Genomic DNA, 72,089 nt, shown 5'->3' with positions numbered 1-72,089 from the left:
TTTCTGGTGCATAGGAAGTCCAAGATCAATGTGCTTGCCCTTTTAGCTACTGGAGAGAGCACTCTTCCTGGATTGCAGATGGCTGACTTTCTGCTTTGTCTTCACATGGCAGAGCATAAACTTCCTAGTGTCTTTTTATAAGGACTTAATGCAATCATTAAGGATGACATACATTCATGACCTCACCTAAATCTAATTATCCCCCTCAAGGACCCTACCTCTAAACCTTATCCCCTAGGAGGTTAGTACCTCAAATAATAATTTTGGGGGCACATATTCAGTCCTGAACAGTAGAAAATATATAAAATCTTGCTTAGTTCACTGTTATTTTTTGGACTTTTAAATTCATATTATTAAGGTGATGTGCTTGCATATATTCAATATAAAATGCATTATTGGCTTATTTTTGCAATTCTTTTTCAGGAATGCATATTTTTATTTAATTTCATTGATTTTTCATTGTAAATACTTTCACTGAGCCACAAACCCAGTACTTAAAAAAAAACCACATTTACCTAATTGCTTTATCCTCAAACCCATATAAAATTCTCATTTTACCAGTACTAACATCATTAGAAATAGTATGCTTAATGTAATCCTTTTCTGGGTTTTTGATCATTATTCCTCATTTTCTCTTAAGAGACAGAATCTTTAAGCATGTGTAGCTAAATTTGTGACTTTTAAAATCACTGAAACAATTTCTTTTTGAAAGATATTTCAAAGAAGCTGCAAATCTAGTGTAAAGCTGCTTGTATGAGCGGTTCTTTAGCTTGAAAAAATTGAAATAACACACATACACATGCTATAATAAATCCAAATCCTCTCAAAAATTTGATATATGTATGCTGGTATATATATAATATATATATTATGTATATAGTTGCTATATGCATATGTATAAACATAAATGATCTCAAATGAATATGGGTTCAATCTCCAGCTACAAATTAAATAAATAATTGAATGAATGAATAAATAAAGATCATTTTATAACATATGCCTTACAAATCCTTTATTCATACTGAGGATTTAGTGTCTATTTTGGGATTCCCAGATATGTAACCAGTTGCTGCTGATTATATATATGAAGTGCCTTTTTTTTTTTTGAGATAGGTTCTCATCTAGTCAGGCTGGTCTTGAACTAGAGATTCCCTTTCCTCACTCAGCAGGCTTAGTGTCTTCAGATTATAGTCATGCCCCCGCATTCAGTTTTAATAATAAGAAATTCATATAGCTCTAATTTCTTTTGTTTAATTGCAATAGCTACTTCCTATAGCACAATATTAAATACCATATAAGGATAATAATTTCCTGGTATCTTCCTGATTCTAGTCAGAAAATAAACCTTTGTGATTTCCCTATTCAGATTAATACTGATTTGAGGACTTGAAAATGACAATATTTTTAATTATATGACAGGCTAATCTCCAATCTGCATTTTGTTGTGTTATTAGCATAATTGGCCTCTATTTGTGTGGCATTCTTTTCCTTCAGCTTCATAGATACTCAATTGACTCTTTAGTGATGAAGTATAAGAATATACTCAATTGACTCTTTAGTGATGAAGTATAAGAATATTCTTAATATACAGTAGAAGTAAATCTTTTCTGTTCCTTAACCAGCCGATTTGAATAAAGTCTCTTGGATTTTCTATATGTTTTCTAAGATTTTTCATAGAACAAATACTCACTGTTACTTGCTTATCTATTAAAGTAGCAGTGAGATCTCAGATCATGAGTAGTATTCCATGAGTAATATCCATGAGCTATGTGATCTTTAAACATTTAGTAAAAATCCCTCAAAGTATTAGCTAGGACTGGAACTTTTCTGTGAAGGGGCTCTGTCTACATTCTCCATGTCTTGCAATATATCTGCACAGATTTTCTGCCTTACATGGAATCAGATTAAATAATTATATTTTCCTGAAAAATTATCACTTTCATCTATTTATTTTTACTCAGTTATCTCTGAACTGTGAAAAATAGTCTCAGGTGTATTTTTTTCTGTCCCTATGTTCAAAATTATTATCCTGTGATTTAAAAATGGTAAGTTTGTGGCTTTCTCCTTCACATCTTTATTTTAGCATTTAGTAGTTTAACTGCTGTCTGATTACTTTTGATTTAACTGTTCTCACATTTATTACGTTTTTCTGATCTTTCATGTTTCCTTACTCATGAATTTCTTTCTTCCTCTAATTCCTTCCACATCATTCAGTCAGTTTTATGTTTTTAGTTGTGACTATTTAATTCACTGTTTTGATGTTTTTTCTTGTTTTGTGATATAAGTACATAAAGGAACATAGTTTCCTCTGATAATTATCGGTGGTTTTTGTAGGTTATGAAATGTTATACTTTACCTACCATTCTTTTAATAAAATATTGCTGCTGCATTTTTTATTTCTCCTTTTACCTAAGTGTTTGAGGGATAATACTGGTTTTGACACTTTAGGTTATAGAACCTTTTCAATCTTATTACTTCTTTGCTGCTGCTTCTCACTCTATTCTTTGGAATAAATTGAAATATCTTTGAGACCTTATGTATCAATTTTCATGTGCCTTTGAAAATAAATTTCATTTTTATCTCAGTTCAGAGTTCTTTTCCAAATTTCTCCAATTTACCTCCCTGATTATGTCTATGTCTGTTTCCTATCATCCCTAACTTTGTACAATAGATTTGTTTCAAATTGAGGCATGCTTCATATTTCATTGTTGATATGTTTCTGTTTCTCATCATAATTATTTTAGTTCCTTTTTTTTGTTTTTAAACAGTTGATTCTGGCTGTGCGCCAGCCCAGAGATCATGAGGATCATGGTTCCAAGACAGCCCAGGAAAATAATTCACGAGACCCTATCTAGAAAAACCCTTCACAAAAATAAAGTTGGTGGAGTGACTCAAGGTGAAGGTCCTGAGTTCAAATCCCAGCACCGAAAAAAAATGTTCATTCTGATCTGACTTGTTTTAAATGATAGCACTATTAAGTTATAGCCTTCTGAGTCTTTACCATTATGAAATGCTTTTTGATATCTTCTAAGTGTTTTTATATGTCTCAAGCATTTCTTATTTAACATCACAATTGAAAACTACACTGTGGTTTTAATTGATTGCAACTGATCTATCAAATCTTTTTAAAATTTAAACCTTTAAATTGGTTTTACTGATTCTACAGAATTTGGAATTTTGCCTTGTTGGAACATCTGTATTCGTCAATATTGTTACTCGCTAGGATGATCCTTGTTTATGATTTTTGTTTATCTTAATATGCTTTTTGATTTGTGGTAGGCTAAATTTGACCTTGTTTTCAAGGTATCTTATTCATCTATGCTAACAGAGCTGAATGTCTCAGTATGCCTTCCTGGCATAACTGACAACAAAATCAAAAGTTTATTTCAACTTCTTTCAGAATAACTTTGCTCAACCTCTATGAATTGCTTTAAAACAGTGACTCATAGTTTCAGAATATTTATTGTTTGTGTCTTCAAATTATTTCCAAGATACATTATTTGAATTATGTTTTTGTTTATGCAGGATGAATGTGATGCTTTCTTAATTCCTAATTAGAGAAAGTCTTGCAATTTTGAAGAAATAAGAAGCATATTCTATAGGATATGATTGTTAGTTTAAATTGAAGCTGAGACTGAAGTGAAGTTGTTTAGAATATAGTCAGTTGGTGAATGAGTCATCATAATACTGAGGAATATACACCTGTCAGGAAAAGATGAGGAACTAGCTTACACAGTTAACTGGTGGTATGTTGTTCAGTTTGAATTAACTGATAGTATTTTCTAATAAAACACAATTTGTTTTATTTTATGAATTGAACAGTGACCAGTTTGTATTTATAGTGGTATGAAATCAATGACCCTTTGATGTAACTTTCAAGGACATTGTTTTCAGATGTAAACATCTTTGAGTAGATAGATTTGAATTTCCACTGTCAAATTTGTGTAGTGGAAAAAGGCCTAAAATTCTGTTTCTACAATACTCTGTTTTAATTAAGTTTACTTTCACTTCTTTTTTCTCCTTTTGTTCAATATACCTGATCCCAATATATAAGAATTGACATCAAAATGGTATGAGAGCAAAGAAAAGAAGCAGGAAGATCCAGGATTGCAGATTGCAGTTTATTGAGAGACTAACGTACAGAAGCTCTGTCCTAGGTGGCAGCAGCACTTCCTCACAATTTGGGATAGGAGGAAGGTGTATATGTTGGTTAGGACCAACTACTTCACCAAGGTGGAATGTAACTGGTTTAATTTAAGCTCACAAGCCAGGCACATGCCTTCCACCAGCTTTTATTTGAAAACCCTACATAGCATTTTAAAAGTTTTGGTTATTTATACTGTGCTGGGAAGCTGTGCAGAAAAAGTGACTAGTGTTACTCTCTGGCAATCATGGCAGTCAGAACTCAGGATGACTACTGGCATGTCAAGTTGAACCCACACACCTTTTAGGGGAAATAAGACTAATTTTTAAGTTGATTGGAACATTTAATATTTTTCCACAGTTTTTGACTAAGCACTATTGCTCAAGCTTGTAATCCTAGCTACTTGGGAAGTAGAGATGTAGAAAACCACAGTTTGAGACCTTTCCGGGCACAAAGTTCACAATCTTATCTTGATCAATGGAAGAGTGTGCCAGCACTTGTGCCTGTCATCTAAGCTACTCAGGGAAGCATAAATAGGAGGATTGTGGTCCAGGCATAGAGTGAGACCCTCTCTTAAAAATAACCAACACAAAAAGACTGTCTTTGTGTCTGAAGTGACAGAGCTTGTACCTAGCATGGGAGATACCAACCCCCATTACTGCCAAAAAATGAAAAACAAAGTTTCCACATTTTTTATATATTCCATGAAAAGCAACAAATAACACATATGTGTTGCATAGTACTTAGTTGGCCTGACAGCTTCATTTATCAATAACAGTGTCAGTTATAGTCATGACAAGTTCTATAAATGTAATTTTATTATCCTTGGCTAGTGTAACAAATTCAAGAAAAAATATGGAAAATTGTTTCTAGTTTCATTTTTTAAAAATTCTACTATATATTAATATGATTAAGATTAAATGTACAAATAATTTCATCTAATGAAACATCTGAAATTCAGTAAACTAAATGCAATTAGTTTTATCAAATTTCTCTGTTTTTTAATATAATTATATAATTATAATGGTAATTTCTCTTTCTGTACTCCTATATAAACTATACAGAAGAAAATCCTTATTCATTTGTGGAATTCTAAAATATTTCAAAATATTCTAAAATATTTCAAAAAATATTTTAACTTTATGAAAGTGTAATTAGCATAAAATTGTGTATATTCAAAGTGTGAAGCATAATTATTTATCTATGAATTATTAATGAATACCACAGTAAATTTAATTAATTCATCAATTACCTCAGATAAGTACGTTTTTATTTCTTGATGAAAATTCTTAGAATCTATTGTGTTATCAAATTTCAAGTAAGCAACATACTATTATTAACTATAATTATAGTGTTTAGCTCCTCAGTGCATTTTTGTATTCTATTACCAACATCTCCCAAAGTTCCATACTCCTCAGCTCTTAGCAACCACCATTCAACAATGTGTTTCTATGGGCTTGGCTGTTTCTTTGTTCGTAGTTTCACATTTGGTCACTCTCTTATTCTATTTAAGACAGTGCTTTCTAAATTATCATTGACAGGCTTTTCTTCTTTTATATGGCAGAAAAATATTGAACCATGTGCATTTACATATATATATAATTTTACACAAATACAACTTTTTTATTGATTTGTCAGTGGACACTTAGTTGTTTTCATAGCTTCATTAAAGTAAATAAACCAATAGGTAACATAGGAGTGCAGAAATCTCTTTAAGTTACTGATTTTTGTTTTCCTTAGATATATTCCAAAGTGAAGTAGGGTTACTGGGTCATACCCTAAGTGCAATTTTAGTTTTTTGAGGCCTTCCATATTTTTTCCATAATGGTATCCCAATTTATGTTCTCACCAACAAATGTTCATTTTTGTTTACCTGCTCTTCAAAGTGTGTTGTCTCTTGTTCTTTTTATCTATCCAAACAGGGAGAAGAGATTTTTTTGCATGTCTTATTTTCATTTCCCTGATGAGTAGAGCATATTTTTCTAGTACTTGTTGGTCATTTGTGTCTTTTCATTTGAACAGTTTTGATTACAGATAATTTTTATTCTTGATGTTTTATTTCATCTTTCTTTACTTTGTCTCAAATTTTTCTAGTATTGATGTGAAATAATTTTAAAGTCTTAACTATTTAATAAAATTACCTGACTAAAATGATATAATTATTGACTGAAAATAATTTTGTAAACAAAAAACCATGCAAACATGCAAATAATGTCCTCTTGTAAAATTTCTTTATCAGCCAAATATATCTACATGATTTTTTTTTTCTGAGATAGGTTTTCACTGCATAGTACTGGCTTGCCTGGAATTCAGGATCCTCCTGGCTCTGCTTCCCAAGTTTTGGGATTGTAGTCATGGGCCACCCCAACCATTTAAGTTATTCATTTCACAGAATTTATTTTTACATAGAAGTTGAAGTACTCTTTACTTCTGTGAAGAAAATACATAAAATCTAGAACTAGAATTAAATATTCTTAATATGGATGCAATTGCAACTGCAGAAAGAATAAGGTATGTTTCTCTAGAGTAAGGTTTACAGACAAGGTAGAAAGAAGGTCATTGTTAAGCATAATTTTGTATGAAAAATACTTAAACAATATTTCACTTATAACATAACAATTTTTCTTTCATGAGAAAATTTACACAATTATTTCTCATTTGATCTTTTCTTTAGCAACATATTGCACAATATTCTATTATTTCTTACTCATCATTCAGTTTTCTTCTCAGCCTGCTAGTCACTTTCCATGGTCTGTCCCACTCTCTCTTTTTATTTCTATTTAGAATTGTCATACTTTCTCTTGCCTTAGAATATTGGAAAGTTCTGTTAATTTCAGCTAAGAAATGTTAACCTCAGATAATTTTTCCATGACCAGTCACTCTCTGTTTAGGGAAATAACCCACCCATTTTTTGGTTAAAGTTTTGACTGTGTTCTGGACAGTACTGGAGTTTGAACTAAGCACTTATGCATGTTAGGCAATCATTCTACTGCTTGACCAAGCCTGTAGCCCATTTTCCTCAGGTCATTTTGGAGATAGGGTTTCATTTTTTGCCTAGGTGAGATTTTCTTACCTTAGGCTTCTTTCTTTGTCTGGCATGGCAGACAGCACCCTCATTCCTGCTTCTTTTCTGTGAGATGAGTTATCTCAAATTTTTTCACAAAGCTGACCTGGAACCAAGATCCTCCAGATCTCGAGCTTCCAAGTAGGATGGGATGACAGGCATACACCACCCTACCCAGCTATTGGTTGAGATGGAATCTTGCAAAATTTTTGCTCTCTCTGGCTTGGGAACAGCATCTTCCTTATCTCAACTTCCCAAACAGATAGGATTGCAGACAGAGTCACAGGCCTCTGATATGAATGTTTACTTTATGCAGCATAAAAAATCTGATGCTAGAACACTATGGAATATCATTTTGATTTTCATTTGTCAGGGAATTCCAGTACTATAATTAAAAGAGTAAAATACATGCCAACATCATGTTCAAATTTTCAGGTTTATATTAATACAAGTAACACTTTAATTCACTAAGAATCATATCTGAAATGGATTATATTTGCTCCATTCTTGTATTCTCAGTTAAAGTTTATTAACATTATTACATCTTTTTAAATTAGTCTGGAGAAATAATTAAGATACGTAATAAAATAAACAATTTTAATGCAATTTTACTTCAAGGTTTGCTTCACCTGAATTTCTTGTGAGAAAAGTAGATGGAAAAAAGACATAAGAAATGGGTTAGGGAGATTCCAAGATGGTAGTCACCATCTGCTTGGAGGAAGCAGAAAGTGTGCTTCCTAAAGTAAAATCTTGGAGGGATGCTAGAGATACACCTTGCAGGAAAAAACACCAAGAAGAGGCAAAACTCTGACACCTCCACACCCCCAGCCTGTGCATAGCATCCCAACTCTACATTAAATGGAGAAACCAGGAGGGCTTCCACACTGCCAGATGCCAGTTCCTAACCTGCTTGGGAGAAGCAGACTACCAGGTGAGCTAAGTGGCATGTGGTACTACCACAGACAACCCTGAGACAAATCAGCATAGCCCCCTAGAAAGACTAACCCTCACCCAGGGAAAAAAGAGAAAAAAAACAAAATTGAATAATAAATGAGCAGAGGAAAAAAAAATCATGTAGGGAAGAGGGCGGGGCCCCCTGAGCTTCAGAGAGTGGGGGAAGGGCACTCCCCATGTGAACTGTAAATAAAAAAAGACTCCAATTACAACAGGTGTGTAGGGCTGTATACTAGAAAAAACAAAAGGAGCATTTGTCCAGGAGAACTCTAAATAAACAAAGTCTGTGGGGCTAGGTGAGTGTAAAAATCATTCATGATACCTTCAATAAATCAAACCTGTAGCAACAGATTGCTGACAGTAGGTGGCAGGTGAGCTGTAGCTTCAGATAGACATTCACAAAGCTGTCTCCAGACTTTGCTGAGACAATGACAGAACTAGAACTGCATGCTGAAAGACTAACTAAAACTGTATTGAATCTGAACTTGGGATTTTTTTTGTTGTTGTTTTTAGTTTTTTTGTTTTATTTTTTTCCCCTTTGATGAGACAATGACAGAACTACTTCTCAGACACCAATATCAGGACTGGAAACTGAAGGACTAACACCAAAATGATTAAGACTGAAACTTTACTTCACTTGAACTTGGGGATTTGTTTTTTTATCCTCTCTCTGTCTCTCTAATGCCTGTTTAGCTTACTGTTGATTAGTACACTATCTTTCCCTGTTTATTTCTTTGGCTCTGTTTTTGTTTGTTTGTTTGTTTATTTGTTTGGTTGTTTTTTTCCCCTTTTCTTTACCTGCTTTGCTTTTGCTCTCCTCTCACCCTTCCATTCTAGATATCACCATTGTTATTATTAAAAGCTAAACAATACTGAATTACACACAGTACAGGGACAGTAACAATAGCAAGGGCAATATGAGAAGACAGAAAAAAGAGGGAAACCATTTTCCCCACAATGATAAATTAGTACAAGAACCAGAGGGAAATGAAGAAAATAGAAAACCCCTGAAAGAAGAAATCCTGCAAGTGATCAATGAACATTTCATAAAGATGTTAATGGATATGGTCAAGTAAAATGTATAGGAGATACTCAAGAAATTCCAGACAACAAAAATAGAGAATTTGAGAAAGCTCAGGAAAAAATAAAAGAAACTATAGAAGCACTGTATAAACACCAAAGTGTAACAAAGAACATGATAAAAAAGAAGATAAATGAACACAGGATGAAAATAGATAATATTAAAGAGGAAGAAACTCAGTATAAGGAAATCCTCAGAAAAAAGAACCAAACAGAAATGCAAAAAAAAAAAGGAAGCCAACCCAGCAGAATAGAACAAGCAGAACACAGAATCTTAGAACTCAAAGATGAAATGGTAATTAAAGGAAAAACTGAAGAACTGTTAGTTAAACAACTCCAGACCTGTGAAAAGAAAATGCAAGCACCCTCTGACTCCATCAAAAGACCAAACCTGAGAATCATGGGCATTGAAGGAGAAGAGGTGCAAGCAAAGGGAATGTGTAATATATTCAACAAAATACTAACAGAAAATTTCCCAGATCTACAGAAAACTATGCCTATTCAGGAACAGGAAAACTCTAGAACACCAAACAGACCTGACCAAAATAGAACTACCCCATTACATATTATCATTAAAACAACAAGTACAGAGACTAGAGAAAGAAAATTGAAGGCAGTAAAAGAGAAAAAACAAATAACATACAAAGGTAAAACCATCAAAATCAAAGCAGATTTCTCAACAGAAACATTAAAAGCAAGAAGAGCATGGAATGAAGTCTTCCAAGCACTGAGTGAAAATAACTTCAGCACTAGAATACTTTACCCAGCAAAACTATCATTCAAAATAGAAGGAACAATAAAAGTCTTCCATGATAAGCAGAAACTAAAACAATATATGACCACCAAGTCACCACTACAAAAGATTCTCCAAGAAATTCTTCACAAAGAAAGTGAAAGCAAACAAAACCATTAAAGGGCAGGCAATACCAAACCACAGAAGAATGAAAGGCAAGAAAGAAAAGAGTAACACTGATTCAGCTACACACAGTCAAACCTCTAATCATCAAAGACAACAACATAACAGGGATCACCACATACTTATCAACACTAATGCTGAATGTTAATGGACTAAATTCTCCCATCAAATGACAACGATTGACAAACTGGATTAAAAAGGAAGATCCAATAATCTGCTGCCTACAGGAAACCCACCTAACTGACAGAAATAAGCACTGGCTGAGAGTGAAAGGCTGGAAGAAGATTTACCAAGCCAATGGTCCCAGAAAACAGGCATGGGTAGCAATACTTGTCTTAGAAAAAGTAGATTTCAAATCTACATTGTTCAAATGAGATAAAGAAGGACATTCCATGGTAATAAAAGGGGAAATACACCAAAAGAAAATAACAATTATCAACCTATGTGCATCCAACATCAATGCACCAAATTTCATCAAACATAATCTGAAGAACCTAAAAACACATATAAACTCCAACACAGTGATACTGGGAGACCTTAATACTCCCTGATCATCAATAGATAAGTCATCCAAGCAAAAAATCAACAAAGAAATCCTAGAACTAAATCACACCATAGATTAAATGGACTAAACTGTCTACAAAATATTTCATCCATCTTCTACATAATGTATATTCTTCTCAGCAGCCCAAGGAACCTTCTCCAAAATTGATCATGTCTTAGGACACAAAGCAAGCCTCAGCAAATGTAAGAAAATAGAAATAATCCCATGCATTCTATTGGATCACAATGCATTAAAACTAGAAGTCAAGAACAGAAACAACAGTAAAAAGCAAGCAAACAATTGGAAGCTGAACAACACATTGCTTAATGATGAATGGGTCATTGATGAAATAAAAGGAAATTAAAAGTTTCCTGGAAGTTAAAGTAAATGAAAACACAAAATACCAGAACCTATGGGACACAGCAAAGGCAGTCCTAAGAGGAAAGTTTATAGCCATGACTGCATATATTAAAAGGACAAAAAGATGTCAAATCAATGACTCAATACTACAGCTCAAACTCCTAGAAAAATGTGAACAAGCAAATCCTAAAACAAGCAGAAGGAAAGAAATAATTAAATAAAGGACTGAAATCAATGAAACAAACAAAAAAAGAAAAAAACATACAAAGAATCAATGAAACAAAAAACTGGTTCTTTGAAAAAATAAAGAAGATTGACAGACCCCTGGCAAACCTCACTAAAATGAGGAGAGAAAAAATGCAAATCAATAAAATCAGAAACGTAAAAGGGGAGATAACAACAAACACCACAGAAATCGAGGAAATCATCAGAGACTACATTGAAAGCCTATACTCTAATAAATTTGAAAATTTTGAAGAAATGGACAGATTTCTAGAAACTTACAACCACCCAAAACTGAACCAAGAAGATATTAATCACCTGAATAGATCTATACACACACTCAAAAAAATTGAAGCAGCAGTCAAGAGCCTCCCAAAAAAGAAAAGTCCAGGACTTGATGGATTCTCTGTTGAATTCCATCAGACCTTTAAAGAAGAACTAATACCAAACCTCCTTAGACTGTTCCATGAAACAGAAAGGGAAGGAAAACTGCCTAACACATTTTATGAAGCCAGTATTACACTAATCCCAAAACCACACAAAGACACCTTCAAAAAAGGAGAACTATAGGCCGATCTCCTCAATGAACATTGATGCAAAAATCCTCAGTAAAATAATGACAAACCAAATTCACCAACACATCAAAAAGATCATTCACCATGACCAAGTAGGCTTCATCCCAGGAATGCAGGGGTGGTTCAACATATAAAAATCAATAAATGTAATACACCACATTAACAGAAGCAAAGACAAAAACCACTTGATCAGCTCAACAGATGCAGAAAAAGCCTTTGATAAAATCCAACACCATTTCATGATAAATGCTCTAAGAAAATTCGGAATAGAAGGAAAGCACCTCAACATTATAAAAGCTATATATGACAAACCTACAGCCAGCATTATACTTAATGGTGAAAAACTGAAACCATTCCCTCTAAAATCAGGAACCAGACAAGGATGCCCACTATCTCCACTCTTATTCAACCTAGTATAGGAATTCCTAGTCAGAGCAATTAGGCAAGAAGAAGGAATAAAAGGAATACAAATAGGTAAAGAAACTGTCAAAATATCTCTATTTGCAGATGATATGATCCTATACCTTAAAAATCCAAAAAACTCTACTCAAAAGCTCCTAAACACCATCAACAGCTATAGTAAGATAGCAGGATATACAATCAACATAGAAAAACCATTATCATTTCTATACACTAATAATGAACAAACTTGAGAAAGAATGTATGAAAACATTCCATTTACAATATCCTCAAAAAAAACCAAATTCCTAGGTGTAAATTTAACAAAGGATGTGAATGACCTCTACAGGGAAAAGTATTGAGGAAGACTATAGAAGGTGGAGAGATCTCCCATGCTCACAGATTGGTATGCAATCCCCATCAAAATCCCAATGACATTCATCAAAGAGATTGAAAAATCTACCATTAAATTTATTTGGAAACACAAGAGGCCATGAATAGGCAAGGCAATATTCAGAAAGAACAACACTGGAGGTATCACAATACCCGACTTCAAACTATATTGAAAAGCAGTAACAATTAAAGCAGCATGGTACTGGCACAAAAACAGACATGAAGACCAGTGGAACATAATAGAGGACCCAGATATGAAGCCACACAACTATAACCAACTTGTCTTTGACAAAGGAGCTAAAAATATACAATGGAGAAATAGCAGACTCTTCAACAAAAACTGCTGGGAAAACTGGTTATCAGTCTGCAAAAAACTGAAACTAGATACATGTTTATCACCCTATACCAATATTAACTCAAAATGGATCAAAGACCTTAATATCAGACCCTAAACTGTAAAGTTGGTACAGGAAAGAGTAGGAAATACTTTGGAACTAATAAGTATAGGCAAGGACTTTCTCAATGGAACCTCAGCAGCTCAGAAACTTAAAGACAGCATAGATAAATGAAGCTTCATAAAACTAAAAATGTTCTGCTCAACAAAAGAAATGGTCCCTCAACTGAAGAGACCACTCACCGAGTAGGAGAAAATATTTGCCAGCTACACATCAGACAAAGACTGATAACCAGAATATATAGGAAACTCAAAAAACTAAATTCTCCTAAAATTAGTGAACCAATAAAGAAATGGGCAGGTGAACTAACAAAACTTTCTCAAAAGAAGAAATTCAAATGGCCAGAAAACACATGAAAAAATGCTCACCATCTCTAGCAATAAAGGAAATGCAAATTAAAACCACACTAAGATTCCACCTCACCCCTGTTAGAATAGCCATCATTAGCAACACCACTAACAACAGGTGTTGGGGAGGATGTGGGAAAAAAGGAGCACTTTTACACTGATGGTGGGAATGCAAACTAGTACAACCACTTTGGAAAAAAAATTGGAGGCTTCTTAAAACTCTAAATATAGATCTACCATATGATCCAGCAATACCACTCTTGGGGATATACCCAAAAGAATGTGGCACAGGTTACTCCAGAGGCACTTGCACACCCATGCTTATTGCAGCACTATTCACAATAGCCAAGATATGGAAACAGCCAAGGTGCTCCACTACTGATGAATGTATTGAGAAAATGTGGTATTTATATACAATGGAATTTTATGAAGCCATGGAGAAGAATGAAATCTTATCATGCACAAGTAAATAGACGGAACTGGAGAACATCATTCTAAGTGAGGTTAGCCTGGCCCAAAAGATCAAAAATCATATGTTCTCCCTCATATTCGGACATTAGGTCAAGGGTAAACAGAGCAAGGGGACTGGACTTTGATCACATGATAAAGCAAGAGCACACAAGGAAGGTATGAGGATAGATAAGACACCTAAAAACTAGATAGCATTTGTTGCCGTCAATGCAGAGAAACTAAAGCAGATACTTTAGAACAACAGAGGCCAATAGGAGAAGGGGACCAGGAACTAGAGAAAAGGTTAGTTGGAGAAGAATTAATTTAGACGGTAACACACATGTATAGGAAAGCAATGCGAGTTAACTCCCTGTATAGCTATCCTTATCTCAATTAGCAAAAACCCTTGGTCCTTCCTATCGTTGCTTATACTCTCTCTTCAACAAAATTAGAGATAAAGGCAAAATAGTTTCTGTCTGGTAGTTAGGGGGTGAGTGGGAGAGGGAGGGGCAGGGGGGTAAGGAACAGGGTAGGGGCGAGAAATGACCCAAACATTGTATGTGCATATGAATAAAAGAAAAAAAAAAAAAAGAAATGGGTTAAATTCCCAGAGTTTGGTTAATGGAGAAAGTACCATATCAAACATGTGGACTTTCAGGAACTTCTGTAACAGCAGATTCTGTCCAGAGCAATGGAAAAAGAAAGAGTTAGATTGTTGTTAAAAGAATTCTGGACCCTGTTTGTAATAACTGCCATGCTTATAAAGCTCTCAGAAGAGGAACAGAGCTCACTGAAGAATTCTACAGAAGGGAACAAATGCAGAGTTTTGTCTCCCCATGCTTCATGTCATTCCAAAATCAGAACACTTACAATCTGCAACAGTTGTCTAGGCTTTTGGTGACATATAGTATTTTCTGTTTAATTTCACACAATGTGGAGGACAGGTAATTAAAATGAATGACATTTGGGGAAATATCTTCTGAAATAGGACTAAGATGTAATCAACTAGAACTTTATTAATCAATACTTTAATCAGTACTTACATGCAGTTAAGGGCTATATGAAATGTGACCAGTTTGTATGATACTCTGCTCAAGTGAAAAACATGCAGTTGAATTTGAAAACATTTCTGAAGAAGATATACATACTAGCTTAATATTCATTGGTTATGTACTGAAAGGTAATTTTAATTTTGAATTTCAGTAAAATATCTCACTAAGATTAATTTAACCTATTCTTTGTAGCTTTTTCATATGGTTTCAAGCTAATTTAGCATTATATTTTTGATTTAATTATATTTGATTTTGTAGATAGAGATTTTAACTAGAAATAAATTTGCCAACAGGTTGTCACTTTTGAATGCATGATAACAAATAAAAGTTTTGGATTACACATAAAATATTATGATAATTCAATTACTTCACAAACCAAAGATAGAGGATAACAGTGAGAGCTTAATGCAGGGAGAACAAATATATAGAAACTGACATATCAAATTGAAAAAGCAATCAATGTATTACCTAAATTGAAAAAGCTCATAAATCAAGTTGCTAATGGGAAGACAATTTGTAAACTCATGTTCTATAAGTAACCAGTTTGTTAATGAATTACTATCATTCCTTATTGGAGAGAGACAGGAATAATATATGTAACTGGTTAAGCAGAGGTTTTGGTCCTGTTAATGATAAGATAACTAGATTTGGTGGCTGCTATTGTAGAACTTACACTCTCAATATCGTTAGGACAATTGTTGTGGGAGTTGTGTTAAAGAGAGTTATTAGTTCTTACTGTGTACCACCCAATGGTTGAAGACTAGTGTTTTGAGAAACATCACCTACATGACATTTTCCGTGGTGTATTCATGACAAACTCAACCATCAGAACTCTTATTACTCTAGTGTATTCCTAATTATGCTACATGATTTACTTTCAAGGTAGAGAGTAGTTAAATTTGTCAATCTACTGTGCCATTCCACATCAATAAGAAGAAATACATTTCCACTGAGAGTACACATTGGAAGGGATATTCTAATGCAATCTTGTCAATTTTATATATATATATATATATATATATATATAATTACTTGGAGGTTCTGTCAAAATAAAGATTCAATAGCTTTTGGATCTTGTCTGAGACTGCATTTCTAACAAAATCTCATTTGAACCAGTAGGTGAAACCAGAATATTCCTTGAAAAATCCAATACAATTAATCAAAGTCCCTAGGTATTACATTTTACTAGAAAAGCCACAGCTTTTATCAATACATAAAGGGATTTATTAAACAAGCAGTATGTTAATGAATACAATTAAGGAACAACAAAAGACATAAAAGGAATACTGTGAGTCAAGCATGATGATGCTCATCTGGATCCCAGTTACTCTGGAGGCTCAGGCATGTGGATCATGTGTTTAAAGCCTGGCTTGAGCAAAGTTACCAAGATCATGTCTTGAAACAAAATACAAACAAAAGGTATGTGCCCACAACTCAGTGGTGCCTGGCTTCAATTCCCAGGACTGTGAAATAAATTAAAAATAAATTTAATTTAATTTAATTTAGTAAAATAAAGGGAATAGTCATAAATGAACAATTTAGCAAAGATAAACTCACAGATATTGGTATCAAATACAGTGAAAGAATTTAAGAGATCCAAAGTTAAATTTTCTAGGTTGAAATCCTGGGAAGTATAGACTAAAATTCTGTCACTCAAATACATCAAGACTGTGACAGAGCTTCAACCAGAGCAAGTGTTTTTTATTTTATCTAACAACAATGATTTTTTTCACCTCAAGTATTGTAACAATTGCAAGGCTAATACATTTTCTCAATGTAAACATGACCATGCCAGAGTAAGTATCATTAACACTTTTTAGTGTATCTAGAACATTGGCAGATGAAATCACTGTCACAAAGTTTTATGTTTTAATGGATATATTTCATATGGTGCCAAATGGATTTTGAAAACAAAATATACCTAAGAGAAGACTCATGTGAAAAACAAAATATGTAGGCATAGCTATTCAAAGTCAAACAATGACAGAGCCTGGGCCATAATGGTAATAGCCAATTTGTTAGTAAAAAGAGAATGTATGTAGATTATTGAAAAGCTATATAAAAGCTCTGCTACTACAACAGGAAATACTCTAGTTTTTCCTCTTTTCAACAAATATATAAAGAAAATATTCTTGGGAAATTTTACAAAAGAATTTTGCTTGCTTGAGTGAAAGTCTAATTAGAAGATATTTTTCACTCAAAATTTAGGGGTGTATATCACACTTTAGAAAATAAAAAAATCTATCCTGATGAAAAAACAGATTGAGTTCATCAAAAGTCAGTACATGCTGGAAATTCATAAGTTCAATATATTCCACATATGTAGTATCAGTAAGAAGAAAAAACGAAATGGCACAGATTTTCAGTAGTCATAGCAACTGCAATATATTATTTGTGTCAAGAAAGACGTATCAAAAGCACAGTTTCAGAGATAATTTGGTGATTTAGTCAGTAAAACTTCCATTTTTTCTCTTAATAAAAGTATACTTGAAATATGCATAATATTCAATTTAGGTATAATTAAAATACAATCTAATCCAAAAGCCTACCAAGTGGGTACCAAGCTTTCTATATAGCATGTTTAAAATTGTTGTGACTGTTACTAAAGTGATATACTTACTAAGAAGAAAGGATAGAGGGAGAATCCATTATTTATGATTTTGTACATTGTGGGAAACAGTGCCTACTCAACATTCAGTCTCTATATTCCTTAATAAACGGCCCAGATTTGGTCACAGCAAATCCAACTGAAACCAGGTAAATAAAACACTGCTGGATTTCTTACCAGAAACCTTCTCATTTATTTGAAAAAAGGAATGGGCATTTGCATTATTTTCTTGGTCCTTTTCTCCTCTCTCTCTCTATTTGCCTGAATAAAGCACAAAAAACCTGAACACACAGCAATCATTTTGGGAGTTTGGGAAATATCATAAATATGAAACATAAGGATAGAAAGAACAGATTTTTTTCAACTTTAAAACTTTTTGATATATATAATAATAGCAGATATTTATGGGGAACAATGTGATATTTGATACATTCTCACAATGTATAATGATCATATTGCAGTAAATTGTGCACCCATATACCTCAAATATTTATATTTTGTGTTAAGAACATTACAGTACTCTTTTCTAGCTGCATAAGATATAAAACTAAAGTTTGTCAACTATAATCACCCTACTGTGTTATAGAGCATCAGAAATTGTACTGTACCCTGAAATATAATTTTTCCATTTACATATATGATGGAAACTCTTGAGAGAATGATTAAGATACTTAAATCATATTAATACTAGAAAAGAAAAATCTTTAGTGTACTGAAGTGATGAATCCATAACACTACACTTGAAGGACAGTATTGGACTATCTCTTGATAGTTTCTGCCTTATCCATATTTCCAAACATATAAATGAGTAGGCCTTAATATTTTGTATGCATATGTATATGAATATTTCTGGTTTAAATATTTTAATATGATTACAATCATAAGTAACATAGTAAAAAATTCTACAAATCTTTTTGAGAATATTGAAATTGTCCATAGTCAACCAAGAAAATTATCCTTCTGTCATAAATTTCAAATCCAAATTTGAACACACCCAAAGTTAATCATCCTCCTGTGGCAAACTAAAATAGAAAGGCTAAGTTTTTCTATGAATAACAAGTATCCTTAACAAGTATGAATAAATGTATCCTTTAAAATACATTTTGTTACATGGAACGGCATATCTAGAACACAATCTATTATACTGTTTGGACATATCTGCGAAGCTGAATAAACACTTGCTGATGAACTTTAAAAAGAGTTAATGGATTGTATTACTAGCAGGCCTGTATATTTCAGTATCTCAAATAGAGTCAAAATTAACGAGAGTATTTTTATAACAGAACAGTGAATTAAGAATAAAATCTATATGAAAAATATGTTAAAACATTTTGATACTATTTTATATTGCATGTGCTCACTTTGTTATCCTTATGTAAAATTTTGCTGCTATGTAAAATCTATATTTTGAGTAAGGCTAAAAGTAAAGAAAGATCCTATTATAGAGAGAAAATCTTCTAGTTATGATATTTTACAACACAAAATGTCAGTTGTGGTGGAAAGCAATTAAAAATGAATGAGAATATCACTTTAAAAAATGTACTGGTTGGCATGATGTGTTGAGTGCATCTGTGTAAGTCCCAATAGGCTTGTGCTACAGTGTCTGACGTCTTCAGAAAAGTGATTCAGCACAGAGACATGCACTCACAAATAGTCACAATGATGCTTCATCGTGGCCACAAAGAAATTCTTCTATTTTGACTGGCATTTTCTTCATGTAGGATAAATCTTATTTCTTATTCCTGGGGTAGAAGACAAAATGACAAAATTAACACTTATTTTTGGAAGAAAAAGCCTTTAACTTTCTCGTACAAAACATTCCAATATGCAAAGATGCAAACTTTTGGATAAATGACACAAGAAAATAAAAATCTGAGTGATATTGCATACAAGTAATTAACTTGTTAATATTCGGAAGAGTTCAGAGCAGTTGCATAAATATATTGATCAGTGGAAGCACGAGTCCAGGCATAGGTAAAATAAAACACAGATAGAGGTAAACACCAATTTTTTTCCAACCAATGAAAAGTTGGGATGTGGGGAGATTAAACAAAATATCAATAACTGGTGTTTGGAGAGTCAGTTAAAAGCTGCACTATAAAAAAGCTTTTCTAAGTCAATGTGCCAAAACAAATTCCAAATAAATCATGTAGGTAAGTATAAGGGATTGGAAAGATCAATGTATTGCAAGAGCACTTAATCCATTGAGGCAATTTAGTAAAGACATAGAGGGCATAAACTATAGACGGATGGATCAGAAGAATTGGAGTTCCACTATATATAAGTTGCATGATCATATATAAGAGGCTTAAGCCTCAGTGTCACAGAGGTCTCGTCAGTAAAGTGTCATTTAATGAGTATTTATATTTCATATGTTGTATACAAATATTAAGTTATATTATGCATTACAGTACAAAGAGCACTGTTAAATAACTCAACCAAGAAGGATTTTAAAAAAATATTTAAAAAGTTCTCAACATGGGAGACTAAATATAACAATAAACATAGTGTGCAAATTATAATGAATACTTTAAACAAATAAGAATATTATCTGATGTACAATAGAGGTTAAATTTGCAATATAAAAATAAAGTGAATCATTTTCAAGTTGAAAGGACCATTGACTGCCAAAGGCAAATGATAAGAAATTTTAAAATAGTGTTTGAATATATTACAAATTCATTTAAGAATTCGAGGCAGTGAGGTTTCATAAGCATCAATAAAGGATAGATAACATACAAAGTACCTAGAATCAAATAAAAATAGCTTTGTTTAGAGGTGAGATAATTCAAGACAGTAACAGAAGATTGATTTATAAAACAATACAGAAAGGTGAATTTAATCCAAAACTTCTTTCAGAAATTATTTAGCTAAGATTGAACAGTAAAAAGTACAGGTGTTTAGTGATCCGAAGATTCATTAAATAAATATCCATATTGAAAATAGTTTGGTAGCATTTTTTAAAAAAGAATTAATCTGGGGAATTCTACAAGGGATAAAATAATATTAAGCTTATAGAATGTTCTTAAAATTTTATAAGTAATAATCAGAAAATCAGAAAAAAAGTAAAAAAAGAAAATACATCCATCATAAATGAACTTCTAAAAATATTTTAACTTAGTATGATATTAAAATGTTGATATAAGTGGCTAAAGGATATGAAATCATTTTCTTCATAAACCCCATAAATCTGTAATTTTTACTATTTGTAAGACTACAGTTCATTAGTATTAAATACATTCAAAATATTGTGCAATCATCATCACTACCATCCACCTCCAAATCTTTGCACACTTGAAATAACTTCCCATAACCTTCTTTCAGACTTTGGTAACCAACATTCTATTGTCTGTTTCTGTGTTTTGTGCTGCTATGACAGCTTATTTCACTTAGCGTGATGTCCCCAAGGATCATTCAAGTTGTGTGATATGTCAGAACTTTCTCTTTTTCTACATGTATGTAGAAAGTATCCCTTTCTACATGTATGTAGCACTTTTGCTTAACAATTCATGCATTGATGATTTGTAGATTATTTCCACTTTTGGTTCGTAATAAATAATACAACTTTGAATGTTATTGAACAGAAATGTACAAAAACACTAGTTTGAAATCTTTTGAATGTGCCCAGAAATTGAATTTCTACATCATATGGCAGTTATGCATTTGATTTTGAAAATAACATTATTCTGTATTTATAGTGACTATATTATTTTACTTTCCCACCAATAGTGCAAGAGTGCTAGTTTCTCAAATTTCCACACATTTTATTTGATAAGTAACAGAAGTTACAATGAGTGTTAAGTACTATCTCAAAATTATTTTGATTCATATTTTCCAAATGACTAATGAGGACATCTTCACACGATTATTGGCATTTTCTAGAGGTGCTCTTCTCTCTCTCACTCTCTGTTTGTCATACCAAAAGGCCCATTAAGGTGTTTCTTTATCTCTGTTATTGTATTTTTGACATCTAATGCTTCCAGTTGACCATTTCTTATATTTTTCATCTCTATAATGTATAATGGCATTACTTATCTAATCTTGGTTACTCTCTAATTGTAATTAGAGTTTTAACTCGTAAATTTAATGTTATATCTAAAAGAACTTATTTTTGGTATTTTATTGTGTAGTTCCAAGATGTATTCTTTTGACTCTATCTTTTAATTTCCATCTCTGTGATAAAATTAGCCATCTATCTTGTTCATTCTTTATTTTTTCATTAGAGTCATTAACATGTTACATTTAATATAAGAGTTCTTTCATAATTCCTTAATATATAGTTGCAATATCTGTGTCATGTGTAAGTCTGGTTCTTGATTGATTTGACAATTGGTATATTTTTGTTTCCTAACATCCACATTACTTGGAATTTCTTAAAAAGAGGCACATGTCTATTGTGGGACAAAGAAAATAAGGTAAGTACATTTAATCCTAAAGAAAATTGGTTTCCCCTTTCTTCTGCTGACACATTTCCATGGTAATTTGATTTACTATCTGTTACTCTATTTACATTAATGTAGCACAATTTTCAAGTTGTTCTCCTGCTCCTAATATTAGGACATGAACTTGTTTGCCTAGGGTTTTTCTCAATGCACATTAAACCTCATCTTTCTATCTTTTCTTTGCACTCTGTGAGTCTCTGTGTCTATACTCTTTTAAATCTTTCGGCTGTGTTCCACTGTTATATTTAACCAATGCTTTTACCTCCCTGCTAAGTAGCAGTGAGTTGGCATGTTCTCCGGTTTTCCAAGTCTTAGTTTTAGGTAAACACTTTGTCCCTGCGTCTCTGAACTATGACTTTAATGTGTTTTCCTTTTCCTAGCTTTAATTCTGGATCCAAAATTTTTTCCTTTCCTTTCTCTAGTGATAGACAATGTTTCTGTTTCCTTTTTTAGATGTGAGGGTTGATGCTAGTAATGTGAAGTGTTTGTGTGCTGATATTCCTCAAGCAAATTAGAGCTGTTCTTACACACAGGGAGGAGGGAAGAAAGTTCTTCGTTAGGGATTTTGCTAATCACAATGGTTACTGTTTCTCTCTTCCAGGCCTGGTCCATGAGGAATCTTTTTCAAGACTTTTTAAGGATACTCTTTTTGTTTGTGCCTAATGGGACACTAGAGCAAAGATCCTGAGAGCTCTACATAGCCATGAGGCCATGCTCAACTATCGCCAATTTGTCGAGTATTCTAAGAAATTTTTATCATAAGTAACTAGCTGCTTTCACCCTCTGAAAGCAAATGCTTTAACCCTGTCTCTTTCTTATGGCACTTGAAGCCAGGAATGAGGGCATCTGTACGTAATCCCACCTACTTGTGAGGCATTGATAAAAGGATCCTGGTTTGAGCTCACCAGAAGAAGAGTTAGTGCAAGTCCCTATATGAAAAAAACATACTGAAAGCCAAAGGACTATGTGTGTGCTAGAAGTACTAGAGCACTTGTCTAGTCAGGGTGAGGCCCTGAGTTCAACCCCCAGTATATAAAAAAAATCTGTATGTACTTGATTCTTTTAGGTTCCCTTTGGGTTAATGAAGTCTACATTGTTAATTTTATCTTGTTTTTTCATCTTTCTGTTTTCTTTGAGAGTGATGCTGTATCCAGTTCTTTGTATCCTTATAGGCAATATGAAGTCCCAATAAATATTTTTAAGGTGTTACAAATGTGGTCCTTTCCAGAAAGTTGGTATATAGTTCAGTGCTATAAGTTCCTGTGTTAGAAAATGAAACAATGGTAATAATCAAACCCACATACTTTAATCTGGTTTTATTTTGTCATTCAGAAAAACCAATTCAAAAGTATAAAAGACCTCAAATAATCCATATATTTTATTCTTTGGTAATTAGAATAAGTTTTCTACATCCTGGGTTTTAATTTACTTGGCTTAATTAATGACTTGATTAAATTACATGAGTTCCAAGGTTGTACTTTCTCACTTGAGGAAGATAATAGGATATTTTCCGATTTCTTAGGTGAAAAACTGCAGTGTAATTTACTAAATTGCATTCTCTTCTTCTTTTTACATATTTCAAAGAATGGTGAAGAGATAAGCTTCAGAAAATCCCTGGTAATATCTTAATTTCTATTGTGAATGAGTTATAAATATAGAAGTAAAAAATCAAAACCTAACTTTTATTATTGTTTGTATTTTATAAATATACTTATATTTTTGAGTTGTCTCCGATGATGAAATTGTCAGACTGCAATATTTTTTACCTTCCTCCTCATCACACTTTCATCATTTTTTGTGGTTTTTTTTTTTTTTTTTTTTTTTTTAAGATTGAAGGACAGTGACAGTAGGTATCTTACTGAAAATGTTTAAGGACTGACTTCCAAACAATGGTCCTGATTCATAAGTTCTATTTTCAGGACATTGTTATAATTACAATAGCCCATTTTAGCCTACCAAAGTCCTAGCACTGAATAATATAAGGAAAGAGATTATCACAATTAATTTCTGTGAGCTGTCACAAGCCATTTCCTTTAAACCACTGTAATGATGTGATTATCATTATATGATTGTTTGTATATGTACTCAGCAATAGAGGATAATTGAGAAGTTAATTCTTTTTACTCCAAAGTAAATTCTCAATAATCAAAAAATATGTCATATATTTCTATAATCTTTCTCTCTCCTTTCCCCCTTTCTCTCTCTCTCTCCTCTCTCTTTCTCTCTCTCTTCCTCTCTCTCTCTCCCATTGCCTGAAGAAGCTAAAAAGGAAAACAAGCATTTCTTGAAGTAATGGTTTTAGTAGTGGAAAGTTTTACTCCATATGAAAAGAGTGCTCTTTCTCTTAGTATTTAAAAGCATGTTCATGATGGCAGTCTACCTGGAACTGCAGAATGGTAATACCCAGCTGGCCTTATAGATCATCAAAAGGAACCAGCTTCTCCTCATAGTGAAAACCCATGCTGAAGTGAGGAAGAAACCAGTGCTTCAGCCTGTCCACCTGATCCAGCCCATCCAGATGCCAGCTTTTACCACTGTGCAGAGGAAGTAATGTTCAACTGTTACCTGAGAACCCAAGGCAGTATGGCCCTTTTAGTTGTATCACAGGAAAGGAAATAAATAAAAGACTGATAGTGAAGAATGCTAATTTTGAAGACACAATTTTCAGACTGTTCTACCCTTTTTTTTTGGTCAGAAGTTTACTTAAAATTAAGGATCCACAAACGTTTTCAATCATTTTCTTTAAGCTCTGTTGGACTATTGATTTTGAACTATTATTTGATGTACTGTGTCATAGGCAATTAAAACAACATCTTACCAGGAAAAAAAAAGCAAGTTCAAAGGAAAATATATACAGCGAAGAAATCAAGAGGCTAATCGATGATTTAATTACACAAACAAAAAGCATATGTTTGGTACCAAAATTTTTTTAAAAAGAAACAAGAATTAAAAATAAGAACACTAGTGACAAATTAATTCTACTTTTACAAGTAAATGAAGAACAGAAACTACACAAGAAAATATACCAATCCTTCAGAACAAATAATGCAAGAATAAGAAAACTAGTCCTTATATCAGTTTTGAACAATACTATGCAAGCTCTCTACCACTTGAGCCAAGACACCAAGCCCTGTTTAGTTTTAGTTATTTGTCAATTAGACTCTAGTGGTTTTGTCTGGTGCTAGCCTTGGATCACAATCCTCCTACCTACATAGTCTGCGTAGGTTTGAGAACAGTTGTTATTCAGCTTATTTGTTGAAAGGAGGGTCTCACTAATTTTTTGCCTTGGATGTCCTCAAACCATGGTCTTTCCAATATATGTTTTCAGAGTATCTGTGGTTACAGGTATGGACTACCATGCTCAGCTCACTTTGGTGAAATCTGGAAGGTGACAAGCAAGATGTTTATTAGAATGAATTTGTTATTTTAAATATCAGAAACATTTTTAAATTTCACTGTTTAGTAAAATCATGATGCATTGCAAATATTCACTTATTTTTAATAAGTTACTAATGTAAAATCACTTATTTGGCTTTGTGTATTACATTTATTTCTAGTGTATTGAATAAAAGCACAATGTCTAAATTTATTTTGTGTATTATTCAGCCAGTGTAAACTAGCATGAAGAAGAAAGATTCCTCTTAAAGATATGGTAAAGATTCAATGATTGCTCATTGAATAAATGCTTGTGCCTCTTATTTACTTTGTGACTTAAAGGAATATTAAGCACATGGATATCATTTTTTGTCTTGTTTTGTTTTGTTTTTTTATTCATTTATTCACCTGTGCATACATTGTTTGTGTCATTTCTCCCCCCTGCCCCCTGTCCCCACCCTCTCCCCCTTGTCCTCCCTTGCTTCCAGGTAGAACCTGTTCTGCCCTTTTCTCTAACTTTGTTGAAGAGAAGACATAAGTATAATAAGAAAGATAAAGTATTTTTTCTAGTTGTGTTAAGGATAGCTATATAGAGAGATTCCTAGCATTGCTTACATGTATAAATGTGTTACAATCCAAGTTGATTCATCTCTAACTGATCTTTGTACTGGTTCCTTTTCTCCTTATTGTGTTAGCCTCTGTCACTTTAAGGTTTCTGTATTAGTTCCTCTGGAGTGAGGACATCAAATACTTTCATGTTTTGGGTTTTCTACCTATCCCTGTCCTCCCATATGTGTTCTCCTCTTGTCATGTGACCCAAGTCCAACAACATTACTGTATTTGCCCTAGATCTAAAGTCTGCATTTAAGGGAGAACATATGATTTTTGGTCTTCTCACTCAGAATGATGTCCTCTAGTTCCATCCATTTACTTGCGAATGATAAGATTTCATTCTCCTTCATAGATGAGTAAAATTCCATTGTGTATACATACCACATTTTCTTGATCTATTCATCAATAGTGGGGCATCTTGGTTGTTTCCATAATTTAGCTATTGTGAATAGCATTGCAATAAACATGGGTGTGCAGGTGCCTCTAGAGTAACCTGTGTTGCATTCCTTTGGGTATATCTCCAGGAGTGGGTCATATGGCAGATCTATGTTTAGATTTTTAAGAAGCCTCCAATTTTTGTTCCAGAGTGGTTGCACTAGCTTGCATTCCCACCAGCAGTGTGCAAGGTTTCCTTTTTCACCATATCCTTGCCAACACCTGTTGTCAGTGGTGTTTTTGGTGATGGGTATTCTAACAGGGGTGAGGTGGAATCTTAGTGTGGTGTTTACTGAATATCAGTTGTTACTGATATTTTCTTAATATTTGGTAAAAAAGTATACTTTCAAAAATTCAAATTTGAAGAAATATATGCAGCCAAATCTTCCTAAATAACTCTTCTAAAAAAATTTGAGTATTGATGAATGTTTCAATAATGTTATAAGATTTTACTTTACACCATCTTAAGGCAAAGATATGTGAGGATTTAAAGGTTTAGGGTATTTATTTTCTTGTTTTATTTTGATTTGTTTCTATAATCCTTAGACTTTTTCCTTGTTTTTATTCTTCAAAGATGTTTATGTATTTTAAACTTTTCAGTGAACTGGGCACACAATTTTGAAAACTGTGGGAAGTATAGAATTCTTTCCACATAGACTCAGTTCAGTAAACATTTTGTCATGCAATAAATTATGGTTTATACTTTCTTGAAGAATATCAAATAACAGTTGTATGGATATTTTGAGTGTTTGGTTGATTATTTTACTCTCCATAAACCTGGTCATAATTTCAGACCATTTTGATATATCCTAATTCACAATATCTCAAATAGGTTGGAAATTCAGATTTTCAAAGGTACCACCCTCCTGAATGTGCATAGAAATAGGATTATGCATCATTGTATGAATGTTTAAGAATACTTTCCAGCTCTAAGGGAAGATAAAAAATAACTAACTTCTCAGATAGACAATTTCAAAATCCCACCATCTGACTACTGCAAAGTAACTTTATATAAAAGAGTGAGCCAATTTGCCTGTCACTCATAGACAGCTAAGTACAAAATGGATTTCAAGTTAGATTTCTGAGATATCAGATTTAATGCATGACTTAAATGGTATGTCTTCTGGTGCAATGTTATATGGGACAAGACAATCTTTGATATTTTCCTAGCAATGTGGTGGTTGAGAATGAGGTATAAAGTGAATTCTGGACATGATAAGAATAGGTCAATTATCTGTACCATTCCTCTAAAGAATAGAAACAACCCTAAAGAACTGTGAGAGCTTAATTTTATTTCTTTTTTCAAAAAATTGTACTCATCTAGTAGTCTGATACTAACAAAGTTGAAGATATGGTCCTCCTGGAAAAATGCAAAGAACTGTTCTCAAAGACTGTAATGAAAGAAAACATTGAATAAAGTCTGAAAATTTGGATAGTAGTCAGAAATATCATATAAAGTACATGTATAACCTAGGACTGGCAATTGGTCATTTTCCTCCTCAGTTTATAAAAACAGAAAATGAGAAACATGACTAAATGATTTAAAATTTCATACATTTAAAACACAAAAGAAAAACCCAAATTATTCATGATCCTGTCTGCCTCCTCAGTCACGTTGCTACATTAAAGAGTGAACTTTCTACTAAATATGTCATTTAGTTCACTTGAATTGAGGAGAAGCCCATGTGCTGATGCTAAGGAATTATACAATGAAAATGTTTTAAGACATTTTGGAAAGATCAGGACAATTCCTTATAAGTTTATACAAGCTATGGCATGCATGCTAATGTCTCACTTTTGAGAAATATATTAAATTACAATAGGGCAGTATTCCTAAAGCAAAACACTCAGACTCAAACTCAAAATGTGGATAAAAGATAAATCTCTGTATTTACAAAAATTTTACATAGTAAGTTGTATCTTAAAAAAAGTTAAGATGAGCTACTAAAGCTCTTGTATTATGAGCTAATGTTTACTGATTTTCTTTACTCAGTAAGAATCTGAACATTATTTATACAATCTAATGGATTGAAAGTCTGTAGTAAATTAGGATGTTTACATACCTCTTTCCCAACACAATTGAAAATAGTTGTTTCTTTTTTTAAACTTAAGTTTCAGGTTTTAATCAAGATTTTAAATAAACTATATGATAAAAGTATTGTGAAAATTGAAATAGAAGGTTCTCATCTAGATATGATAAATGATTTAGCAGAAAATGTAACAATGGTCATATGAAAAATTATGTTATCAGTTAACAAGAGTTAGCATCTTGAAATGTAAAATGATTTTTATAAAGAAGATATGTAGGGAATTTCCATGTGTCTAACTAGGTAAAGATTTTAAAAGCTGCTTAAATGTACCCTAGGGAAGTGTAACCAACAGAGATGTAGATTATTTTAATTTTAATATTTTTCTTAGATAAATTGATCAGGATAGACACAAATATACTTGGAGTACCTTGGATGTCATCAGTTGCACCTTCATAATGAGTAAAAAACTAAAAACAAACTGGAAATTGGTGACTTGTTAGAACCCAAAAAGAATAAAATTATGGCCAGTTTCTTACAGTTTCTTATAGTGAATATCCAGGAAATGATCCATCATTTTCCATGCAGGAGTGAAGAAATAGCTATTTTGAAAAACATATGAGGTATTCTGTTTTCCTTTATAAACATTTTCCCCAACATATTTTTTTAGAAATGTTGATATGAGAAATTACACCAACCCAGAATTCTGTGGGTTAATGGTGAAGGAAAGGTTAAGCCCTTCTCAGAAATCCATTGAGTTCGTTTGCCAGCAGAGCTGCTTTTCAAGATATCTTCAAGATTTTCAGAGATCAAGAAAATTTATAAATGAAAAGCTCAGTGACCAATAAATGTGGTACGTGCCTGTAACCCCAGCTACTCAGGAGACAGAAATAGGATGATAGCAGTTGAAATAAACCATGGAAAAAGTCAATGAGATCCTGTCTCGACAAACAGGGCAGGTGCATGGTACACATCTGTTATATCATTACCTCAGATATGTGATAGGTGAAAGTAACAGGATCATGAAACTCTATCTCAAAAAAAAAAACCTACTAAAAAAAGACAAGTGGAGGCCCTGGCTTCAAGTCATAACCACAAAACAACAACAATAACAAAACTCTCAAGACAATTTTAAGAAAGGAAGAGTACTGTAGAAAGTAAATGGAGATAAAATGAGTGACAGTGTTGCATATACCACTGAGAGTCTCTGAGTCAAAGTCATAATACACACCTCTGGACATGTTGCAGTTATTCATTTGAAATATCGACATGTCTCCTCAACTAAGTGTTATTGCACCCCTGACTTGATTGTAATTGGCTTGGAACTGAGCAAGAGGCTAAATACATCTGACTCAAATCAGATTTCCTCCCACAATACGTAGAAATTGTCAGTATGTGAGCATTACATTAGTATCTGGGTTCTCTTTCATTCTTTAGAACTGTCTGATCATGTAATCATAATTACAGACAGCCTGATGGGTTGAAATATTCTAGTCAGTATTTTGTTTATATGTCCTATGTTAGTAGTTATGCCTATTGTTTCTTTCATATTTAATCACCATCAAGTAAAAGATCATGAAAGAATGCCAAGAAAATATGAATAGAACATGCAAGGTGTCTAGGACACCATGAAAGGATCAAACCTACAAATCGTGGATTCAGAACAATAGATTATAGTAGAAAACTTCCCTAACTTCAAGAAAGAGAGAATCCTACAGGTGCAGGAACTTTACAGAACACCAAAACTGTCAGGACCAAAAAAGAACACCTCCAGACACATCATAATCAAAACACTTGGTACACAGAACAAAGAAAGAATTGTGAAAGCTGTAAAAGAGAAAAGACAAGTTACATATAAAGACAAACCATTAGAAAAACAGCAGATTCCTCAACTCAAACTATAAATACAAGAAGGTCATAGAAAGACATAATTTGGGCCCTGAAAGAAAGCAACTATCAACCTATACTATCCTACTCAGCAAAACTATCCTGCTTAATTGAAGGAGAAATTAAAACCTCTAACAACAAGGATAAACTAAAGGAATTTGTGACCACCAAGCCAGCACTACAGAAGATACTTAAAGGACTTTTACATATAGAGGAAGAAACTAGATTGAGACAGGAAGACTCAAGAAATAATAAACCCTTTTGAGCAAGCAGACCAATGAACAAGGAATAGTAAAACTAAGCAGCAGGGGAATAAGAATGACTGGAAACAACAGGCATCCCTCAGTATTAACAATGAACATAAATGGCCTCAATGTCCCCATCAAAAGACATGGAATAGCAAATTGGGTTAAAAAACAAGACCCATCCATATGTTGGTTACAAAAGACTCATCTCATTAAAACAAATACATGCTGGTTTAGAGTCGAAGGGTGGAAAAAAATTTTACAAGCAAATGGACCCCATAAACAGGCAAGTGTAGCTTTACTCATGTCTGACAAAGTAAACTTCAGACTAAAATCAGTTCGAAGAGACAATGAAGTTCACTTCATATTAATGAAAAGAACAATTGAAGAGGAAATATCAACCCTTAATATATATATACAGCAAACACAGGGGAATGCATCTACATTAAAAACTCTAATGGCCCTAAGAACACACATAGGTGCTAAAACAGTGATAGTCAGACACCTGAATACCCCACTGTCACCAATAGATAGGCCATCCAGATAAAATATCAACAAAGAAACTTCAGAGGTATTCCACACATTAGACCAAATAGACATGGTTAATACCTACAGAGTATTTCACCCAATCTAGGCAATACACATTCTTTTCTGAAGCTCATGGTACTTTCTCCAAAATAGATCATATTTTAGGACACAAAGCAAGTCTCAAGAAATTTAAGAAAATCAAATTAACCCCCTGCATCATATCAGATCACAATAGAATATCATTGAACATCAAAGCAAATTAAACCACAGAAAATATTCAAACATATGGAGACTGAACAACACAATTCTGAAAAATCAACAAGTAACCTGAGTAATAAGGGATGAAATAAAAAAAATCCTAGAAACCAATGAAAATGAAAATACAACCTACTAGAATCTGTGGAACACAGCAAAGGCCATGCTCAGGGCAAAGTTTATAGCTATCAGTGTCTACATTAGAAAAACAGAAACCCCATACATAAACAATCTAATAATACTCCTTAAACTTCTAGAAAAAGAAGAACAAATCAAGCCCAAAACCAGCAGATGGAGAGAAATAATAAGGATCAGGCTGAGATTAATAAGATCAAAACCAAACAAACTATATAAAGCATCAATGAAACAAAAAGTTGGCTCTTTGAAAAGATTTTTTTTTTCATTTTTCTTTTATTATTCATATGTGCATACAAGGCTTGGTTCATTTCTCCCCCCTGCCCCCACCCCCTCCCTTACCACCCACTCCACCCCCTCCCGCTTCCCCCCTCAATACCCTGCAAAAACTATTTTGCCCTTATCTCTAATTTTGTTGTAGAGAGAGTATAAGCAATAATAGGAAGGAACAAGGGGTTTTGCTGGTTGAGATAAGGATAGCTATACAGGGCATTGACTTGCATTGATTTCCTGTGCGTGGGTGTTACCTTCTAGGTTAATTCTTTTTGATCTAACCTTTTCTCTAGTTCCTGGTCCCCTTTTCCTATTGGCCTCAGTTGCTTTAAGGTATCTGCTTTAGTTTCTCTGCATTAAGGGCAACAAATGCTAGCTAGTTTTTTAGGTGTTTTACCCATCCTCACCCCTCCCTTGTGTGCTCTCGCTTTTATCATGTGCTCATAGTCCAATCCCCTTGTTGTGTTTGCCCTTGATCTAATGTCCACATATGAGGGAGAACATATGATTTTTGGTCTTTTGAGCCAGGCTAACCTCACTCAGAATGATGTTCTCCAATTCCATCCATTTACCAGCGAATGATAACATTTCGTTCTTCTTCATGGCTGCATAAAATTCCATTGTGTATAGACACAATAAGAACAACAAACCCTTAGACAATATGACAAAATGGAGGAGGGAGAAGACCCAAATTAATGAAATCAGATATGATAAAGAGGACATAACCACAAATACCAATGCAATCCATAGACTCATTAAAGAGTACTTTGAAAACTTATACTCAGGTAAACTGGAAACTCTAGATGAAATGGATAAATTCCTAGACATATATAACCAACCAAAATTGAACCAAAAACATATTAACCATCTAAATACTCCTATTACACGCAATGAAATTGAAGCAGTAATAAACAGTCTCCCTACAAAGAAGAGCCCAGGTCCTGATGGATTCAGGGCTGCATTTTACCAAATCTTTAAAGAAGAACTAACAGCAACACACCTCAGACTTTTCCAAGAAATTGAAAGGGAAGGAATACTACCAACCTCATTCTATGAAGACAGTATTACACTCATTATGAAACCAAACAAATGTGTGACCAGAAAAAAGAATTATAGATAAATATCAATGAATATAGTTGCTAAGATTCTCAACAAAATAGTAGGAAAGAGAATTCAACAGTACCACAGACAGATTATACACCATAACCAAGTCAGTTTTACTCTAGGGATATAAGGATGGTTCAACATATGTGAATGCATAAGTTTAATACAGTTTATAAAAAGAAGCAAGGACAGAAACCAACAAGCTTCTCAATAGACACGGAAAAAGCCTTTGACAAAATCCAACACCCTTTCATGTTAAAAAGTATGAAGGAACTAGGAATAAAAGGAATGTTCCTCAACATAATAAAGGTTACATATGACAAACCTAAAGCAAATATCATACTAAATGAAGAACAAATGAAGCCATTCCCCTCACTGTCAGGAACAAGACAAGGCTGCCTGCTTTGTCCACTCTTATTCAATATAGTTTTGTGATTCCTTGCCATAGCAATAAGAAAAGTACAAGAAATAAAGCGGATTCAAATAGGAAAGGAAGAAGTCAAACTATCCTTCTTTGCAAATGACATCATCCTATACTTAAGAGACACCAAAAACATTACCAAAAACCTACTAGAAATCATAAACTCTTACAACAAAGTAGCAGGATACAAAATTAACATGCAGAAATTAGTAGCCTTTCTATATACCAACAGCACATGAACTGAGAAAGAAATTGGGGAAACAATCTCATTTATAATAGCCTCAAAAGCAATAAAGATCCTTGGAATAAATTTAATGAAAGAAACCAAAGACCATCTCAATGAAAACTATAAACCACTGAAGAGAGAAATCAAAGAAGACAGCAGAAGATGGAAAGACCTTCCATGCTCATGGATCGGTAGAATCAACATTGTGAAATGGCCATACTTCCAAAAGCAATCTATGAGTTCAATGTAATCCTTATCAAAATTCCAATAACATTCTGTACAGAAATAGAAAAAAACAACAATAGTTAAATGCATATGGAAACACAAAAGACTTCTAATAGCCAAAGCAATTCTGAGCAAAATGTCCAATACTGGAGGTATCACAATACCCAACTTCAAACTATACTACAGAGCTATAACAATAAAAACAGCATGGTATTAGTACAAAAACAAACTGGAAGACAAACGGATGAGAATAGAAGATCCAGACCTAAACCCACACATCTAGAGCCAAATGATATTTGACAAAAGATCCCAAAACCCACAAGGGATAAAAGACAACCTCTTCAACAAATGCTTCTGGGAAAACTGGATATCCATATGTAGAAGACTGAAATTAGATCTCTGCCTTTCACCTTATACCAAAATCAACTTAAAGTGGATCAAAGACCTTAATATAAGGCCTGAAACTTTGAAACACATGCAAGAAGCAGAATCAAATACATTGGAATAGATAGGTGTAGCAAATAACTTCCTAAACAGAACTCAAAAAGCTTAGACTCTAAGAGAAACAATGGGACTGCATCAAACTATCAAGCTTCATCACAGCAAAGAAATAGTCACCAGTCTCAAGAGTAAGTCCACAGAATGGGAGAAAATCTTTGTCAGCTACTCGTCTGATAAGGGACCAATAACTAGAATTAAACAAGGAATTCTCAAAGGCAGAGGTACAAATAGCCAGTAAATACATTAAGACATGTTTAACTACCCTAATTATAAAAGAGGTAAATATCAAAATAACACTCAGACTTCATCTCACCTCAGTTAGAATGTCCAAACTCAAGAGTAATAACAAAAACAAATGCTGTCGAGGAAATGATAAACAGGAACTTGTGCACTGCTGGTGGGAATGCAAATTAGCACAATCACTCTGGAAATTGGTACGGAGATTCCTCAAAAAACTAGAGATAGAACTTTCATATGATCTAGTGATACCACTCCTTGGCATCTACCCAAAAGATCATATGACAGGATATGATATAGTCATCTGTACATTGATGTTCATCACAACACTATTAACAGTAGCCAAGTTCTGAAAACAACCCAGATGTCCTAGAACAGATGACTGGATCATGAAACAGTGGGACAAATACACAATGGAGTATTATTCAGGCACAAGGAATAATGGCATAGGTTTTGAAAGTAAATGGATGAAATTGGAGGACATGTTAAGTGAAGTTAGGCAGCATCAGAAACAGAAAAGATGCATGTTTTCTCTCACACATGGAAGATGGATCCAAAGAACAACATATACACAACAATAAGTATGATCATATATGAACTCAGACATGGAGCATGTTTGTACCTGTGGAACTACTCTATGGAACTTTCAGAAAGAGGGATAGGAAAAGAGAATGATAGAGCATCAGTAATATTGCATAACATAAGATGTGAAGGTAGAGGACATAAAGATGTGTATTGAAAACTGTTGAAAAATGGGGGGTGGGAGGTAAAGGGGTAAGGTAGATTATCTAAAAGAATTGAACAGATCAAATTAAGGTATACCCACAGTAGGAATACATTGAACCACACCTTTGAATGTCAACTTAAATATTAATAATGAAAATGAGGACTATAAAATCAGCACAGTGTGTGTGAGAGGTACTAGTCTGAGGGGGAAGGTGAAGGAAGGAGATTAAGGTGATGGCATATGGTTGATTGACTTCATATACCTATGTGAAACACAACTAAAAACCTCTCAAAATTGCTTTAAGTGGTGTGGAGAATGGGCTGAGGGGAAGACATGATGGAGGCAATGTAAACAGTGTACAATATAAATCTAAACAGAATTGACACTATGAATCCCCCTATATAATGAATATAACTTAATAAAACTTATAATAAAAATTTAGTTTACAACTTTCTGTTGACAGAATGCCAGTATTTCATTTCCTCCTGCAAGATAAATTTTCTTTACATATATATACTCAAATATACCTACATATACCAAATCCTATTTCCAGAGTCTGTTTCTTGGGCTGTCATATCAATTACTGTGATATTTTACTTGAAACAGGTGAAGTTACACACAATCACATAAATGTTCCTTTGAAAATTCTAACAATAGCAAAAACAGACACATAGACCAGTGGATCATACTAGAAAACTCAGATATGAATCCATGTCCACCTGATTTTGACACAGGCACCAAAACATATGATGGAGAAAAGTCAGCCTCTTCAACAACTGTTTGTGGGAGAACTGTATATTTGCATGCAGAAAACTGAAACTCCACCCATGTCTCTCATACTGTACAAATATCAACTCAAAGTAGATTTAGGATCTTAATATAAAACCTGAAACTTTGCAGTTAGTGCAGGAAAGAATAGCAGACACACTGGAACTTACAGGCCTAGGCAATGACTTCCTAAATATAATTCAAATGGCTCAGCAACCATGAGAAAGGATTGACAAATGGGACTACTTGAAATTAAAAAGCTTCTGCACAACAAAAGAAATAGTCCACTGATTGAAGATGCAACTCATAGAATGGGAGAACATCTTTGCCAGCTATACATCTGACAAGGGATTAATAACCAGAACATACAAAAAGCTCAAACAACTAAACTCTCAAATAATCAAAGACTCAGTGAAGAAATGGGCAAATGAGCTAAAAGAGCTTCTTCAAAGGAAAAAAATGCAAATGGACAAAAAAACCATGAAAAAATGCCAAATATCCCCAGCCATAATAGAAATGCAAATCAAAACCAAATTAAGATTCCTCCTCACTCCTGTTAGAATGGCTACTATCAAAAATACAACAACTAATTTTGGAAGGATACAAGAAAAAGGAACCCTCATACATTGTTGGTGGGAATGTAAATTAGTACAACCATATGGAAAACAGTGTAAAGACTCCTCAAAAATCTAAAAACAGAACTGCCATTTGATCCAGCAATAAAGATCTATAGACAAAAAATTTAGGTGAGGGTACAATAAGAACACATGCACACCCCATATTTATTGTGGCATTTTTCTCAATAACCAAGCTATGGAAATAGCCAAGATGCCTCATAACTGATAAATGAATTTTAAAAAATGTAATATGTATATTAAAAGGAGTTTTATTCTGCCATAAAGAAGAATGAATTTTTCTCATTTGCAGTTAAATGGATGGAACTGGAGATGATCAAATAAGTGAAGTTATCCTGGTTCAGAAGAGAAATTGCTGCATGTTTTCCCTCATATGTGAAATATAGGCACAGTACAAATGCAAGCAATACTATATATATGTAGAAATGAATACAGAATATGCAACTAGAAGTGGGAATTGTAGAGGAGTCCAAGGGAGGGGGAAAAGAAGGAAAGAAAATTAGCAAATGATGATGCAGTACATCATGTCTATGTAGGAATAAGATACATGAAGCAGGCACCATAGGATGGGGAAAGGTGGGAGGAAGTACAGTGGAGGGGTTTTATGGACTTAAGCACAATGCTTATGCAGGTATAATGCCAAAGCAAAAATCCCACTGACCAAAAAAAAGACCCCTAAATAAGGAAGGTTAAGAATGAAGAACAGGTCATGCTAAGCAGAGGGAAAGGGTAAAAGAAAGCAGTAAAGAAAGTGAATATCGTTGATGTACTTTATATAAAATAATGAATATAGAATTATTAAGCCTTTTGAAATCACTATAAAAAGGGGACAAATGTAGAAAGGAGAAAAATAGAGGACATGAATTTACTTGAGTTACAATACATATATACATGAAAAATGTCATAAACTAAGATATTAAAATGAATAATGACTTTTTTCAAAAATGGATGACAAAAAGTACAAGTCTTGTCTGGGGGTTGGTAAGTGGGAGGGAAGCATATAAGGAAAAGGTGTAGGAGGGTATTATGTAGAATTATTATAGACTTATGTGAGAAAATGGAAAAACGAGCTCTGTTGAAACTATACTAAGAATGGAGGAAAGATGGATAAAGGAGAATGATGGAGGAGAAGATTTTAAGATATATTGTAAACATTTCTATAAATGTCATAATGTAACTCCAATACAACAGCAAATAGCAAAAAAAAAAAAAAGGAAATTGTGGCAATAGTTAAAGGAAATCTTGAGGCATTCGTGATCCAATCAAAGAAAGTGGTGAAGTAAAGGAATACTTATGGAAGACAATGAGAATATCTATCTATATTCTTCTAGTATGTATTGGTAATGAGAAGTAACTTACCTGCCAAAACACAGAAAGACATGAGACAAAAGAGGACATTCTGTCAACTTCCTTTGCTCAGTTTCTAATCACCTACTGGCATATAGATGAATGGTTACACAATACTAACGGGTTCCCATCATTAGGAATATAGCAGATTACAAAGGTTTAGACAAAAGATCTAGACAGAAAAATGAAAAAGAAACACAATATATAAACCACTGTTTTACATTATTAATGTTAGAACAACATAAATCTGATATTCTATTCTTTTCTGATTAAAATGTAAGATTCAAGACATAAATGTGCTTCCTCCTTTACATTGTTTAATTTTATGCATGCATCACTGTTTTTTTGACCTTTAAATATTTCAACTATATGGTATTATGCCAACATTTCAGGGAGTAAACTGAGACATATTTTATAAAGTCCATCACCTAGAGTGTGTTTGTTCATGTCAGATTTTAAGTCAATTTGCATCCAAATGTTCAACATAAAGAGGATCACAAAGATATTATCAAATGGAGTCACGACAGCTAAAACTGGACCAACTACACTTATGCTGCTATCTGAAATATATACTACTCATCCCTCACAGTAGACAAATTTAATTATGTATTTTCTTATTTTTAATTATTCATTTTTTCTCATGTGCATACATTGTATTCATTCAATGTTTCAAATGGATGAAAGTAAAATGGTTGTCCTGAAACAGGGACTTATCCTTGAAAATCTGGATGCCCAGAACGGAACTTCATTATATGTGAACATGGGCTTGCTGAATAATCTCTAAATCTTTTCTTTAATAAGAGAAACAACAACAAAAGATTCAAACTGAAAATCCACCTCACTACACTGAAGTATATTTGATAATGTGTGAGAATATTTCATTTTGACACAATATGTAAAGTGTTTTGTTTTCGTAACCTCTGTGCAAAGTGCTTCATTATATCTTATTTATAACCTTGACACTTTAAATTTGCCAGCTTTTCTAAAGATAAAGAGTGCATTTTATTGTTTTTTTCTCTTAAAAATGTTTGGGAAATGTATTGGAAAAATTCTTTCTGATGAAGCAAAGCATTATACAAAGCAAATGTTTCTTGTACTTCCTCAATTGATTTCTGACTGTGTTTTTTCTTGAGATCCCCCTGCCCCAGTCTCCCAAGTGCTAGGATTATAGCTATGCATTTCCACACCTGACTTGTTTTCTTCCAAAAAATTAAAACTATGCAAATAAATGAATTAATACACAAATTATAATACATAACTTTCTATTGCATCTGATTAAAATTTATAGACATTTTTAACGATCAAATGTAGAGAATTTCATTATAGCTTAATACATATTATTGTATGACATTTTCCACACTATTTTAAATTTTAATGTATATATAAAATTTATCTATAGAAAGTAATTTTTTCAGATAATAAAATGTATACAAGGTATTTAATAACAAGTTGTTATGATTATTTTGCTTCTCTTTACAAGCTTGGAATTCCATATTGCCTACATCCATCTTTCATTTCTGTAACCTATTTTGTGGTATCAGTGTTGACAGGAGCACAGTTGGAGATATGGAGAATGAATCCTTGAGGAAATATGACTCAATTTCCCACATGAGTGCTTATCTAAAAGCTAACTTACTAAACAACTGCAGGTTTTAAAAATAATTCTAATGTTAAAAAATAAATAACTCAATGGAAATGATAAAAGGAAAATATCTACACCTTAAATGGCTTTTTAGTAACGTAAATTGGTTGATTCTTTTGCTAAAAACAGTCTTAAGAGAATGTAAATTTGATAATCCTAATGGAATATATCCAGGTTACTATTTTCATTGCTTTTATGTTATTCATATTGTACTGACATTTTAATATGAGTGTTTTGTATGATTTCATATTATTTGTTGGTTGGTGGGTGGAACAGTCTGCATTTTGATAGGATTCTATTTTTATCCTCTGTTCACTGGAAATTTTTATCAGAGTCCTTTCTATTTTTGATCCAGTCATAATTTTCCTTATGATGGGTATTTTACATATTTCAATGTGATTCCTTGAATTTTGAATCAATTTTAAAGAATATGTATGGTTAGACTCTTATTTTATAAAAATATTTCATCTATGATCTCAGTTTATTTCTTACCTTTAAACAGTACTCATTTTAAAACTATATCATTACTGTAGATACACCTACTCATCAATTCCAACTGACATCAATTATACATGTTTGTGGAAACCCCTCATTCCTCTTATCTTATCCCTAGTGATGATACATTTTTTGTGTCTAGCTCCTGTAAACATAATAAATGAGATAAAAAATTGTATACATCTGCTCACAAATCTTCCTTAAGGTTCTCTGGGGATATGTATCCTAAAAGGGTTTTATACAATTTTTACAAACTATCTCATCATACTGTTTTCCAGAATTTCAATTGGACTTTTGCTTTCCCTTCATTTCTTCATGAAAACATCACTTTTTCACACCTACTTGCCTTCAGTGAATGTATACTAACATTCTATATATTAATGAAAATCTTTAGAGTATTGATTAATTCATGAACAGAAGATAACTCAGTGTAGTTATGATTTCCTTATATGAAACAATTGAGTTCTACATATTACTCAAAAAGCTTTTAGGAAATTCAGTAGTAAATCATAGTTACTTCTGAGATTTTTATGGCATTATCATTTAGCTTTAATTTTATATTCTGTAGTTTATAACTATTTTTAGAGTGGAGCTCCAACTTGGAAGTTGATATGTTTTATGGACTAACTTCTCTGAAAGCCCACACTTACTTGTTAGATGCAAGATGTTCATTTTGAAATAGCACCTTAAAAAAAAAGGAGGGAAAAGCACAGTGGGCAAGAGAAGGTGAAAAAGTATGACACCAGCTTGATAAAGTCACAACCAAACTCACAAGAAGTTAGTGGGACTGCTCTCAAAAGAGATGTCAGAGTCAGTCCAAAAATGTAGGACAGTATACTATTGCTATCCTCAGTCACTAACCTTGATTTGTCAAGAAAAAGAATTGATTCTGTGACAGTTCCCAAGATTTTGAATTGAGAGAAAAATTACAATTATTGAAACATGATCTCTAGGATTCTTGAGCAGCCTTGTAAGAAAGCTAAAAACCCAGAAATTTCTATATTGGAATTCCTTATGTCAGCCCTCTGATAAGAGAGTGCTAGCTAAGGACATTCTTTCTGCCATCTCCACCAAAGTGCTAGACAAATAAAATAAGCAAATTTAGACGTGCAGAATAGGCTGCCTGATAGGTGACCACCTTCAAAAGGCCTTTAGTTGATGCCACATGTAGCAAAGTGTATCACAGTGGACTGCTAATCAGAATCTATCCATAAGAACACTAGATGTAAGCAAATTCTTGCTTCCAGATAAATTCTGGAACAATTTAGGGAATACCATAATGTAGATCATGTTTATTATATTAAAAGCACTGTTAATATTATCTCTTCCTATAGTCATTATGTTACTGTAAGTACAATTGTTTAAGTAGGCCAAAAGCTATAGCACACATATTTGTTTGAATGTTTATGTGTGAAATGATAGTCAATTCCCAGTGCAAAGCTCAAATGTGTTTTATATTAAGAGAAACAATGACAATGATGGAGCACCAGGCACAGTATTGAAAATAATAATTATAAGGGCATTAAAAATAACAATTGGGGGCCAATGAGGGCCATCCTGTGAACAAAACTGCATGAGGGCTAAGAGTCGATAGATCATCAACCCTTGCTGGCACCACTAGACAGAAGCCTACAGTAGTTGAAACCACCACCTAAACCAGAAAGAATAGCTCAGAAACCAGTCAGGAGAGGCAGACATTTTCAGTCCTAAGGTTTACTTCATGTTGCCAGATCATGGGAGCAAATTTATCAAACCATCAGGAAATCTTTTGAATAATCAGACTGAATTTGACTCCCTAATAAAATGATTGGCATAGCTAGCTGATTGAAAACGTCCAGCCCTGCCCAGAGGGGATAAATCTCCTTAGCCCAGTGTCTTTATCCAAAGAAGGAGTGAAAAGCAAACTCAGCATCCAAGAAGGAGAATACCAAATTGAGCTGTACAGCACTCAAGAGTCTTTAACTCACTGTCCAAAGCAGTAGTGTACACCTATACACAAATGATAGGAACTATTTTTCCTCATTTCCCAAACAAATGATTGAACTGGAGGCCTGAGTGGAAAAGAGGAATAAAAGAGCCTGGACAAACCAGAACAGCCATTGGATTGCCTTAGCTGGGAAAAGTGCAGGCTCCAAAACTGGCAGAGTGCTTTCTAACCCATAGCTGTTCTCAGAAAACCCATCAATGACTCCAATAGCTACAGCCCATGCCTGGGATAGAAATCCAAGTCTTGAAGGGTCACATAATTAAACACAACAGAACTGGAAAAAAACATCCAAGAACCAGAGTTTGAATGGAAGCATCCAGTGTAATGCTACTGCATGGAAGAAATCTCTTCAACTAAGAAAAAATACTGACTTGAAATTTTTAAGTGTTAATTTGTTTGTCCCTCTTCTATTGTGAATATTTTCTCCTTTTTCATTATTCTTGTTCCTTCTCTGTTTTCCTCACTTTTCCTATCTCTTGTTTACAAACCATTTAACTGATGGCTTATTCTACATCCTTCTTAGGTTACTCTCAATTATTCTATCCTTTTGCAATCCCTCATAGTAACACGTTCTCCTGAGCTATATCTCTACTCACTAGTATTTCATTTATCTGTGGTCCTCATAGTTCACTTTCTCTTCTCTCTACTTCCTTCTTCCTTATCTCCTCCAACAACCTCCCTGTTTTTACTACTTAAGTTTGAACTCCTATGCAGACAAGTTTTATTTTTCTAATCACAGTCTACCATAAGAGAACAATAGCTACCTTCATAAATACGGTGAGTGGTTCTATAGGTAATACCACCAATCATACTGCACTTCATATGAATACCTGATTTGTTATTGAATTGATGAATTTTTGTTGCTAAGTTATATCCCCAGGTCAGTGAATAGAAAAGGAACAAAAATCTAACCACAACCAGTCCTGCCAGAATATAGAAAAAATTTCAAGAGAAGATATTAGGTGACTTAAGCCCCCAACCAGTTAAGTTACTACAGATGAGCAAATCTCAAAATAGAAGTGAAGAAATATGAAAAGATAGGGGAATCTGATTCTTCAAATGTCAACAGTCTCATAACAAAAGATCCAATGTACAGTGAAATGAATGAAATCTCAATTTTCAGCTCAAAATATTGATGGTAAGATATGTTAATGAGATGAAAGAAGAAATACATAAACAAGTCAAGAAAACCAAACAGAATATAAATAAACAACTAAATGAATACAATGAGAATGCAAAGAAACAACTAAATTAACTCAAACAGAAATCAAACTACAGGATTAAGTCAAGAATGACACAAATAAACAGCTAAATAAAATCAAGAATACAATGCAAAGTATGAAAGGGAAATTTATAAAAGATTTAGAGATCCTGAACAAATTAATTGAATCTCTGGAAATCTAAAGGTAATGAAGTTAAATGAAATATTCAGTTGAAAGTGTCTCCAAAAGACTGAATAAATGCATGACAGTATTTCAGGAATCATACTCAAAGTAGATAAAATAGAAAAATCAGATGAATACATAGAAAAGAGAATGAAGAATTATGAATTGAATATGTAAGAACTCTGTCATTCCACTGAAAGACCAAACCTACAAATTATGGTCATTGAATAAGAACAGGTAAAAGCTAAAGGCATAGGAAAAATACTCAAAAAAATGATAGCAGAAAGTTTTCCATGTCTTGAGAAAGAGACGCCCACTGAGATATGAGAGGCATCCAGGACTCCAAACAGACATGACCCAAATAGACTCTCTCCATGGCATATCAGAGCTAAAACATTAAGTACAGAGAAAAATAAAAGAATATTAAAAAGTGCAGGACAGAGCATGAAGTCACCTATAATGGAAAACCCATCAGAATAACTGCAGATTTTTCAACAGAAACTTTAAAATCAAGAAGGGAATGACATGGGGTATTTCATGTGTTGAAAGAAAATAACTGCCTCATTACTCTGCCCAGCAAAGCTATCATTCCTAATTGAAGGGGAAATGAAAACCTTCCATGATCAACAGAAACTAAAGCAATTTATGACTATTAACCAGCAATCCAGAAGATACTCAAAGGATTCTGCATATTTCCTTAAATATTAATTTGCTTATCCATCTTGTATTATCAACTGTACAAAAGATGAAGATAAATATCCACATGTCAGTATGACAATAAATAAATTTCCATAGATGTGTAGATAAGCAAAGTGGGCATAGCAATGAAATACTAAAAAAAGAGCAACAAAATGGCAGGAATCACCATATAACTCTCAATATTAAGAATGAATGTTAATGGCCTCAATTCCCCAATGCATAGATATAGATCAGTGAGCTGGATTAAAAAGTAAGACCTGATGATTTATTTTCTACAGAAAATGCATCTCTTTGACAAAAATGAAAACAAATATTGGTTTACGAGAAAGGGCTGAGAAAGATTTTCTAACCTAATGGACTCTGGAAAGAGGAAGAAATAGCTATATCTATACCTTATGAAGTAGTCCACAAACACAAACTAGTCAAAAGAAACATAATGTAATGGCTTCATCCCAGGGATGCATGGATGGTTCAACATAAGCAAATCATTAAATGCAATACGGCACATTAATAGAGGCAAAGACAAACACCACTTGATCATCCCAGTAGTTGGAGAAAAAGCCTTTGATAACATTTAACACCACTTCATGATAAAAGCTCTAAGAAAACCAGGAATAGAAGGAATGTACCTCAACATTATAAAGGCTATATATGACAAACCTATAGCCAACATCATACTTAATTGGGAAAAACTGAAACCATTTCCCCTAAAGTCAAGAATGACACAAGGGTGTTCACTCTCCCCACTCCTATTCATCATTGTCCTGGAATTTCTAGCCAGAGAAATAAGGCAAGAAGACTAAATACAGGGATGCAAATAGGTAAAGAAATAGTCAAGCTATCCCTATTCACAGATGACATGATTTTATACCTTAAATACCCTAAAAATACCACTCCAAAACTCTTAGACACTACAAACAGCTTTAGCAAAGTAGCAGGATAAAAAATCAACTTATAAAAACCAGTGGCCTTTTTTATACACCAACAATGAACAGATTTAGAAATAACAATTCTATTTACAATGGCCTCAATAAAATAAAGTACTTAACAAAGTATATAATGACTTCTACAAGGAGAACTATAAACCACTGAAGAAAGAGAAGAAAGAAGATTATAGAAAGTGGAAATATCACCCATGCTCATAGATTGGCAGAATAAACATAGTAAAAATGGCTATAATACCAAAAATGATCTAAATGTTCAATGCAATTCCCATCAAAATTCCAATGACATTCATCACAGAGATTGAAAAATATACCTTAAAGTTCATTTGGAAACACAAGAGATTGTGAATAGCCAAGGCAATACTGAGCAGAAAGAGCAACGCTGGAGGTACCACAATAACTGACTTCATACTACACTACATAGTCACAGCAATAAAAACAGCATGGTGCTGGCACAAAAACAGATATGAAGACCAGTAAAATAAAATAGAGGACTGGGATATGAATCCACACAACTACACTCACCTAATTTATGACAAAGGTGTCAAAAACATGATGGAGAAAAGACAGCCTCTTCAACAAATGTTGCTGGGGAAAGTGATTATCTGCCTACAGAAAACTGAAACTACGTCCATGCCTGTCACCCTGTACTAGTATCAACTTAAAGTGGATTAAACACCTTAATATCAGACCCCAAATCTTGAAGTTAGTATAGGAAAGAGGGAGGAATACACTGGAAGCAATAGGTATAGGCAAGGACTTCCTCAGTAGAACTCAAGCATCTGAGAAACTAAGAGAAAGGATTGACAAATGAGACTACATGAAATTTAAAAATTTCTGCACAAAAGAAATATTCTTTCAATTGAAGAGACTACCTACAGAATGGGAAAAAAAATATTTGCCAGCTACATAGCAGACTAAGGAATGATAACCACAATATACAGGGAGCTCAAAAAACTAAACTCCTAGAAAATCAATGAACCAATAAAGCAGTGGGCAACTGAACTAAACAGAACTTTTTCAAAGGAAGAAGTCCAAATGACCAAAAATATACGTGGAAAAATGCTTAACATCCCTGGCCATAAATGAAATGTAAATGAAAACTGCACTAAGATTCCACCTCACCCATGTTATGATGGCTATCATCAGGAACACCACCACCAACAAATGCTGGCAAGGATGCAAGGGAAACAGGAACCCTGATACACTGTTGGTAGAAATGTAAGCTACTACAATCATATTGGAAAACAATATGTAGGCTTCTTAAAAAACTAAACATAGATCTGCCATAGGATCCAGAAATACTACTCCTAGGGATACCAAAAGTAATGTGACTGAAGTTAACTCAAAGGCACCTGCACACCCATGTTGATTGCAGCACTATTCATAGTAGCCAAGCTATGGAAACAGCCAAGATGCCCTAGTACTGACAAATGGAGTAAAAAAATGTGGAATTTATGCACAATGTTATTTTATTCAGCCACAAAGAAGAATGAAATTTTGTCATTCACAGGAAAATGGGTGGAACTGGAGGAAATCATCTTAAGAGAAGTTAGACTCAGAAGGCTAAAAAATCACGTTTTCCCTCATATGCAGGTCATAGACCTAAAACTAATGCAGTAATATTATTGGACATGGGTCACACCATAAGGGAACACTGTGCACAGGAAGAATAGGGAAATTGAAGGAAACCTAAAACTCAAATATGTTTGATGTGTTCACTGTATAAGAGCAAATATAAGTAATCTTAAACTGGCAGAGGCCACTATGGGAAGGGGAGCAAGAAGTAGTGAAGAGGACTGTTTTTCTTTTTATCTTACATGTTTTTTCTTCAATAATATGGGAAAAAAAAAACCGGGAGGAAGAGGTTCTGCCAGGAGGTGGGGTGGGATGGGTTGGGGTGGGGTGGGGTGGCAGGGAGAGGTGGTCAAAACAATGTATGCACATGTAAATAAATGTAAAAACAATAAAATGAATTTTTTAAAAAAAGAATCTCCCAATAAAGAAAAGCCCAGGACTCAATAAATTAACTGCCAAATTCTATGAGATCTTTAAAGAAAGGTAATACCAATGCTCCTCAAATTTTTCCATGAAATGGAAAGGAAAGGAACACTACCACACTTATTCTACAAATACAGAATTGCAATCACTTCAAAACCATACATTCACACAAGAAAAAAGTTAATGATAGACCAGTTACTTTAATGGACATAGATGCAAAAATTCTCAATAAAATACTTGCATACTTATTTCAATCAATCAAGAAAAATTTCATAATACCATGATAAATTTGGTTTCATTTCAGGGATGCAAGGATAGTACAACATATGCAAGTGAATAAATGTAATACAACATATAAATAGAATCAAGAACAAGTGTCACATAATCAAAGCAATGTGTGCAGTAAATCTTTTGACAAAATTCAGCATCCTTTTATGAGGAAAGCTCTAACGAAACTAGGAATAGAAGGCATATATACCTCACCATAATAAAGGCTGTGTATGACAAGTCAACATCATACTAAATGTGGAAAAAACTGAACTCATTTCCTCTAAGGTCAACAGGAGGCAAGGGTGTCCACTCTCCACAATCTTATTCATAAATCCAGACAGGTAAAGTTCATTTGATTTTTGACAGGAACCCAGAATACATAAGAAAAAAGAAGTCCTCTACAACAAATGGTGCTGGGAAAACAGAATATCTGCATATAGAAGCCTGAATCTAGATCCCTTTCATCTTGTGCTAATATCAATTTAAAGTGGATCAAAGACCTCAATGTAAGACATGAAACTTTGAAACTACTACAAGAAAGAATAGAGAAAACACTGGAATGTATATGCATGGACTATAACATCCTGAATAGCACTCCCATAATTCAATAATTTAGAAAAAAAAGTGAAAAACACAATTGCATCAAAGTAAAAGTTTCTGTACAGCAAATAAAGCAGTCAACAGAGTGATGATACAGAATACAGAATGGAAGAAAAATCTTCCCAGCAGTGCATCTGACAAGGGATCTTTAATGAGAATTTACTGGTAGCACAAAAACTCAAACTCCTGGCTGAGTGCCAGTGGTTCATGTCTGTAATCCTAGCTACATGGGAGGCAGAAATCAGGAGGATTGCAGTTCAGAGTCATCCCAGGAAAAATGCTAGATCCTTTCTCAAAAACAAAAAAAAAACCCCAACATTAAAAAAGGGCTGGCAGAGTGGTTCAAGCCATAGAAAGCTTCTATGAGGCCATGAGTTCAAACCCCAGTAACCCTTCACTACCAAATATCTAAACCAAAAGTATCAACAATCCAATTTTAAAAAAATGGCAAAGTGAACTAAACAGATAGTTTTAAAAAGAAACACGGCTGATAAATACATGAAGAAATGCTCAATATCCTGTTCTTAAAGGAAATACAAATCAAAATTACTTAAAGATTTCACCTCACTCCAGCCAGAATAGCTATAATCAAGAACACAAACAACAGGGCTGTATACGTTGTTTAAGTGACAGATTATTTGCCTAGCAAGTATGAGGCTCTGAGTTCAAATCCCAGTCCCACCAAAAAATAAAATATATATATATACAACTGCAAATGGTAAGGATGCAGAAGAAAAAGGAATGTTTATGTACTATTAGGAATGAGAATTCCTACAGCCACTCTAGAAATCAGTATAGAAACAACTCAAGAAACTGAAAACAGCACTACCCTAGGGCCTAGCAATGCCACGCGTAAGCATATATCCAAAGAAATGCAAGTCAGTGTACAGTAAATACGCTTGCACATCCATATTTATTACAGCACCATATTCACAATATCTAAGCTTTGGAAACACCCCAGAAACCCTATGACTGATCAATGGATTAAGAAAATATACCATGTATACATAACTGAGTGTTAGTCATAACAAAAAATGAAAATATGTTGCTTTCAGGTAAATCATAGAACCAGAAATTATATGTTAGCCAAGGTAAGCCAAATTCAGAAAGCAAAGGTCATGTTTTCCTTTGCATGTGGCAGATAGACCCAAAAGATAAACATATACTCAATTACAAACGTGGTCATATATACATTTACATATGGAACATGTCTAACACTGGAACAGTTTGAAAGGTCGAAGGAAAGGAAGAAAAAAAAAAGAAAATGGAATTATTAATATCAAAACACATTATATCTATATAGGGAGGTAGCATGACAAAACACACTGAAAGCCATTCAATAATAGCAGCTGAGGGAAGGTGAAGACAATGGGTAAGAAAGAGTAATAGAGGGGTTTAATTTGATTAAAGCATAATACATTCATGGGTAATACCATGGAGAAAACCCTTTGAATAATAAATATACACTTAAAAAATTGAAGGACAAGAATGTAAAACAGGTCCTGTTAGGGTTGGGTTTTGTAGGAGGGAGAAGTTGAATGAAGCTGAAGGAGAATGAATATGGTTGATGTATTTTATAAATATGTATGAAAATAGAACAATTAAACTTGTTTTAAGTTTAATTAACAATTAAAATTGTTTTAAGTAGAGAGGAGGGGAGAGAATGACAGAGGGCATAAATCTAAGCAAGATACATTGTAAGTATATATAGAAATGTGACAATGAAACCCCCCTGTAAAAATAATAAATGTAAGTAAGGTAATTAAAATACCTAAAATTATAGTGTTATTGCTAGTGTTTGAAGAAGTTATGAATAATTTACTTATATATTATATTTTCATAATAAAATAGTTCATATAAAACCATCAAATCTTGGGTAAATCCATAAAAATGAGATATTAGGTTTCTTCTGCCTGATTCTGGAACACACAGAAGAGTACCAGGGGCTAGGTATATAAAATAAATTATATTCAAGTAAATTGTCCTAAGATAGAAGAGTTGCTTTCTTGCATAGGAAATTATAGTCAAACAACAATAAATACTTTATCATATTTGTTATCATCATTACAGTATGATAGGTCATCTAGTGTAACACTAGTATGTTTAGATAGTTTAAAACTAAATCTTTATTTTTATCTTAGAATGCATGTTCTCTATAGAGATGTACTCCACCAATATATGTATCGTGTTTCCAAGTGCATTTATACAGTAATATCAAAGTTTAAAATAATTGAAAAATATTCTCCACTGTGTCAAGCTCTTCCTTCCCCCAGAACAAAAATACCTGAATAATGTATGGAAGTTGCAACCTAAGTTGGAATTAAAGGCTAAAATATTTCTTTTTGCCTTTGTGTGTATGCATTCCCTAGGTTTTTGTATATGTGACAATGTTTGATTCTGTTCTTCATTGAGAGAGATAAAGGTAAGTTGGATGAGTACAAACCAAGCTATTCTGAACTGGACCTTAATATTATACATGTGCCCTTGACTTCAGAAATGATCAGTAAGAGATTTGTGTGGTAAATTCTCATACCTAGATGATAATTCTAATCTGCACAGGCAGATTAGAATGCTAAGAAGACACTCCGGGTCTGTCAGTTTGAGAGATATATGTTCTCCAGCTAGATATTCAAATGATGGGAGATTGCTTATTAAATAGCAATAGTATAAATTGGAAATCTTTTTCTTTAAAAATGATATACATTTGATTTCTGCACTCTTCCTCTTTTGCTAGTACTTCATTTTAGAGAAGAAGTCACACACAAATACATATGTGGTATGCCTCACTACAAGTATCGTGTGCTTCATGTTATAAACAAGGTAGACATTACAAGGCAGTGTCAAGTTCTTCACTTACTATACTGAAGAAACTAAGACAAAAACTCATTTTTATAGAACAACTCTTGCTTTTGATAATGAAGCATTCAAATAGTGAAACAGCATATATAAGTTTAATAACAATAACAATATGTATTCAATAGTATGACATATAACATTTTTCCTTTTATTCATTTAGAATATTAATTCCTGCAAACTGCATGGTGAAGCTTGTAATGGTGTTCACCATAAATTCTCCTTTTTAACTCTACTGAAGACTTAATGTAGTTATATATGATGTATAGCAATCAATGCTTCAGTAAATACTGATTAAAGTTTGATTGATAGGACTCAAATATGATGTTCTGTTATTGGAACTGGCTCTTGTTGACTTTCCTTTGAGAAGAAGCAAGGAATTTAAATCTATGCTAACATTAATGGAAACTATAAATCTGAAACTTGACTCCATTTCAGGCCTTAAGTGAACATATGTGTAATAATCTTAATATGACTCATCACAAAGCACAATAGGTGGTTTTGATGGCTATGTTGATTAATCACATTTCCTAATGTCACTTTAATTAAAAGAATAATTCTACTGAATATAGTTAAATATTTATATATAATTGATTAACTATTTCCAGTTATGATATGAGGAAATATGCATGCTTATATAAGCAAAATATCATGTCAAAAAGTATGCTAGATTATCATGGCAATGCCTATAATTTGTCATAGTGAAAATAAAATAACTGAATAAATACATTTTGTAACAATTATAATTTGACATATTAAAATCATGGAGCAGTTGAGCATACTGGTACAGGACTAAGAATCAAGTTGTGTTTAATTAAATGAAGAATCTGTAACCATACTTCAGCTATGCGACCTTGGGGAATTGTGAGAAGTATTGAGCTTATAGGAAGTGACAAATTCCAACATTAACATATAATTCATACCTCTGGTACCTGTAAAACTCCTGTAGGAGCAAATCAGAAGAACCTGTGTGACAAATTCTAAATGCTTTCACATAGACCACATGTCTTCTAGCTTGCTTCTTCAGGTAATTGGAAGTTTTAAGTGTTTGGTTTATAAAGCCATACTGTGTGAAAGGAAAACATGGTATATTTGAACAAAATCATGTTAGGCTTCTGTGGCAATTATACATGGATGTTGATAGCAAGTGAGAAGAATGTAGGAAAGTGTGTACATGAACTAGAAAATATGGAAGTTAATAGTGAATCCTGTCAATGAGATCAAGCTTTCCATCTCTAAAACAAGAAATTTTGCTGCTACATTACCACAGCTTCTATTATGTTCAGTTAAGAGCCAGTTACTCAGGGATGCAGTTTTGCTGAATGAGTCTGCAAGGATTGTTTGAGTCATTCATTCTTTGTATTGAGTACCTTTCACTATTCAATATAGATTAATTGATATACTTGTTACTAAGTAAATAGAACATGTTTTAATATAATATAAACAAAATGATTTTATGATCTCCACTTTTGAACTTTTAAATTTATGTTATATGATAAGCACCTCACTTAACATATTACTGTTGTTACTTGTTCATATTTATTTTTTTCTGAAAAACTATCTTTTACAATTCTTTTTTCTATTTGGTACCTACAAAAGATGTGCAAGAAAAAGAAAGAAAATGATAGCCATATTAACTGAAAACTGACCATTTACCTTATTTTAAAACTGGTAGTAATGGTGTTTAAAGGTTGAATCATATTGTAGACATATATATTGATTTAATATGTTTGGTATTTTTCAAACATTTTCAGACTTAAAAAATCTTGAAACACTAAATCAATAGGGATAATATAATTAAACGTGAAGAAATATGTTCTTTTAAATCCACAGGCCTACATATATAGTAATTGAATTCTGTGAGCCTTCAAATAAATCATAGCTGACATTGCCAGAATAAAAGGTGACTTGAAAAAACAGTCTACTTTGGCTTCTAAATATTTTGCATATGTAAATATAAATGCATTAAACATATAAACAATAAATTTTAATTTGGAAGTCATGAAAGTAATATATCAATTGAATAGAGTGACTTTTAAAACAGATTTTCTATAGCTTTAAGTTCAATGAAATGATACAAAGCAGATGTTTTAAAAGAGTGCCAGAAATTTCAGTAGAGCTGAAAGTAGTATCAGCTACCACAGTAGCTAGGCAAAAGATTACGCATTAGATTGGATTAAATTCTTTACTCCTTTGAAAGGAATTGTTAATATAAAGTTATGTTTTTGAAACTCTTTCCCTGAAAAATTTCTGCAAGAGTTTTGTAGAAATAGTTCAGATATAAAAGTAATAATCTTATAAGCTCCACTTGGTTACTAATCTTCTCTCTCCATGTGTTTACACCTTTCTGTATATACACATCTATGGAATGCTGCATCCACTGCTGTCTTCTTTCCTTCTATCACCTTTTCTTTAACACAAATGTTCTGGCTACATCAAATCTGATGGACTTCTGAACTATAAATTCAGGAACTTGAAATTAAGCATCCCCATGTAAGGAAAGGTTTACAAGTGTCTACACTAACTTTTATTGCATGTAAAGCTGTAAAATAGAATCATCCAAGACAGATAGTGGTCTTTTAATGATGGCAATAGTAATTTTAATTTTGGATGTGTGAAATTGTTTTATTTCTATAGAGATTGTTTTTAATCATTAGAAACATTGTTCTTTAGTGGAAATTGCTATTATATATTTTTTCCCATTTTTTATTATTGTCATATTATTTTTGTGCTGGGGATACATTGTGACATTTACAAATATTCTTACAATATATCATACCTGAATTCACCCCCTCCATCATTCTCCTTTGACCTCCTCTCCCTTCACTTCCTTGAATAGTTTCAATAGATCTTATTTTTCCGTTTACATGCCTGAGTACATAAGACATATTTACACCACCTTCAACCTCTTACACCCTTTCCTTACATTATCTCCACTCCCACTGGTGCCAACTTCCCCAGTGCATGTTGAAGTATTTTCCCATAAATATATTACAAAGTGCAAAAATGATCAAAGAGAGTTTTTTATTCTTTTCACTAAGGAATACTTAAGATAAACTAACAAATCCCTTGGAGACTAGCTATTTTTATTTCATATAAAGGCTTTATACTAAATAAAGTTATTGTGCCTTTCATTAATTTATTTAGGGAATAATTACACATGAACCTTCTGCTATTATATAGTTCTAACAGTTTCCCAAAGTTGCCATAGAAAGCTTAAAAATTCCAAGGAACAATGGAATAGCTAATAAGTTATTTTACTTATTAGCAATTGGAGGCAAAGAATAATGAAATTATCCATGATCATGTATTGAGTAACTAGTTAGAACAAAACAAAACTTTATGAATATTATCAATAAGTTATCTCATTCATGCTTTCAATCAAGTTTTATTGGGTTACAACTTTGTACTAGGTCAAAGATAGCCTTAAAAACTAAGAATTATCCAGGTCCGTGGCTCATGTCTGTAATGCTAACTAGTAGAAGGATGGAGATCAGGAGTACTGCAGATCCAGGCCAACCCGGTCAAAAAGTCACCAACACCCCTATTCAATGATTAAAAAGCAGAGCAGAGTGGTGCATTCTAGCTACTTGGAAACACAAACAGAGGGATTTCAGTCCAGGCCATCTTGGGTATGAATGTGATATCCTACTAAAAAATACCTGCAGCAAAAATGGCTAGGGGCATGGCTCAAGTGTAGAGTGTCTTCCTGATAAGCCCAAGACCCTGAATTCAAAAAAAGTAAGAAATAAGTATGCTTAGCACATTGAATCAAAATAATTTTTCCTTCTTTTTTAAAAAAAGTACTTGTCATGACTGTATGCATAAGAGTGCTATTTTTATTAACTTTGGAATTACAATTTTTTCATAAAATAGAAAAATAACATAGATCTTCAAAGAAACAGTCACTTTCGTAAGACCATCTTCACAGGAGCTTCCAGAAATAAACAAAAATCTTTGTTAGTAGGAAATACTGAGAACACATACACACAAAATTAAGTTTACATTTAGGCTTCATTCCATAATGTACTCATTTTGTTAAAATTGAAATGATAGCAACCAAAGCAATCTATCTCCTTCAAGTTGCATGCAAACATTCTGTTTTATGTAAGGATTTTTTAGTTAAGAGCTATTGGCTTTATCACTGAGAGCAGCAGAGTTTTGTCAATATTTAAACTTGGGTTTCATAACTTAATAATTCTATTATCTTTAGCATTTACAGATAAGTCTTGTTTTCCATGAATGGAATGCATAATGTTGATTTTCTCTGAATTTCCTTTTAACTCAAATTATGAAAAATAAATTTTAAAATGGTATATTAAAGTTAGTATACTCCTTAAACAGATCACAAATAACTTTTCTTTGTCCGTGTATGCATAATCATGAATTGTTTATATCCCTAAATGGAAAGTGAAAACTAATGAGTAGTTAGACAAATGCATTTCAAATACAACTAATTCCATAAGGAAGTACATTCCTTTGAGCTTTTCTTCTCTTTTCTTTTCTCTCTTTTTTTTTTTTTTTGAGTTTTGTGAATCCCATTTTCATGATTTATTTTATTATTGTGCTGGTTGGGGATACACTGTGGCATTTACAAAAGTTCTTATAATATATCAAATATATCATACTTGAATGCACCCCCTTCACTCATTTCCTTCATTACCCCTGTTGCTGGAATAGTTTCAACAGTTATCATTTTCCATTTACATACATGTGTACACAGTATTTGTACCATATTCATCCTCCTTCATCATTGCAACTTCCTTTTACACAACAACAACAATAAACAACAACAGTGGGCCTGGGTTTGTTGTTTACCTCAATCATGTTCTTTCTTATATTTTTTATATATTAATTCATATTAAAATTATCTTCATTTTTACCCTCTTTCTGATTGTTTGAAAATTGGAATAATTTTGGTCACATATATAACTTTTATTTGATTTTGCCCAGCAAAATTGTTGAAACACTAGCAAACTTGTCTGTGAAAAGCTAAAAGTATTATCTAAAAATGATTTCCAGAAAAAACTTTGGGATTTCTTTCAATAAAAATAGTATCTATCTATCTGCCTATCTATCTCCTATCTATCTATCTATCATCTATCTATCTATCTATCTATCATCCACCTATCATCTATCTATGTATCTATCTAGCTACCTAGCTAGCTAGCTACCTATCATCTATTTATATTTTGTCTGTACTGAGATTTGAATTAAGGACAAGCAGAAAATTTATCAGGTCCTGGAGTTTGCTTTTTTGGGAGACTCTTTATTGATGCTTCAATTTCATTGCATGTTATATTTCTGTTTAGATGATTAATATGCACTTGGTTCAGTTTTGGATGTTCATATGCAACTAGAAGTTTGTTCATTTCTTCCAGATTTTCCAATTTATTTGAATATAGGTTCTCAAAGTAGCCACTGATGATTCCCTGGATTTCCTTGATATTTGTTGTTATCTCTTCTTTTTTTGTTTCTGATTTTACCAATTTGGGTTTTTCCCTCCTCATTTCAGAGAGATTTCCCAGGCCTTGTCAATCTTATTAATTTTTTCAAAGAAACTTCTTTTTGTTTCATTGATTCTTCATATGGTTTTTTGGTCTCTATTTCATTAGTTTGGGCACTTATTTATATTATTTCTCTCCTGCTTGTTTTGGATTTTGTTTGTTTTTGTTTTCCTAGAAGTTTAAGATGTAACATTAAGTCATTTATTTGAGAACTTTCTGTCATTTTATTATATGCACTCATGGTTATAAACTTTCCTCTTAGGAATGCTTTACTGTGTCCCACAGGTTCTGGTAGGTCATATTTTCATTTTCATTAAATTCCAGGAACCTTTTGATTTCATCTTATTTCTTCTGTGACCCACTGATCATTGAGCAATGGATTGTTCAACTTCCAATTCCTTGCATATTTTCTGCTACTGTTTTTGTTATTGAGTTCTAGTTTTATTGCACTGTGATCAGAGAGCATGCAGGGGGTTATTTCAGTTTTTTTTATATTTGTTAAAATTTGCTTTGTGCCCTAAGATATGATCTATTTTGGAGAAAGTTCCATGGGCTGCTGAGAAGAATGTATATTGTGCTGCTGCAGGGTGAAATATTCTGTAGACATCTGTCAGGTCCATTTGATTTGGTGTCCTTTCATTCTACGATCCCTTTGTTGATTTTTTTAATCTGGATGACCTATCTATTGGTGATAAAGGGTATTAAAATCTTCCACCATCACTCTGTTAGAGCCTGTATTTCATTTTAAGTCCTTTAGTGTATGTTTTATGAAGTTGGATGCACTGACATTGGGTGCATATGAGTAGATAATTGTCATTTCCTCTTGATGTATTTATTGTTCTTTTTATTAGTGTGATGTGACCTTCTTTCTCTCTTTTGACCAATGAAAATTTGAGGTCTACTCTGTCTAATATAAATATTACTACTCCTGCTTGTTTTCAGTGTCCATTAGCTTGGTAAATCTTTTTCCAGCATTTCACCCTGAGCCAGTGTTTGCTAGGCAGGAACACTACTCCTTGAATGAATAACTTTGAAATACATTGACTCTGTGCTGGATGATGATATAATGAAAAATGTAAGAAGTGGTTGAATAATAGAAGTATGGAGAAAAGAGTAAGGGAGAGTAATAGAGGTAGTTAATCTGATTAAAATATAGTATATTCTCAAGTCAAACACCATGGCAACACTTCTTCAAACAATGAATATATAGTTAAATAATTGAAGGACAGATATGTAGAAAAAGTTCTATTAAAAAGTGAGTACTAGTGGGAGGGAGGAGAGTTAATGAATAGCATAGAGTACAGTAAATTTGGTCAATATATTTATATACTTGTATGAAAATAGAATGATGAAACCTATTGAAATTGTTCTCTGTAGTAAGTAGAGGAATGAGGACAATGATAGTGTGGATGAATTTATCCAAGATATATTGTAAGCATACATGGAAATATTACAGCAATCCCTTCTGTACAACTAATAAAAATATTCAATAAAAATAGTATGCATAATAGTGCAATAAATTGGACAAAATAATCAATTTTGGACTTTTTATTCAGAAATTTTATTCAGTCAAAAAAGTAATGTTTAAGTAACAATTACCATTGTATTTATTCATAAAACCATAAACATACTCTTGACTTTTTCATTAATAGATGTGACATCTATTCATTGATATGAATTTTATTATTAAAAGTTCATGATTTGAACTTCGGAAAAAAACACTCTAAAATTTTACTCAAAGGGTGAATGTTATTATAGGTGACTTTCCCAGAATCAAATATTTTCTAAAGCAATATTCTCTATATAATTATAATTATGATTATTAAAAAGGGTTTATTAATGTTATATAAATTAAAGGAATAATAAGTTTATTTAAAAAGTTTGAATGAATGAAATTCATAATACTTTAATCATACTCACATGAGAAATCTTACTTTCCTATATCAGGGACTCTTTTTATTAATCTTTGAATACAATTAATTGAAATAAACTGACATAAAAGTGAAAATACTTTGTCATACTTGTTATCATATATTTAAAGTCATATATCTATTATTTAGATTAAAACTAAATTTATTTACAAAATAATTGTGCAAAAATAATTTTAAATCCAATTATTATTTTTAAAGTAATTAGTACAGACTAGAAAAATGAATTTTTCTTACTTTGTTCATGCTGCTCTAACAATATAGCATAGACTAGAAAGCTTATACAGAAAATAAATTTATTTCTCATATTTCTTGAGACTGGGAAAGACAAGTTCATTATAGATCAAGGTCAGACAGATTTATTTTCTGGTGACAGCCTGTTTTTTTCACAAAGGGAATGGGAGATTGCTGCCTCATGAGCCCATTTCACAAATGCACTAATTCTTATTCATGAGAGCACTGACCTCGTGATGTAGTCACCTTCCAAAAGATCCCACATTGTAATACTTCCACTTTGCAACAGAAATGTTAGCACACAAATTTTGATGGGGACACAAACATTCAGAACATAACAGAAGTTGAAAATAAATAAACAGAATTATAAATAAAAACAAGAAATAAAACTTTCATTCAATTATTCCTATTTTATAGCAAATATCCTAATTTCTAAATTTTTAAACTTGTTTCCAATCATGTCTAGTAATAGACAAATGAAATTTGTACAGAAGAAATCTTCTTTCAAAGAAGTTTCAAAAATATAAACATGTATTTTTAAAATATGAAGCAAGACTTGTCACTATGGAAATGCTATATATAAGCAATGTTTTTTTTTTTTCCTTTACTTTCTACTTAGAGCTGTTTTATATATTTTTCAGTGGATAACCACAATCAATGAAAGTTTAATATATATTAAATACATGTTTCAAAATCTAACCATGAGTAGGATCCAGGAATGGTGCCTCACATCTGTAATCCCAGCTAGCAGGAGACCAGAAAAAGCAAAAATTCCCCAAAAGTTAATGAGACCCCATATCACTAACTAGATGTTAATAAACTCCAAGTATTTGGGAGGCATAGATAGGAGGATGGAGTTCCAAGGTCAACCTGGGCCAAAAAAAGAAAGAAAAGAAAAGTAAAGAAAAAAGAAAGACCCTATCTGAAAAGTAACTAAAGGCAAAAAAAGGAGTCATAGGCATGGCTCAGTTGATAGAACACCTATCACCAAGTACAAGCCCCTGAGCTCAAAGACCAATACTTCTGAAAATAAAAATACAAATAAGATAAACGAATAAGAAATATGAATTCCAAAGGCCCATGGTACTGAAACTGTTAGACCTATGCTTGCAATTTTCTTCAAATCATTTATACAAACAATTAAGACGTTTGTAATAAAAATAATAATCTAGGTCAGAGATAATAAGAGCTTCAACTGACTACGTTGTTAGCAATGAAAGTGATGAGAAGTGGTATGTTTTGAATGTGTCGTATAAATAGAGCCAAATAAAATATGAGCAAAAGTGATTTCAAAGATGATTTCAATTAGGCTAAATTTCATTGGTCTATTGTATATCTGAATATAGAAATTGAGGTGAAGATTAGTAGATAAGCACAGATTTTTTTCCATGACCATTTCATTTGAAAAAGAAATGGAAAATTTAGTAGAAGTTTTGTGCAATTTTATTATGGTCAATGGGAGTAGAACACAGAATTCTATGAGCATGGCATCTGAAATGTGAGTTGTCAGAATTTTAATATATTATGTCCTAGTTTTTTGAATAGTAGTTTAGCATAACTTTCTTTGCTACAACAAGAATAAATCTGGAGGAGGCATTAAACATCATTCACATGAGAATTCATTCTTAGTTGCCTTCTTTCATTTGGAAGTGTCTCACAACTGTGGTCAAACTCACATTCGTTATAAACTTAAGGATCAGGATCAAACACCATCATGCCATTTTTGCCTAGGAACAATCACTCCTTCTCTGAGCAGGAGTTTGGAAAAAATGTCACACCTGATTACAGTAACTTCATCTTGAAAATGAGTCGAAGGTAAATAAAACATTAGAGAATGAGAAATATTGAAACAACCCATCTATACATGAATTTAACATAATGAACTATATAACGAGCTGTTGAATATTAAGGGAGCATGGTGATAAGAGAATGAGTAAGTAGTGGGGAAGGGGATTAATTTGACGGAAGCACAATATATCCAGTCCTGAAATAAGAGGGAGAAACAGCCTTGGACTATCAGTATACACTTCAAAAAAAAGAGAAGGGCAGGAAGGAAAAGTCAGTCTTTGCTCTTTTCCTGGGGTGGATATCTTTGGGAAGAAGGGTGGGCATAAGGAAAGGGCAAATGATGGTGTATCTGTTGTGTATGTTTTGTATCCATATACGAAAATAGAAGAATGAAACCCGTTGAAATTGTTCTAAGAATGGGTGAGGGGAAAGAGGGAGAATAATGGAGGGGATAAATCCAACTAAGATATGTTTTAAACACATATGTAAATATCACTATGTATCTCCTGTACAGCTATTATATGTTAATTAAATTATTTTAAAAAGAAATCTGCAAAAAAAATAAGAAGAATCCAATCTAGAGTGACAGGTGATAAAAGAAAATAAAGTAATGGTGACCTCAGAAACAGCATGTTTTTATTATCTTTCACAAGGTAAAAAAAAGAGACAGAGAAAAACATTTAAATAAAAGTTTAATGTGGAGCTAAGTCAACATGAGCTGGCCCTGAGTAATATTTTCTAATTTTCAAAAAAAAGTTGCAGATTTATAATATAACAGAAAGCAGTGGAATTTACTGAATAATGTCTTAATTTGACACTATTATGTTTCTTACATGTGTTTCATGAGTTCCTTTAGGAACATGAATATATTCTTTAAAATAGAATCTTTAAAACATTTTATTAGTATATATTTGTAGTAGGAGTTTCTTTTTGACATTTTCATATATGCATAGAATGTACATCAGTTTGGTTCAATTTCCTTACTGTTCTCCTCCACAGCACTCCTCTTAAAGTCACTTCAGCAGATTTTAATGTCCCATATTCATACATGAATAAAAATACTTCAACCATATACATCTTCCTTTAACTTCTTTATTAACTTTCCCCTCCCACTAGTTCCTCCCCTATAAAATGACCTCCTTTACCTTCCTGTCCTGTTCATTGTTCAGTAGGGTTTTGCCTTAGTATTTTACCTATGAATTCATTGCATTTTAACGTGTCTAACACCTCTATTACTGTTCCTCACTCTTTTCCCCTACCCTGTATTATTCAAGTTTTCAGTGAATTTCAGTGTGCCTTGTTCCTACACACATGCAAAGATGGATTTCAAAATTATTCACTTTCCATCATTCTCTTCTTAATTTGCTCCTCCCCAGTCTCCTCTAAAAGTCTCACTATTGGTAACATGTTGTATATATAAATATGCATATGCATGTTTATATATATGTATATGTATGTATATACATATGATGATGCTTGTGTTTGTATTTGCATATATCTTCCACATACAAGAGAAAACATATGACCTTTGTCATTCTGAACCTGGCTTACTTAACAAGATGATCTCCAGTTCCATGTATTTTCCTGTGAACAATACAATTTCATTCTTATTTATAGCTGCATAATATTCCATTGTATTCATATACAACATTTCTTAATCAATTCATCAGTTGTAGGACATCTGGGCTATTTCCATAGCTTGGTATAGCTAGAATTATAAATGTATCATTTGTTGTGATAAACATTCTGAATCCTTAGTATATTAATTATAGCTATTAAAATATATACTATTTTCCCATACATTAATCACACTTACTAATTTAATTATTATTATGTTACTGATATAAAAATAGATTTCCTTGGATTTTATTTGTGCAGAGTAGCCATACTGGTTGAATAGAATTAATACATAACTGAATCCTTGAGCCAAACCTCATTAAGATAGGATGACTAAAAGAGGAGTGAAGTGGATGGAATCAGTGTACAGTCCTTTTGAAATACATGTATCCTGCATTCTCCAAGCTCTGCCTCCCAAGAAGCTAGGATTACAGATACTCGCAACCAAACCTATCTTACATACTTTGTGTATGTGTTTATTATCAATATCTTTCTAGGAAAACATAAATTTTAAGATAAAATGCATTTTGGTTTCACTACCACATATATTGTTCCTGCAAGTAACTGGCCTAATAAATCTGTGATGAAGAATGTCATTATACATGGTGAATAGAAGTGAGCTTTCTAGAAAAATACGCAAGTAGAGATTACTTAAAATAGTAGCAGTGATAGTTTGCCTTTTCAAAGGTATAAGTTTTTGGTGGTACTGGGATTTGAACTCTGGACACGATGCTCAGTAAACCAGTGCTCTACTACTTGAGCTACTCAGCCATCCCTCTTTTGTATTAGGTATTTTTGAGATAGTGTCTTGTGAACTACTTGCTCAGACTGGCTTTGAGCTGCTATCCTCCCAATCTCTGCTTCTGAGTAGCCAGGATTGTAGATGTGAGCCACTGGCACCCTACTGGCATAAAATTATTTTAATCTTATTGGCTTTGAAAAATAAGATTCAAAATAAATAAGAAATACATTGAGAAACTTTAACAGCAAAAATTATTTAGTACAGCTAAAAATCCAAAAAAATTCTAATTATCTAAAATAGAATAAATTAAGGATGAATTCAGAAAAGATAATTCATAATTACTTTAACTTTTAACTAATTTAGAGGACATTTCAAAATTTTGTTTTAACTTTGAAGGTTTCTGAATATTGAAGCTCTAATTAATCATTTATATGTTCACTTGTTTAGAAAATTATCTGTTAATCGTAGTCCTATTTTAATAATAATAAAATAATAACAATAACCTTTAAGATTAGGGTATTGATATGACATTTCAGTAGTAATGGGATTTTACTTTCCAGTCAAAGATCTGATCGTTACACAAGTTTTGTAGTGACCTTCAGTCCATGGCTACTTGGAGGCAAAGTGGTCTGAGTAATATACTGGTCACATTGAAGAAAGAAACACTGGGTATTTACCACATTCTTCCTCTGTGATCTAAAGAGATATTTCATTATTCCACAAAGTAAAGACCATGTTTTTAGATGTTACTCTTATTCAAATAAAATATAAACCAATTAAGATTTGAACTTAATTAATAAGTACTAACTTTTTGGTGATGCTGGGGTTTGAACTCGGGCCTCAAGCTTGCCAGGCAGGCGCATTACTGCTTGAGCCACTCCATCAAACCTTAGTAGTAACTTTTGAGAAATGAAGAAAGAAGAGATTCAAGTCATTGAAAAAATAGACTCATGTACACATGGATTACATGGATAGAATGGCACACTAATTGCTGGTTTTACTGAGTTTCTGTCTTTTTAAAAATTTTAAGTTCAAGACCTTTTCCTGGATAACTGGACTGTTTACCTATTATTCTATTTCTAGAGTCAACACATGTCCTAAGAGAAAAAAAACACTGCATAAAGTTAATTCATCATTTTTGGGGACTGCTTTCCCTGAAATCAGGAGAATTTCTTAACATGAAGATTCTAATGAGAAGCACTCTCTAATGGCTGGTGAATTTCAATGATGGGCCTGTCTTCATAGGATGATGCAGGTAGGAAGGCAGACCTGAAATACAGACCTGGAGGTCAGTAGAGCATTATATCACTATTATCAGAATTTGAGAAATTTAATTTCTCAAATTCCTTCAACCTTTTGTAAAGGCACATGAGTTAAAATTATAGCATTCTCTGTGTCCTGACAATATATTCCAACCAATACATTTCAAAAATATTTTTAACTAAGACTAGAGAGTTACAACAAATGAACAGTTAACATAAATTATCCAAAATGTTACACAATAAAGAATTCAAAGAAATTAATTACATCATCCCTTATTATTTAAATTTCAGAGAACTTCCCATGTTTGACCTCAGATGGGAAGACTGTGTTGGCAAACATATTAATTAAGACCAGAAAAGCACTGAAACATTATTTGTCATCCTTCTCTATAATAAAGGGAAAGCAAACATAAAATATCTCATTCAAAATATTTTGTGCTCTTTCTCCTCTCCCTGCTTCTCTCTCTGTGCTGTCTGTCTGTATCTCTGTCTTTGTCACTCTGTCTCTCTGTCTTTGTCTGTCTGTCTCTCTCTCTTATTTGATTCACTGTGAAACAAAATTCAATAGAAAAGTCAAATATTTAATGATTGGGTTGCCAATTGTTATTGATAAAACAAATCCCTAAGAATAGAGTTAGATACTGAAATATCACATATTGCAAATATCACAATAAGTTCTTTTAGTAGTGATAAGAAAAAAGAGATGTATTGATAGGTATATAATAAATTACCTATACATAAAAAGTCACATGCTATAAAAGAGAGCAATAGGATTCACATGCTGTTCAACACCCTAATATTTGTTATGAGAAGCACATTTTTGGCTGATTGAACCTGTCTAATGAATATACACCTGACTATCCTTGACCAAAATGTTAGTTGCTGAAGGAAAAAGATCACTACTATTTAGAGTAGTAGTTTAAAAATGTGTAGAGTAAGTTCTAGGAGGTAGATATTGAGTAAATAAAAGAAAATTACATATTGCCAAAAAAGAATAATTTTGGTGTAATCATCTTCAAATTAAATTAAGCTTTATTTTGTCTGTCCCAAAACCACACAAAATTATGCATATTTATGGGATACAATGAGATATGGGCACACATGTACTTATTATATAATATTTAAACCAGTGCAAGCATATTCACCTTCTCAAACATTTATCATTTTTTATAGTGAAAACATTCTTGTTCTTTAATAGTTGAGAACTGATAAAATGTACAGAATCCATGAAGCCCTCATTTTCCAAATTATTAACATGAAAAATACTAAACACTGAATTATTGAATTGAAGCCATAGTAGAGTTTTTCTTTTAGCATTTATTACAAGAATCACTGAATTCATTGTTATGCATTTGAAAGAAGCCTAAAGTAAAAATACAGTACTCTGGAAAATTTCTCTTGAAAGTCCAACATGTTCAGGCTCTTCGTGTCCTTATGTCTGCTTGAAAATTACTTCTCTGCTGAGATGAGAACTTGTAAACCTTGATTAAAAAAAAAAACACTTAAAATCCAAATATTTCCTTGTGAAGTATGAGTCATACGTTAATTTGATACTAAAAATAATCTCTAGGTCAATGCTATTTTATAGAAGCTAAGGGGATTTGCCAGCACGTTTGAAAAGGTATTTCATGACCAAGTTTATTTTGCAGTGGGGTTTTATTTGAATCCAAGTAGATCCTTTTACATTTTGAAGTTTGAAGTTCAACTTTTACTGTTTCAGCGAGAGCATCTTGAGACTATTTCCTAAATTAATGTCCCGTGACTTGTGTTCTTTCAGCTAATGTTTATTTTCAGAACTTCTAAACTTTGTGAAGCATCATTCAGCAGGAAATAAAAGGATGAGAATATACAAAGAAAATTGTAATACTAGAGAGTTTGATGATGTTCTTTTTATGTTGTTTAAAAGCATTGTATGATGTTTAAGATTTTAAAAACTAACAATCTAAAATCTAGTGTGTTACTAAGCAAGCCAATCAAAAGTCACTTTATAAAGAACATAAAATTTCTCTTTTCTTTTACTAAATTATTTTAACTGGTCCATAAAAACATAAAAATTGTATATATTAACAGATAACATGAGATGCTTAGATATATGTATGCATTGTACAATTTTAAAATTAGGTTAAACATATTTCTGATATTTATCATCTATGCATGGTAAAAATTTCAAAATCTTTACTTCAGGGTTTGAAATAGACAGCACATTACTGCCTTTGATAACCTTGTTGTGCAGTAGCACCCCAGAAGATCTTGCTTCTCCCACATACCAACCATTGGTCAACCTTTTCCACTCTTCCCTCCCCAGCCCCCACTCTCTCCTCCTCTGGAAACCACCATGCTACTCTCAACTTCTATGAGATCACCTTTGTTAGATTTCACATATGAGTGACATCACATGGCACTCGTACTTTTGTGATGAGCATACTTTGCTTAAAATAATTCCCGGTTCTGTCTATATTGTCCCAATGATAAGATTTTATTTTCTTTTATGACCAAATAGTGCTCCATTGTGCATATGGATCATATTTTCTTTTTTTATTTTTATTTTTATTTTATTTTTGTATTTTTTATTTTTTTTTTCATTTTTCTTTTATTATTCATATGTGCATACAAGGCTTGGTTCATTTCTCCCCCCTGCCCACACCCCCTCCCTTACCACCCACTCCGCCCCCTCCCTCTCCCCCCCACAATACCCGGCAGAAACTATTTTGCCCTTATTTGTAATTTTGTTGTAGAGAGAGTATAAGCAATAATAGGAAGGAACAAGGGGTTTTGCTGGTTGAGATAAGGATAGCTATACAGGGCATTGACTCACATTGATTTCCTCTGTGTGTGTGTTACCTTCTAGGTTAATTCTTTTTGATCTAACCTTTTCTCTAGTTCCTGGTCCCCTTTTCCTATTGGCCTCAGTTGCTTTTAAGGTATTTCCTTTAGTTTCTCTGCGTTAAGGGCAACAAATGCTAGCTAGTTTTTTAGGTGTCTTACCTATCCTCACCCCTTCCTTGTGTGCTCTCGCTTTTATCATGTGCTCATAGTCCAATCCCCTTGTTGTGTTTGCCCTTGATCTAATGTCCACATATGAGGGAGAACATAGGATTTTTGGTCTTTTGGGCCAGGCTAACCTCACTCAGAATGATGTTCTCCAATTCCATCCATTTACCAGCGAATGATAACATTTCGTTCTTCTTCATGGCTGCATAGAATTCCATTGTGTATAGATACCACATTTTCTTAATCCATTCGTCAGTGTTGGGGCATTTTGGCTGTTTCCATAACTTGGCTATTGTGAATAGTGCCACAATAGACAGGGGTGTGCAGGTGCCTCTGGAGTAACCTGTGTCACAGTCTTTTGGGTATATCCCCAAGAGTGGTATTACTGGATCAAATGGTAGATCCATGTCTAGCTTTTTAAGTAGCCTCCAAATTTTTTTCCAGAGGGGTTGTACTAGTCTACATTCCCACAAATAGTGTAAGAGGGTTCCTTTTTCCCTGCATCCTCGCCAACACCTGTTGGTGGTGTTGCTGATGATGGCTATTCTAACAGGGGTGAGGTGGAGTGGAGGGGTGAGTGTGGTTTTAATTTGCATTTCCTTTATTGCTAGAGATGGTGAGCATTTTTTCATGTGTTTTCTGGCCATTTGAATTTCTTCTTTTGAGAAAGTTCTGTTTAGTTCACTTGCCCATTTCTTTATTGGTTCATTAGTTTTGGGAGAATTTAGTTTTTTAAGTTCCCTATACATTCTGGTTGCATATTTTCTTTATCCATCATTCATTGGACATTTAGGTGGTTTCCATTTCTTGGCAACTGTGAATAGTGCTGAAAGAAACATGAGAGTATGGATGCCTCTTTAATATACTGGGTTCATTTTCTCTAGATATATGTCCACTAGTGGTGTTTCTGGATCTTATAGAATTTATACATTTAATTTTTAGGAAGCTCTATATTACTTTTAAAAAATGTTTGTATTAATTTACATTCCCATCAGCAATATGCAAGGATTGGCTTTTTCTTAAATTCTCACCAGTACTAATTATCTTTGGCTTTATTCATATCCCAAAGTAATGTGGCACTCAAATATATTTTCAAAGAATATCATATATGCCAATTTTTATCAAAGAAAATGAGAAAATTTTTAATAGCCTGAAAAATCACAAAAGATAATTTAGGAGTTAATTGATAAAGATAAGATTACATTCCATCAATTTTAAATTAACTATGTTCAAAATATTTCCTCAGGTAGATGAATATTATATGTACAAATCTTACAGGAAAAACAATGCATCCTATTTGTTGAGCCTTATTACTAATCCAGTCTTTACAATAATAGATATCTGGGATAGAATGCTTTGCAACTTTATTGCAGCACCATGTCAGAACTGCGATTTCTTCTTTGCAGTATCTTATCTTCGAAAGTGACACATTTGTACGTGGTAATCAGTATTGGAAGGAGTCAAATAATGTATTTAAAATAAATACTTCTTAAAATATCTGATATTTTCAGCATGATTCTTTTATTTTTCTGCACAGAGGTCATGTTACTTTGTCTTTTTATCCCCGAAATTCTGAAACTTACAATGTCAATAATTATTTGTTAAATTAATGAATATTAAATATCCAAAATATGTAAAGGAAAGTAGATTCTGTGAAATAAGACTTGTAGAAACATAACCAAGCCTATTGTGTGTGTGTGTGTGTGTGTGTGTATGTGTGTGTGTAGAGATAGAGATTAACCAAAAATGACATATATATCTAAAAATCAGGGTTAAGTGCCTTAGTTAATCAGAAAATATTTTAAGTACAAGTTGACATTCAAATTTCTAAATTCTCTGTAGAATTTAATGGCTAAAAATTTCCATTGAAATGGTAGCAAACTGTAATAAAGGTAAAGTAGCAAATTCATATTGTGCCTCCCTGTTCAGCAAACACTTTTTATTATACTACCTTCTATAGATACTAAAATTATTTCCAGAAATAATTTTGAGATAAAATACACAATAACTTAAAAATAATAAATTCAAGCAATGAAAATGTCAACTGAATTTTTGAATTGCTGGTAGATGGGATACTTCACAGGATTCTGATTTGCAATGCTTCCTTACTATTTAAACACACTTTCTTACATCCTGAACTCAAATGAACAAATATATGAAGGAGGTTTTCATTTAATTTAATCAGATGAAGAGATTCCATTCCATTTTTTCAAAACATATATTCTACATTTCAATAAAAGTATGCATCACTAGCATATCAGACTTGCTGAAGATATAACTCCTTGTTCTTTGAAAAAGAATCTTAGAAAAATCACAAAATTTTAAACTAAGCTGGACAGATGATTGGTTTCATAATTATTTGTATACTTTTGTTCATATTTTGTATGTTTGTCAGATATCTTCCTAAGGCTTAATATTTAAGAGTACAAAATAGCTTCTTTTATTGGTTCATCCCACACAGAACAATTTTACATTGTGATTCTTATCAGCATCCCTAACAAAATGCAAGCTAATTTAGGTGAAAACAAATAAAATACTCCTAGAGAAAATAAGTTGGGTTTATTTTTGTGTTGACTTTGGAGTCAGTAATAGCCAAATTGAAAATATACAATATTTTTCATTTTTCTCCATAAGATTATAACTTTCAAATATCCTTGATTGAAATTGATTTTCAAATAGGGAAAGGATGAAAGATAAAAGTCACTGATCTCATCAGGTGAGCATAAGGAAACATCTGTAAAGCCGACAAACATGTTCCGATAGATCACTCTCTGAGTAGCAATATCTTAAATATGTAATCTTTTTAATTTTTAATTCACCTTGCATATATGATGGAAGATGTATAATGAGTAAATATCTATAAATGTTGTATGTTAGCTGATTTTTATACCAATGAAATTAGAGAACACTGATATATCTTCATGGTAAATTAGTTTTGTCTTATTTCTTTGCTATATTGAGTACCAGATGCTAAAATAGGCCATTCCTGAAGACATGCTATGTGTGAATTTGTACCATCAGATTTTGCTTGGGTATTTGGGGTCATGAGGATGATTTTAAGCTTAGTAATTGTTGTGCACCACTGTCACCTATGGGAATAATTGGTCAGTTATCAATTTATAATAATGTATAGGTAGGTAGATAATGTGTGTAGATTAAAGATTAAGAAAATACAATGAATTCAGACCACAAAACATGTACATTTTTAATTACCTGGAACAAGTAACGTTTTTGTTGTTTCATAGTTAGAAGGAAGTGATGAGATGTACATTTTTTAAAATACATTTTTCTAAAATACTTTCAGCACTTCATAGCTATAAAGAAAATGCTGAATATATCTCCAGAATAAAGTCTGAGATGCTCACTTCAAATTTTGTCAGGGAATAGAGGTATTCCAAAAATTAAGGAGGTACAGTAAAGTATTAGATAAAATTAATTAGATAAAATTAGCACACATTTTCTTATTGCCACTAGTTATGTGTTTGGCTGTGCACTATTATATATTTGAGCATATTAAATTAAATAGATGTTTTTTCTTTCAACAGACACTTTAAATTATTGTAGCTATTGACATTATAAAAAATGATGTTTCATTTTTAAAAATCAATTTCAGGGGATGATGTTTTCCTGTTAGAGGACCTTAAACAATGGTTGCTCAGTTATAATTCACTAGAAATATTGAAGAGAAGTTTTGAAAACTAAAAAAAGAAAAGAATAGAAAAACAATATCTCTTAGAGCCCTCAACTGAATACAATGTACAATGAAGGTTGAAAAATATTGACCCCCCAAAGCTCTTGGCTACAGTAAAATTTAGGTATTCATAGTATTCATATGGCAATTCAAGATTGCCATAGACAATCTTGGCAGAATGTCTTTACTACAAAACTGATTGAACTTTCTTTTTCTCTCCATATTATCTGTGGTCCATTTCCCTCCACACTAGAAAGCATTAACTTTTATGATCTCAGTGCACCCTGAACTAATGCAACTCTTTTTGTATCTCATCCTTCCCACCTGAGGACTACATGTAAATATAATATAACTATAACGTAATCAATATTATACTATGCTATGATATATATTATTTATATATATATATTTAGATATATATTAAACATATATTGTTTATATATTATATGGTTAATATATTAATATTTATATATTTTATGTATAAATAGATCATTGACTTTCCTAAAATTTTATGATACCATTTACTCACATATACAGATAAGCTCAACATTACACTCAGATTAATTTAATTATATTCTTTTTGTATATTGTATTAATAATAAACATGTATTACTACTCAGTAGGAGATTGATATCTTTCATTTGATAGCTATTAATAGTAAATAAAGAGAGAAGTTGCCAATCAAGAGTTTGGAGTTGCAGGACGCCAGTGGCTGACACTGTAATCCTAGCTACTCAGGAAGCAGAGATCAGGAGGATTGTGGTTCAAAGCCAGACCAGACAAATAGATTGCTAGATTCTATCTCGAGAAACCCTTCACAAAAAAGGGCTGGTGGAGTGACTCAAGGTGTAGGCCCTGAGCTCAAGCCCTAGTACTGCAAAAGAAATAAAAAAGATTTTAGAGTAGTAAATAAGGTTCTTGCCTCATGTAACCTTAGGTATTTCACAAGACTTTAATAAATACATCACAGTATTTCTGTTAAAAAGCATCCTTAAAATTTATGCTAAATTTTTTTTCTGGGAGTACTTGAGATTCGAACTCAAAGTTTTGATCTTGCTGGACAGGTGCTCTACCACTTGAGCCATACCCTAAGCCCTTTTTTGTTACAGTTATTTTTTAGATAGAATCTCTCACTTTTTGACCATGATCTCCCTATACATTAGTCCTATGTAGCTGGAATTATAATTATGTACTCTCATGCCTACTTGTTTATTGAGATAAAGTCTTTCTGTAGTTTTGCTTAAATGACCTTGAAACACAATTTTCCCAATCTCTGCCTCCTGATTAGCTGGACTATCAGGCATGGGTCACCAAACTCAGTCAATATTTGTTTAATACACAAACGAATATGTGTATGTGTAATGTTTCTTTCTTGAGTGAGCTTGTCGTTTGTTATTTTGATTTCTTTGTGATAAAGCCTCACTAGATAGCCCAGCTTGGCCTGTAACTCTGGATTCTCCTTCCTGAGTTCTGGGATTGCAGATG

The sequence above is a fragment of the Castor canadensis genome, chromosome 10, assembly GCF_047511655.1.
Source record: "Castor canadensis chromosome 10, mCasCan1.hap1v2, whole genome shotgun sequence".
NCBI classification, from domain to species: Eukaryota; Metazoa; Chordata; class Mammalia; order Rodentia; family Castoridae; genus Castor; species Castor canadensis.
The sequence above is the reverse complement of the archived record's forward strand: the minus strand, read 5'-3'. Positions refer to the sequence as shown.